Source organism: Salminus brasiliensis, chromosome 3, assembly GCF_030463535.1.
Source record: "Salminus brasiliensis chromosome 3, fSalBra1.hap2, whole genome shotgun sequence".
Lineage (NCBI taxonomy): Eukaryota > Metazoa > Chordata > Actinopteri > Characiformes > Bryconidae > Salminus > Salminus brasiliensis.
Window position 1 is genome coordinate 47,840,575 of NC_132880.1, and position 72,089 is coordinate 47,912,663.

General features: G+C 42.2%; 3 protein-coding genes and 1 pseudogene across 11 annotated transcripts in view; 1 reads left to right on the forward strand and 3 right to left on the reverse strand.

The window, feature by feature from the left end:
- The window catches only part of pdpk1a (3-phosphoinositide dependent protein kinase 1a), a 27,182-nt gene extending 24,468 nt beyond the window's left edge, over positions 1-2,714 (reverse strand). For all 5 annotated transcript variants that reach the window (XR_011979310.1, XR_011979311.1, XR_011979309.1 and 2 more), the window contains exon 1: positions 2,607-2,714. Coding sequence is in view for 1 of the 5 variants with exons in the window: in XM_072676422.1 (XP_072532523.1) it covers positions 2,607-2,630 (24 nt within the window). In the remaining 4 variants the exon portion in view is untranslated. The remainder of the gene's footprint in view (positions 1-2,606) is intronic.
- Positions 2,715-21,116: 18,402 nt separating this feature from the next.
- Positions 21,117-35,726, reverse strand: LOC140551495 (interleukin-21 receptor-like). Of its 3 annotated transcripts, none has more exons than XM_072674943.1 (9): positions 35,665-35,726; positions 33,499-33,615; positions 32,503-32,611; positions 31,751-31,938; positions 31,463-31,620; positions 31,036-31,219; positions 30,316-30,409; positions 28,749-28,842; positions 21,117-24,327 (listed from the first exon to the last, which is right to left on the reverse strand). In XM_072674943.1, the coding sequence occupies exons 2-9, from the start codon at positions 33,554-33,556 to the stop codon at positions 23,623-23,625; spliced, it is 1,590 nt and encodes a 529-aa protein (XP_072531044.1). In that variant the 5' UTR covers positions 33,557-33,615; positions 35,665-35,726; the 3' UTR covers positions 21,117-23,622. The 3 variants fall into 3 exon arrangements, with proteins under 3 accessions (XP_072531044.1, XP_072531041.1, XP_072531043.1); XM_072674940.1 differs by lacking the exon at positions 35,665-35,726 and adding an exon at positions 33,914-34,048; XM_072674942.1 differs by lacking the exon at positions 35,665-35,726 and having other exon boundaries at positions 33,499-33,703.
- Positions 35,727-36,522: 796 nt separating this feature from the next.
- ube2ia (ubiquitin-conjugating enzyme E2Ia) lies at positions 36,523-53,034 on the forward strand. 3 transcript variants are annotated; one of them, XM_072676424.1, is made up of 7 exons: positions 36,523-36,674; positions 38,103-38,201; positions 42,923-43,006; positions 43,136-43,208; positions 43,305-43,414; positions 51,778-51,857; positions 51,970-53,034. In XM_072676424.1, exons 2-7 carry the CDS (start codon positions 38,136-38,138, stop codon positions 52,028-52,030), a joined length of 474 nt encoding a protein of 157 aa, XP_072532525.1. In that variant the 5' UTR covers positions 36,523-36,674; positions 38,103-38,135; the 3' UTR covers positions 52,031-53,034. The 3 variants fall into 3 exon arrangements, with proteins under 3 accessions (XP_072532525.1, XP_072532526.1, XP_072532524.1); XM_072676425.1 differs by having other exon boundaries at positions 36,542-36,631; XM_072676423.1 differs by lacking the exon at positions 36,523-36,674 and adding an exon at positions 36,704-37,206.
- A 3,301-nt stretch (positions 53,035-56,335) lies between these two features.
- On the reverse strand, positions 56,336-57,245 carry LOC140551099 (uncharacterized; annotated as a pseudogene).
- Between the last annotated feature and the right edge of the window lie 14,844 nt (positions 57,246-72,089).

Below are 72,089 nucleotides of genomic sequence, written 5' to 3' on the forward strand. Positions count from 1 at the left end.
ATCACAGGGGATGAGCAGCGCAGATTTCAGAGCCACCGCACGAGAGGTAAACATTAGGTGAAACACAGCTGCTGAGCTCTCACTGAATGCAAAAAAGTAGCAGGCAGTGCGGGAAGAGCTTTGGGAGGAGCTTTAACCAGAAATCAGAATCATGTACAGCAGCATACAAATATCTGGCTGCCCTGGTCAATAACACTGAATTAATACACTTAAGGCCATTCAATCTATAACTAATTACATTTCTTAGATTTCAGACTAACAGCTTACAAACACAGAAATACAGAAAAATCAACATTTCTATAACTTAAAATATATTATATTATTAGTAGTTTTAAAAAGTATTACAATATTATATATTATTATTATATATTTACATTTCTATAACTGCTTAAAGCCTGCAAGAACTGGTCATTGTTTTGTTTTGCTCCCGAGCGCCCCCTACAGTTAGACAGTGTAATTCACTTTTACTCCACTGCAGTAAATACAACTCATGCTTTGAGCGCCCCCTCATGGACGGCTGTACACATGCATTTCTGGACAAGCTGAGGGATATTAAGCATTATCTGAATGATCTGAGCAGAAATCAGAAGTAATAATAAATGAATACATCAAGATATTAGCATAATGGGCTGACAACCAATCAGCAGCTTGTTACTAGGCAGTTTACCCGGGCTGTATTTGCTCTCTGTAATGGGTCGTTTTTACGAAACGTGCAGCTGATCTGAGGAGCTTTAACCAGAAATCAGAATCATGTACAGCAGCATACAAATATCTGGCCGCCCTGGTCCATAACACTGAACAGCCATAACATTAACACCACTGACAACTGAAGTGAAAACTAGGGGAGGATATATCAGGCAGCAAGTGAACCAAGACCTCTGAAGGCGTCCTGTAGGATCAGGCATTAGCAGAAGGCCCGTAAATTGTGAGGTGAGACCTGTATGGATCGCGTCAATGGGCTTTAGAGGCCCAGTCCCTAGGATGTCGAGGAGATGCTCTGACCCAGGGGTCACCTTCAGGAACTGGTTGTTCGCACCCTGACTAACACATCCACCTGTCAGTGGTGCTAATGTTATGGTGGGTCAGTGTAAAACAGCAATTGCACCACTTTACAGGTCAATTATTTTAAATATTTAATATATTCATATTGCAATTGAATATATATATATATATATATGAATAAAACAACACCTCCAAGACACGACAACCATATTCACCATTAGTGTTGGACACCTCCGCCTCCGCCTCCGCCTCCACCCTAACCCATCCGGTTAAGTGTATATATGTGTGAACACACACACATGCACACACACACACACACACACACACAGTGCCTGACGAAGTGGCTGTGTTGCCCAGGGAAGCAGAAAGGGTGAAAGGCCTTGCTCCAGGGCCCGGGTATCGAACCCACAACCCTGTCACCAGCACCCCGGTTGCTCTAACTGTTCATATGTACATTATAGGAAATTTGAGGTCAGCGACAGGCCCATGCATCACACCCTACACTGGTCAAGAGCTGGTAAACCAGCTTGCTCACCTGCATAGGGTCTACATCCGCTTCGGATGACCATCAAAGCCCAGCTTAGACCTGATCTGAAACCAGCTCCCAGCACAAGCTTGGGTACATATATTCTTAAATATCATTAAATATGTATTATTAATTAGAGCCCTGCTGCAAAGTCTCATAAAGTCACATTATTAGAAAGAGTGTCCCTCAAAGCTGAGCTGACCTTTCAGGAGGTCAGTGGGTAAAAGACTGCCCACAATGCCTCACTCTGTTTACAAACGTGAAACCCCCCCCCTCCCCTCCACCCCCCTCCCCCCCCCTCCTCCTCCAGAAGTGCTGCTAGCTACGTCTGCAAACTTCTCCACCTGAGCTTAACAGCAAGCGAACCGAGGGAAGAAAACTGGAGATTATGAAAATGAGATTATGGCCATTTTTTTTAGGGGTATATTAAATTACTGGGCTAGTTAGTTAGCTAGATAAGGAGCGTTTCACTCACTTTCACATATCTGCACGAGTTTAGGCTTAGGTGGATGCAAAGGTGGAGTTATAGGTGGAATTGGTTAACATGGTATTGGTTTAGGCAGGAAATGTTATTTTAAATAGCCAGGTTAGGTCTAAACACCTACATTTTACGTGTTGGTGAGAGTCCAGATCCGGAAAGCGGAGATCCGCTCCGGGATTTTGTTCCAGCCGCCTGGATGGCTCTGCTGCAGCTCCGCTGCAGCAGAGCCATCCAGGCGGCTGGAACAAAATCCCGGAGTGGATTTCCAGCGCCACTTTAAAGTTGATGTCAACAACAGCAGCAAACGCTGCCGATCGTCTCGCTTAACACTCAGACATGTCACCAAGATCCCAAACCATTCTCCCAGACATCTAACCAAGCAGATCCGGCGTGTTTACCTTTAATACTGCGTAAACTGGCCCACCACACAGTAGCGGACCGGACCACCACTCCCCATAAACACACTCGCCCAGCTGATGAGCAGATCAGGCTGGGCGAGCTAGCTAGCCGCCAGCACTACTACTTTGGCTCTAAAAGACCATAAAACTCACGATTTCTATCGGTTTAACGTGATCGGCGATTAAACGACATACTCACTATTTGACTACTGGTCTTTGCCATGGAAGTTTTCAGGCAGATTTGTTAGAAATGTGGTCATTAGAGAGCCCTGGCTGATGGCTGCCTCAACGCCCTCATCGTCCAGGTGTGACGTCACTGCACAACAACAACGGGGCATGTAAAACTAACAATAATAATAAAAATAATTATAATAATTATTATTATAGTTTTCATTATGATTATGTGTTATTTATCTTCTAAATGCATCTAAATACATAAATCTCATAAATATCAAATATTAAAATCTGCTTGCATTCATGACATTGCGCCATAAAAACACATGGAGTTGCAAATGATATATTATTATATTATAGTATAGCATTTGCGCCTTAAAGTGGCTTTAAATAGATTTTAAAATCACGCCGATGCTCCACTGAGTCTCATAGGGAGAATAGCGCCCCCTATCCTAGCCCCTCTGGGCTTGGGGCGCTGCTAACTGCACTGTGTAACTTACAGTATTTACATTGATGGCATTAAGCTGACGCTGACCTACAAGGTTACTTGTATTACAGAGTCGGGCCAATGCAGTGTTAGGAGTCTTGCCCAAGGACTCGGTGTTATTGGTGTAGCGCAGCACCCACAGTCATCCAGACCAGAAATCGAACCCTGGTCTCCCACATGGTGGGGTAGCTCACTGGCAGGTAGTGGTGTTATCTGTTGCGCCACACCAACACGTGTATTTGTGTAAAATCCGAGCCCTGGTCACTAAATAGTGCACTACCTAGGGGTTCTGCCGTTTTGTAGTGGGGTCTGGACGCGTAGTGCAATATATAATAATCCCACAGTGCACTTCAGTAGGTAGTTTACGTACGATGTAGCCTGGCAGGTGTGAGCCAGGTCCGAGACTGTGGCCTATTCGCTAACCCCTACATGCGGAGCAGCCTGAGGTCAGTTCTCCTGTGGACGTCATGTGAAACATCATCAGTTGCAGCCACAATACTGTGGGTATCGAACCCACAACCCTGTCCCAACAGGACAGAGATCCCGAGTAGACCGCAAAGTCCACCAAGGCTTGGTTTCAGAGTCCTGGAAGATTCTGGAGTGGTCGTCAACCTGATCTGAAACCAGCTCCCAGCACAAGCTTGGGTAATTACTTTTTTAATGAAATATGTATTATTAATTAGAGCCCTGCTGCAAACTCTCATAAAGTCACATTACATTCACAGCTAGTACCCCATATCCCAGAATGCATTATGCAGCACCACCTGCCGTGTGCAAAATTGTTCACTACCTTGTTGAATTCTGTTCCCAATAATAGTGCTCTGTGTAGTGTTCTGGATTTTGCATGTAGGGGATAGTGACACATCCTGCTTTCAGTTTAGACGCTGCTTGAGAATCTCTCAACTTGTAAAATGCACGTTGAAAGCGTGTCCATTGGTGGTGGCTCACATTCTGCTTCCTGACTGTAGGGGGAGCCCAAGAGCAAGAAATATTCAGCATTCTGGCGTAACGCTGCTTTAAAGGTCCGAGCCAAGTTCTTCTAGTTTCTGCTTCACTTTAGAATATCTATTCCTTTATAATGCACATCAAATATATTACATATTTAATTGCCACAGTGAAGCATGAAGCCAAATTAAAAATCACGCTTGACAGGCTTGGACGTCATTTGGACCTTCCAACAGGACAGAGATCCCAAGCAGACCTCGAAGTCCACCAAGGCTTGGTTTCAGAAGAAGTCCTGGAAGATTCTGAAATGGTCGTCACAGTGGCCTGAACCAGGGATGTGTTTATTACTATATACTATAATATACTATATAGCCTATCACATGAGCAACTTCCATTTTACCATCTACACTGACCACAATAATTTATGTAATTGCAATAAAACAGCCTAGTACTTTTACCAGTAGAGGGCAGCACCTCACCTGACAAATAGCTAATTACTGTAGAATTTACTCAACCACTGCAATTGAGGTCTTTTAGTTCAGCCGCCTTCTTCAAGTGGTGCGCTTTTCAGCACATGCTTCATTCTTCCTCCTCCAGACATGCCTCAGATCCATAGGCCCGAAAAAAGGTCCAGTTTAGCTTCATCACTCCACAGAACAGAAACCTCAAACGTCTGTGGAGCAATGAAACAAAGGTATGCAGTCTCAGCGGTATGTCTGGAGAGGGATTAAGGGAGTAAATTCAGCTTCCTCCCAGCTTACTCTGAAGCTTGGACGTCATTTGGACCTTCCAACAGGACAGAGATCCCGAGCAGACCTCAAAGTCCACCAAGGCTTGGTTCCAGAAGAAGTCCTGGAAGATTCTGAAATGGTCGTCACAGTCGCCTGACTGAACCCCAGAGAAAATCTTCCCTAGCCCGGTCAATATTAATAATAATGCTTTATTATTTTTACATGTCTAAATGAACCAGGGATGTGTTTATTACTATATACTATAATATACTATATAGCCTATCACATGAGCACTTACATTTGACCATTTTACCATCTACACTAACCACAGTAATTTATGTTATTGCAATAAAACTACAATTTTGGAGCAGTAATACACGACCAACACACCAGCAAAGCTGCAATAATATAAATCATTAAGTTATCATTTTAGGATATCTGTCATATTATGATACTTCTGGAAGCTTCTGAAGGCTACAGCTTAGCAGTGGTTCCCCAGCCTGGTCACGGAGAACCCCTGGCCCTTTACATCTAACCAAGGTGTTTAATCACAGTACACTTTTGGCCACTAGAGGGCAGCTGGAGAGTTGTAATAGACTGCATTTAATAATTATTATTATAATTATGAATAATAATAATAATAATAATAACAACAACAAAACTATTTTTTTTGTTGTATTACCTTTCGTACTTTTACACGAACCAGATATGTATCTAAATACATAATATATGCACGATTTTAGTGCATTCTCTTCCGAAATTAAAATACACCTACATTTACAACACAGCAATGATACATAGCCAACACATCAGTCAAGTATATTTATATTTAAATATTATTCTTTATAATACTTTATCATAAAAGCTGTACAGCATAGAGTCCCCCATACGCCTTCTACAAGCGATGTCGATAAGCAGTGGTTCCCCACCCTGGCCATGGAGAACCCCCTGCCCTCAACATGTTGGAGTTTCCCAGCTCTCCTCACACCTTTCCAAGGTGTTAAATACCATGGCACCTTTTAACCAGTAGAGGGCAGTACATCACTTGATAAAGGGGTTAGTGGATTCAAAAGGCTCGTTAAGATCAAACAGACATGTAATAATACTATTATTATTATTAATAATAATGCTTTATCACATCTACACAACTATTAGTCACTTATAAAGTCATTTATACATCATATTCTCCTTATAAAAATAATAATATGCACCTACATTAATACCCCTGACCACAAAAACAGATGTAACTGCAATAGAACAACAGTTTAGAGCAATATATGCAGCCACTATTTCAGATTTCAGCCGATGTCTATGCTCTACAGCACAGCCCCTAAAGCTGTGGTTTCCCCAAGCCGGGTCATGGAGAACCCCCAGCTCTCAACACTTTGGTGTTTTTCCTAAACCAGCAAATCAGCTCATTGACAAGACACCCCTGAGGTGATGTAGGTGCTTTCCAGCTGGAAGATACCGCAATGTGCCAGACAGGTGGTGGTGGTGGTGGGGGGGGGGGCTGTTGGGGTGCACGGGGACCTAGAGGAGGTGAAGAATTATGGTTTTAAATGTTTTATTGAAAAATTACAGCAGGATTTATTTACAGTAACAAATACACAGACCCATCATCAAGCAAAAATAAACCGAGGTGTTTAGGCCCAGTACAGCTTTTACCAGTGGAGGGCAGCACCTCACCTGACAAATAACTAATTACAGTAGAATCTACTCAACCTCCACTACAAATGAGGTCCATTAGCACAATGTACAGATGTTTGCAATTAACCAATCAAATAAGACATTTAAATTTGCCTTGTTTGATTGGTTAACTGCAAACTGCTGAATAACTATACAAAAAAACCTACATCATTATTAATAGGGGGTTGACTAATTTTGACTGCAACTCTAATAATAATAATAATAATAATAATAATGCTATTATTAACAATTTATATTCTTTTTCACAGCCCCTATCTTACATAACAAGTACAAATCATATAGTACAATGGGATTAAAACCATACAATTTCACAGATTTCACAAAAAATCAACAATAACTACAAAACAAAACAAAGATGAAAGGACAGAAGGCCCACAGGTGAGCAGGAATGTGGTTGTGATTGGCTAGACTCTTAGGCCTCTTTTCCACTGCGAGGCCAAATGGTTACTAAGGCTGCGCCACACTAGCTAACTTACTGAAGCTCCTCTGTTAGCATCGTATAATCCGCATGCATAAACCACACTCGTCTCAAACCACGCCAAAGAGGCCATTTATAGATGTGGTCACCAAATAATGCTGGAATCCACTTAAACAAGTCAAACGAGGTTTGATGGGAGTGTGTGACGACTTCGGCATGCAGTCATGGTCCTGACATAATCGCAAAATTGTGAACATTATTATATTGATTAATTTTTTTTACCCATTTTCCCCAATTATGTATTCTCCCCCTATTGCATACAATGCTCCCAACACTAGTGAGGGTAAAGACCAACACGCGCCCCTTCCTACACGTGTGCAGCCAACCGCCGCCGATGCAGCATCACTGGGCAACCAACACACCTGGAGGGAAGTGCCGTATACCAGATGGCTAGCAACATGAGCAGGATTCGAACCTACAATCCTGTGGTCACAGTGACAGCGCCTTATTCCGCTGGATCAATCGGGGAGCCCCACACATCAGCTTTTAATGCAGTGGTAACGCTGTACTAGCAATGTTGGATGAGGCATGTAGCTGGGCCATGCTAACACTGTGCTGGCAGTGTTCAGTCTGGGTTTGAGGACAGCGAGCGTTGGACTCTGCTGTTCGGACACCCAGGGGAAGTTCGTTCCACCACTTCGGTGCAGGACAGTAAAAAGTCTGGACGTTCGTCTTCCGTGGATCTTAAAGGATGGCGGGTCGAGCCGAGCCGTACTTGAAGCTGGAAGGGCTTTCGGTGCAGATCGGCTTTTGACCACCGCCATCAAGTACGGAGGGGCTGGCTGGTCCAGTCTTGGCTTTGTAGACCAGAGTCAGGGGTCTGAATCTGATGACCTGGGCAGCAGCTATTGGAAGCCAGTGGAGCCAAACATGGCAGAACTTCTAAACGTTGAAGACGACCCGTGCCGCTGACCCACATTACATATCCCATTTTTGTGTACGTAAATTATATAAACTATTATTATACCATGTTGTCCTGTGTTGTTAAATGTTATTAGATTTATTTTCGTGTCTCTCTGAAGACGCATTTATTATTTATATTATATTTACATCCCTCTGTAAATGGGGCGGAGTCAGCGGCGGCTTTGGGCATGTGCAGTTCATTTGCAGTGTGGACATGGAGCGGTGAGGGTCTGCTCTGTGACTGTGAGACCGAGCACTGTGAGTGATGTGGGACGGGGCTTACGGCAACCCCATCTCCAAAAGTCTCCAATAAAAAAAGTCGCTAGATTTGTCGGTAGTCGCTTTTTAAAGAATAGTCGCCAGAGGGGTCTAAAAAGTCGCTAAATATAGCGTTGGCAACAGTGCCCAGATCCTGCAATCACTGGACACCTACGTTCATTAAGCCCTCCCACTGATTTGTTAGCTAACCTTGCTGAGAGACTCGGGCCCAGCCCTGTTTGTAAGCGTCCAGTGCCGAACAGCGCCCATGTGGAAAAGCCACCGGGACGTTTACCCTCAAAGCTCTGAACCATTCGGCCCTGCAGTGGAAACAAGGCCTTCATTTCCTAGGTGTGAACTGAAAGGTATTTATTTGTTTATTGGAAAAATAGTCTGACCACATACTCATTCCTCCATACACAGCTGCAGACTGTCGAGAGTCAGAGCAACCAGCTCTGTTGTATTCTCCTCTGCCTCCATTTTCAGAGGTTCCTCTGAAGCATGACCATCTGCCGGCGGTTCAGGATTGCAGGGCCCAGTGGCAAATGTGGGAATAAGGCCAGTGGATGTGTTGGTCAAGGTGCAGTAATTCTGAGGAAAACCAGCAGGTTTTGGAGTGATGCTCCGCGGCTCAGGGGGCTCCAGGTCCTCCTGGCTGAACTCCAGGTCATCCATACTGAGAAAACCCTCAACAGTGATGGGTTGGAACATAGTCAAGCAGAGCACAGGCTCTTCCGCTGCAGGCTCCTCTGCAGCTAGGAAGTTGAGATCTTTACAGGAGACGCTACAAACACTCCGTGTTTTGGATAGTTGGAAGGGGATCCAGGCTTCTGCTGAGGGGCCGACGTAGGGGGTATGATACTGCGTACTGGGACATAAATACATACTGGAGATCTTTTGTTGACCCTGCTCTTCAGCTGTGATCTCCGTTATTGAGTCAATCTTTGAGATTTCCTCAGTGTAGGTTTTTCCAACTTCACCTTCAGACACCCATGCCTGCGAACCAGAAAGGGGATTAGTATTTGGGGCTGTGCAACAGTAAAACCCCCTGGATTATTTGATATTGTGTTCTGTTGATTTTATACAACAGATTAAATGGTCACCCACCCGCCCAGCTGCCACCTACCAGTCCGACCAACAGAAGAGAGACTTTATAAATGAGGAGAGCGGCGACTGGTTGAAATAGGAATGGGAGTTCTCGTAACGCTCAACATGGCGTCTGTTTATGGATAAAGTCCTTAAAGGATAAAGAACTTTTAGGGAGAACTAGTGCTTGTCGATGTCTCCTGGGTTTGTCAGACACTAGAGGGCGCTCCCGAGCAAGTCTAAAATGAAGGGCTGGTTTGTAGCATTTGAGCAAATTCATAGCTTATAAGTGTTCAATGATTTTCCCACTGGAAAACACCCTAATTTCTTCAACTGGGAACAGTACCAGAGGTTTCCGCGCCGCAGACGGATTTTTAAAAGCTTTACACCTCCAGTTTTAGACAACTCCAGCGTTAGCGCGCTAACCAGTCAGCACTCAGTAGAAGTAGTGCTAGCGTCGCTATTGCCTAAAACCATTTCGCTGTAGGAAAATGGAAATATGCAGGTTGGTCTTTGCCTTTTAGTGAAATACATCATTCTTGTTACTGGACGGTCAGGGAGTGGACCCAAGTGAAAGCCTGTAAGGACAAACAGTTGCTCCCAGCTGGGTTTGAAACAGCAACCTGGTATGGGGGGTGGCCCCAAATGAAAATCTGCTCAGGGCCCCGTAAAGGCCTGTGCTGACCAACATTGCTTAAAAGTGATGAGGGGAGATAGCGCCATCTACCAACTGGAGAAAGCACAACCAGTTGTTCCTTTTTGGATGGCAAAGCGACTCGGCAATGGTTCTTTATGGAATCAGAAGTGGTTCTTCTAGGTCTTATCTCGAGGAGGCCTCGGTAGCACCTTGATTGTAAGAGTGTAGCTGATAGGAGCCGATCATTTTGCTTCTCAGGTCCATTCAGAGAGAGCCGTTCTTACCTTGAAGTTGCCCTGATGATTTTGGTACAACGATTGGAAGAATAGAGATGGTGTTGCCACCCAAGTGACCTCCTTAATCTTCATTCTGTGTAAACAAGAAAGCATCTGTGTGCTAATTTCATATAGCAAAGGTTATTGATTATCATTTATTCTGTATAATAATGCATTCATAGCTACCTTGCAACAGGGTATAGCCTAAAGAATAGAGCCGCTGCCACCAAACATATCAGAAAAACGAACCCAGGCGTGAAGTGTACCAGAGCTGCAGTGGGATCTTCAACTGAGGAAACTAACACACACACACACACACACACACTCACACTCACATAGATGCATGAAAATATATATATATACTCCATTCCCTGAACATGTGTGTGTAGTTAAGTGTATGTGTATGTGGTCCACTGGTAGATATTATATATATACACATATGTCATTTGCAATTACCTGTAAGTAACCTGTAAATAATACTGTTATTTCTTTTTTTTTTACCTCTTTTATTTATTTTGGGTATATATTGATATTTTATCTACATTTTTGTAAATGAGAGTCTTGCTATCCCTTTTCTGCTGACATTGAGAATTTCCCTACTGTGGAACTAATAAAGGATTATCTTATCTTATCTTATCTCATCTTATATACCCTTATGTGTATATAATATACACCTTAGATAGGATATCATGGCTGGGGGTTTCAAGTAAGTTGCAGGACTGTAGCAGTACCTCTCAAAACTCTCTTTAGCTACAATAAAGGTTCTTTGAGCGATGCCATGGAAGAACCACCTGCATAAAGAATTAATAATTTTTTATTCGGCCGGGTCGCGTTTTTGAACAGTTCAGACATAGGGAGCTAGAGCCGTTTTTTGAGCCCCGAACAAACACAGATTTGCCTCCGAGCTAAAGTTTTTCTCTGCAACTTCCAAAATCTGTCGGCGAGCTGAAAATCAGGGCTAAAACTGCGTATATACTCGGTATTAGGACCAGCAAATCCAGCCAACCACGTCTTGCAACAACACTGGAGCTCAACACGCTCTCAGGAGAACACCAACCGCCAATTACGTCAATGAAGTACAAATACTTCGTTATCTTACTTCAGTAGAAATGTCGGTTCTCTAAACTTTACTGCAGTAGACCTATATTATACCTGCACTATAGACCCCTGTGGTGCGGCCTAAGCTTTCAGCCTTTGTTTTCCTTCCATTACTTTTACTTTTCTACTTGAAGTGGTTCTGAAACCAGTACTTTTACACTTTTACTGGAGTAAAAAGCTTCAGTTGATACTTTTTTAAACCCTCGTATCTCCACTCACTTCTACCTGTAGAATGAATGTCAATACTTTTGACACCTTTGGTAGAACAGCACATATTGGGGGTCACCCTACATACAAGGCAGGTTTCCACTCATATTTACCTGTGTGTGAGGTGTTCCACATGATGGCAGAGCTACAGCTGTTTCCGGCCCCATTATATTTAGAGTTGGTTAAGATTTCAGTGCAGACCCAAGCACTGTACTGAGAACCAGGATCCAGATTATTTTCTGAAATATTGTTCTTTGTTGTTTGAAACAGAGTTAAACTCTGAAACAGAAGAGCAGGTTAAAAGTTAGATGTCTTTTTTTTTTAAAGCAGGTTTATCAGCTCACCTCACACCGATATATCTGAGATATGGCATATAGATTTCAGAAATATAACATATATTAAAATACAACATATGTCCACTTTGTTTTGGACATTTTTTTAAATACTGGACATATTTTCCAACCATATGTCAACAACAATGCAAATATTTACATCGTTAACAATACACACTATAGGGACAGAAGTATTTGGACACCTGTTTATTCATTGTTTCCTCTAAAATCAAGGGTATTAAAAAGAGCTGATTCTGCTTTTGTTGGAGGAACTGTCCATATCTCTACTGTCCAGGGAAAAGGAAGACTTTCTACTAGATTTTGGAGGAGGAACATTGCTGTGAGAATTTGATTACATTCAGCAACAAGATTGTCAGTGAGGTCAGGATGTTGGATGATGATCACCACCCCACCTCATCATCCCCAACTCACCCCAACTCATCCCAAAAGTACTGGATGGAGCTCCACCATCTTCCACTGCTCCACAGCTCAATGCTGGGGGGCTTTATACCCCTCTATAGCCCACGCCTGGCGTTATGGTATTATGTTTATCCGCTCCAGTTCTATTGCAGTGGCAGTACTTCTTGCAATGTAAAATAACTGAATGCATTTATTCATTCATTTGAAGGGGTGTCCACAAACATGTTGTAATATATGTGTATTGATGGCCATATATCAGATTACTGTATGGGCATGAATATGAGTATAGGGTCATAAGAAGGTTATAAGTCATAAGAAGGTTCTTTCTGGGACTTACTTTGTTAGGATGTCCTTCTTTTCGGTAGATGAATGTGTACTGTAGCGACAAAACCTTATAATATTCATGCTTCTCATAGCCACTAGTCCACTTGAAGATATAGTATCCCTCTACAGTATCCAACGTTATATTGTGTGGTTTGATCGGTTTGACTGTGAAGGGAAAATAACATTAAAGCATCTGTTAATATCTAAAGGCCTCATATATATATATATATATATATATATATATATATATATATATATATATGTATATATATATATATATATATATATATATGTATATATATATATATATATAGATAGATATATATATGTATATATTTTTTTTTAATCTGTGCTGATCATTATCTCAGAAACATTGGATCCAAATGCTAGAGTGACCATATTGTTGTTTGTTGTTTTTTTAAAAAAAAGAGGACACCGAGGATCTACAGGTATCCACCATAGATAGGATATGACCATTGAATCACCAAAGAATCTTTACATCAAGACCAAGTGTTTTGGGTCTTTTACAGGTTCTTCACATCTTCATGACAAATATGGCTCTCAGTGGAAGCAAACGGAAGCAAATGGAGGCAAATAGAAGCAAAAAAATAATAGTGGTTCTATGAATGTTGTATGAATGACTACTGCAGCTCTCTTCTGGCTGGTCTCCCTCTGCACACCATCAGGCCCCTGCAGCTGATCCAGAACACAGCGGCACTGGTCGTCTTTAACATTCCTAAATTCAGCCATGTCACTCCACTGCTGCGTTCTCTCTTCACTGGCTTCCAGTAGCTGCTGCCCAGGTCATCAGATTCAGACCCCTGACTCTGGCCTACAAAGCCAAGACTGGACCAGCTAGCCCCTCCGTACTTGATGGCAATGGTCAAAAGCTGATTTGCACCAAGAGCCCTTCCAGCTTCAAGTACGGCTCGGCTCGACCCGCCATCCTTTAAGATCCACGGAAGACGAGCGTCCAGACTTTTTACTGTCCTGCACCGAAGTGGTGGAACGAGCTTCTCCTGGGTGTCCGAACAGCTCAGAGAGTCCAGCGCTCGCTGTCCTCAAACCCAGACTGAAGACCCTCCTGAAGTACTTGGGCGAATAGCAAGGTACTAAGGTCACCTTATTGACTTGTGTTAAGTAGAGTCTCAGATTAGATGCATCTCTAAATTTTAGTCTATTCTAACTAGCTGAGGTTTTTCTTGGGTAAACAGCAAAGCACTTTGTAAGTCGCTCTGGAGAAGAGCATCTGCTAAATGCCTTAAATGTAAATGTAAATGTAAATGTCACGGTTGCTGAGCTTGGAGGTGGAAGCGGACGTACTTACAGGTAATTTAATTTAATGATTAATACATGAAACAAGGCACGACAGGATAGAAAGAAACGGACAACAGGCAGAACAGGCGGGAACAGGCCAAACTAACCAACCGCAAACCGTCATGAAGACGTATAACCCAGAACATTTACACAAGCACAATGCGCAAAACCAGACAACAGCAGGCTGAGACAAAGGGATCTTAATACATGAACAGACAAGGAACACCTGGAGTTAACAAGGGGCGTGGCTAGAGGGGATACACAGGTGGTAACACTGAAGAACAGGAGGAGCTAGGACACATCAGAAAGCACATGGTCAGGCAAAACATTTACATTTACAGCATTTAGCTGACGCTCTTATCCAGAGCGACTTAGAGCGACACAGTTACTCATATTACAGAGGTGGGCCAATGCAGTGTTAGGAGTCTTGCCCAAGGACTCTTATTGGTGTAGCGCAGCACCTACAGTCACCCAGAATGGAAATCAAACCCCAGTCTCCCACGTGGCGTGGTAGCTTATTGGCAGGTAATGGTGTTATCCATAGTGCCAATAGGCTATATGACCAAATCACCTCCTTTCAGTTGACCCGCCCCACCCCCCAGCCACGACATCCTAACTACGAAGGATATCTGTGTCCCCCCAGTGTCCTCTTTATTTAATTTTTTTTTAAACTATGATAAAAATGTTCTTTTAAGATGATGATCCAAATGATGATCCATGATGGTGTGTCCAAACTTTTGACTGGTGCTGTATACATGACAGATTATGGATTATGGCATGTATTACATGCCACTTACTGTGTTTTGATGGGGAAAACTCATCATCCAGTTTGGTGGACTTTATAAGGCCGTTCTCCAGATAGCAAAGCTTTATAGCAAATGCATTAAAGTCAGTGAACGAGTCCTGAAAGGGAAGGCCCAGAGCTTGAAATCTGCAAGCGTAACCATCCTCTTTTGCTATGAGTGAACAGATAAAGACCCTGTATGTGAAAGAAAAGCATCGGTATCAGCAAAGGATCAGCAAAAGGTAAAGCCCAGCTTTGTAAAACACATTAAATCATGAATGTCGTGAATCTTTACTTCTCTATTTTTTCTTCTTTTATTTTTGTAGCTGTGCCCTTTAAGCCAAACTCCAGCCAGTATGAGGTGCGTTCTGTCCTGTTGGGAATGGCTTTGGAGCTTAAAAAGCAGTCGATGGTGAGCCAGTAATCAGTCTCACAGGTGAGTCCTGAAACATCAAACGGGGAAAGGTTGTGCTTTTAGGATTTCTGCCACTCAGGGACAGTAAGACAACCCATACACATCCAAACAGGGAGGTCTGTTGGACAGAGGTCAGTCATTAATTTAATGCTATAGTTAGGTCCATAAGTATTTGGACAGTAATACATTGGGGTTTTTTTTGCTTTTTTGTAGTTTTGCTTCGGTACACCACTTCAATGGTTCTGAAGTGAAGATCAAAACTATTCCATTAACTTTTCACAGGCCCTCCACTTTCACAGGCTCAAAGGTGTATTGGACAGTTCATTGACCACAGGTATGGCATTTGGGAGCTGTTTATGGGAACTCTCAGCAGGTGCTTTAAGGAGGTGTTGATGGAAGTGAAGGAGGCCATCATTAGACAATTGCAATGCAGTCTCAAAAAAAACCCACTAACCAAACCTATCCGAGGGAGCTGAAACTTAGAGGTGGTCAAATTTAACAATGTAGTTCAATCTTTAAAAAGAGGGGATGCACTGGTGAGCTCAGCAAGACCAACAAAAGCACTTTACAACATCTAGGCAAGTCAAGAGCACTCTCGTGGAGGTAAGCCTGTCATTATCAAAGCCTACAATCAAGAAACGCCTTGATGAGAGTAAATACAGAGGGTTTACTTTAAGAAGCAAACCTCTGGAAGAAGCACTGAAGAACGGAAAGCCCAGATCAGACTCAGCTCTTTGGAGAGAGTCCTGGATGAACTTGAGTATGGAGAAGGAAACGTAAGGAAAAGTATCAATGCACCATCTTCTGTCTAACATGGTGGAGGCACTGTCATGACATGGGTGTATATGGTTGCCAGTGGAACAGTGTTGGTGATGTTCTGCTGATAGACGAAGCTCAGATTCAGCCTTCAGATTCAGATGGCGCTTGATGTATTTACAATAATGTAAGAAATATTATAAAATAAGTGACCGCATAAATATTCACCCCCTTTAAAATGACCTAAGCGAGCTAATTCAACAGAGGTCCAGCAGTCAGTTGATGCTAGTAGTCTCACAGTTAGTGAAATGGTGAAATCACATGGGTGCAGTGAATGTGACAATAGTATACAGACACCTGTCTAGAAGCACCAGTCACTGGTTAATCAGTCTAACATACACCATGAAGACAAATGAACACCCCACACAGCTACACATGGCGGAGGCACTGTCAAGGCATGGGCGTATATGATTGCCAGTGGAACTGAGCTGGCTCGGGCGGTGTTTGTTGACGATGTTCTGCTGATAGACGAAGCAGGACGAACTCTACAGTGTATAGAGCCCCACCTTCTGCTCAGATTCAGCCAAATGCTGCATCTGCAATGACAGGATGGCGCTTCAAAGTACAGATTCTTTGGATTATGACCCGAATCATATCACAAAACCACATACCACAACTCTTCTTTAGAAGAGCTATGGCATTTGGGAGCTGTTTATGGGAACTCTCAGCAGGTGCTTTAAGGAGGTGTTGATGGAAGTGAAGGAGGCCATCATTAGACAATTGCAATGCAGTCTCAAAAAAAACCCACTAACCAAACCTATCCGAGGGAGCTGAAACTTAGAGGTGGTCAAATTTAACAATGTAGTTCAATCTTTAAAAAGAGGGGATGCACTGGTGAGCTCAGCAAGACCAACAAAAGCACTTTACAACATCTAGGCAAGTCAAGAGCACTCTCGTGGAGGTAAGCCTGTCATTATCAAAGCCTACAATCAAGAAACGCCTTGATGAGAGTAAATACAGAGGGTTTACTTTAAGAAGCAAACCTCTGGAAGAAGCACTGAAGAACGGAAAGCCCAGATCAGACTCAGCTCTTTGGAGAGAGTCCTGGATGAACTTGAGTATGGAGAAGGAAACGTAAGGAAAAGTATCAATGCACCATCTTCTGTCTAACATGGTGGAGGCACTGTCATGACATGGGTGTATATGGTTGCCAGTGGAACAGTGTTGGTGATGTTCTGCTGATAGACGAAGCTCAGATTCAGCCTTCAGATTCAGATGGCGCTTGATGTATTTACAATAATGTAAGAAATATTATAAAATAAGTGACCGCATAAATATTCACCCCCTTTAAAATGACCTAAGCGAGCTAATTCAACAGAGGTCCAGCAGTCAGTTGATGCTAGTAGTCTCACAGTTAGTGAAATGGTGAAATCACATGGGTGCAGTGAATGTGACAATAGTATACAGACACCTGTCTAGAAGCACCAGTCACTGGTTAATCAGTCTAACATACACCATGAAGACAAATGAACACCCCACACAGCTACACATGGCGGAGGCACTGTCAAGGCATGGGCGTATATGATTGCCAGTGGAACTGAGCTGGCGCGGGCGGTGTTTGTTGACGATGTTCTGCTGATAGACGAAGCAGGACGAACTCTACAGTGTATAGAGCCCCACCTTCTGCTCAGATTCAGCCAAATGCTGCATCTGCAATGACAGGATGGTGCTTCAAAGTACAGATTCTTTGGATTATGACCCGAATCATATCACAAAACCACATACCACAACTCTTCTTTAGAAGAGCTATGGCATTTGGGAGCTGTTTATGGGAACTCTCAGCAGGTGCTTTAAGGAGGTGTTGATGGAAGTGAAGGAGGCCATCATTAGACAATTGCAATGGAGTCTCAAAAAAAACCCACTAACCAAACCTATCCGAGGGAGCTGAAACTTAGAGGTGGTCAAATTTAACAATGTAGTTCAATCTTTAAAAAGAGGGGATGCACTGGTGAGCTCAGCAAGACCAACAAAAGCACTTTACAACATCTAGGCAAGTCAAGAGCACTCTCGTGGAGGTAAGCCTGTCATTATCAAAGCCTACAATCAAGAAACGCCTTGATGAGAGTAAATACAGAGGGTTTACTTTAAGAAGCAAACCTCTGGAAGAAGCACTGAAGAACGGAAAGCCCAGATCAGACTCAGCTCTTTGGAGAGAGTCCTGGATGAACTTGAGTATGGAGAAGGAAACGTAAGGAAAAGTATCAATGCACCATCTTCTGTCTAACATGGTGGAGGCACTGTCATGACATGGGTGTATATGGTTGCCAGTGGAACAGTGTTGGTGATGTTCTGCTGATAGACGAAGCTCAGATTCAGCCTTCAGATTCAGATGGCGCTTGATGTATTTACAATAATGTAAGAAATATTATAAAATAAGTGACCGCATAAATATTCACCCCCTTTAAAATGACCTAAGCGAGCTAATTCAACAGAGGTCCAGCAGTCAGTTGATGCTAGTAGTCTCACAGTTAGTGAAATGGTGAAATCACATGGGTGCAGTGAATGTGACAATAGTATACAGACACCTGTCTAGAAGCACCAGTCACTGGTTAATCAGTCTAACATACACCATGAAGACAAATGAACACCCCACACAGCTACACATGGCGGAGGCACTGTCAAGGCATGGGCGTATATGATTGCCAGTGGAACTGAGCTGGCGCGGGCGGTGTTTGTTGACGATGTTCTGCTGATAGACGAAGCAGGACGAACTCTACAGTGTATAGAGCCCCACCTTCTGCTCAGATTCAGCCAAATGCTGCATCTGCAATGACAGGATGGCGCTTCAAAGTACAGATTCTTTGGATTATGACCCGAATCATATCACAAAACCACATACCACAACTCTTCTTTAGAAGAGCTATGGCATTTGGGAGCTGTTTATGGGAACTCTCAGCAGGTGCTTTAAGGAGGTGTTGATGGAAGTGAAGGAGGCCATCATTAGACAATTGCAATGCAGTCTCAAAAAAAACCCACTAACCAAACCTATCCGAGGGAGCTGAAACTTAGAGGTGGTCAAATTTAACAATGTAGTTCAATCTTTAAAAAGAGGGGATGCACTGGTGAGCTCAGCAAGACCAACAAAAGCACTTTACAACATCTAGGCAAGTCAAGAGCACTCTCGTGGAGGTAAGCCTGTCATTATCAAAGCCTACAATCAAGAAACGCCTTGATGAGAGTAAATACAGAGGGTTTACTTTAAGAAGCAAACCTCTGGAAGAAGCACTGAAGAACGGAAAGCCCAGATCAGACTCAGCTCTTTGGAGAGAGTCCTGGATGAACTTGAGTATGGAGAAGGAAACGTAAGGAAAAGTATCAATGCACCATCTTCTGTCTAACATGGTGGAGGCACTGTCATGACATGGGTGTATATGGTTGCCAGTGGAACAGTGTTAGTGATGTTCTGCTGATAGACGAAGCTCAGATTCAGCCTTCAGATTCAGATGGCGCTTGATGTATTTACAATAATGTAAGAAATATTATAAAATAAGTGACCGCATAAATATTCACCCCCTTTAAAATGACCTAAGCGAGCTAATTCAACAGAGGTCCAGCAGTCAGTTGATGCTAGTAGTCTCACAGTTAGTGAAATGGTGAAATCACATGGGTGCAGTGAATGTGACAATAGTATACAGACACCTGTCTAGAAGCACCAGTCACTGGTTAATCAGTCTAACATACACCATGAAGACAAATGAACACCCCACACAGCTACACATGGCGGAGGCACTGTCAAGGCATGGGCGTATATGATTGCCAGTGGAACTGAGCTGGCTCGGGCGGTGTTTGTTGACGATGTTCTGCTGATAGACGAAGCAGGACGAACTCTACAGTGTATAGAGCCCCACCTTCTGCTCAGATTCAGCCAAATGCTGCATCTGCAATGACAGGATGGCGCTTCAAAGTACAGATTCTTTGGATTATGACCCGAATCATATCACAAAACCACATACCACAACTCTTCTTTAGAAGAGCTTCTTTAGGTAAGGAAATGGAATGACTGGGTCGTCTGATAGTGATCCAGATAAGCAGCTTTTTACTTACTGAAGACAAAACTGAATGAGTAATGCAACACTTTTAATAGACCCAGCTCACCTAATCACTGGGTAATCAGTAACCCTGGCTATGAATACACCATGAAGACCACAGAACACTCCACACTGCTCTGAGAAAAGCTTATTGAGGAGTATAAGTCAGGGGATGGATACAAAAAGCAGAAAGACCCTCAAACAAGCAGCAGCTGAAGGCGCTGCAGTAAAGGCCGATGGCAAAGCATTGCAATGGGGGAAACTCAGTGGGCTCAGAAGGCTGGGTGGACTTCAGGCAGTCTTTGGCTGCAACTGCATTTATGTATAACTCTTAGTTTGTCCAATTACTTTTGACTTTTGAGCCTGTGAAATGGGAAGGGCTGTAATTCCTGGCTATAATGGCTGTAATTCCTAAATTATTGATGCTATACTTTTGATAGACCCACATTAAAGACTTCGGTCACACCTTATTATTAAGTACCTCATTACTTGATTGCTTCGAATCCATTGAGGTGGTGTACAGAGGCAAAATAACAGACATGTCACTGTCCAAATACTTATGGACCTGATTGTATTTTTATGGTTTAATGGTTTAATACATATAGGTTTTATGCTTGTGAGACATATTCACCCCCTTGGATGTTTCTCCTTTTAATGCTTTTGATATGGAATCATGGTAAAACATAATTAGCAAATAAGTAATATTGATGTATTTACAATAATGCAAGAAATCATATAAAATAAGTGACCATATAAATATTCACCCCCTTTAAAATGACCTAAGCGAGCTAATTCAACAGAGGTCCAGCAGTCAGTTGATGCTAGTAGTCTCACAGTTAGTGAGTTATGGAGATCACCTGGGTGCAGTGAATGTGACTTACTGCCCAGATAAGCAGCAGCTTTTCATACTAAGGTTTTGCACAGTACTGTGTAGATACCCACCCACTCATATATCCACCCTCATATCCACCCACATTCATGTAATGTCAAGTTACCTTCTGATCTGTTGGCGTTAGATGTTTCTGTAATGCTCAGAAATAGACAGAGAACTCCAAACGGCAGCATCGCTTAACCTGGGTATGCAGTCCCCAGTCTTTAGAGACAGTACACCTGTGTATAAGACACGGCAAAGCGCTTGACAAGAGTACCACGTTCCCCTGAGCCACCATGCCTGCACTTCATTTCGTTGGCGAGGTCTTGATCACTTGATCACAGAACAGCGAGTCCCAGAACTGACCGGTCACTAGTTTTATTTATTCGTTTATTTTGGAAATGTAATACGAACAAGATCATTTAGATCATTCAGGCAAAGGCTGTGAAAAACAAGATGATCTGGCAGGATTAAGGGTTTACTGCCGGCCCAAGCATTTTAATCACACTGGTGGAGCTCAAAGAAAAACAACAAACATACAAACAAACAAGCAAAATAGTCGTAATTATAAAAGAAAAAAAAAAAGCAGCGGCTGTAAAATATCTGATCAATATCTGAGCAATTTTTCAGGCAATCTAGATCAGTGCATCACAAACACATGGCAATCAACTGTATGAACTCTATGAACAACTCAATCCAGTTTAACAGGCTGAATGGAAAACAAGACAGAGGAGAGAAACATGATCGTATTACCTTGTGTGGCAAAGCTTTGGCAGGTGAATGAGAGCTATGCGTGCGCTAATCGAGTCTGACTTTATACACACAGCAGTTCCTGTTTTTGTCAAGTCTACCTCTATCTGTAGCATCTGATCAGTTAATGAAGACCTGTTCAAGACTGGCATGTGTGCTGCAGTCTCTGCAGGGTGTTTACAGTCATTCTGCTCCCTTTCCATGAAGAATCAGAAACTGTGATTCACACTTTAAAGCTGACAGCACCCCTGACTGGGCTGGTTACAGTCACATGAATGCCACGGGCTGACATATGGTGGTCTCGAAGCATGCATAATGTCATACCTTTCACACATATCTTCTATCTTCTGAGGCTTTTAACACAGAAGCACAACAGGCTTTGAGAGACCTGCTTCCTGAACTGGTGGGATTTTAGACCTCAGGTTTAGACTTCAGAAATACCTTTTTAAAGACTAGTTTTAATGCACCTGTTACTTGGATTAAATTTGAAATGACAAAATCTGCCATATTTTAAAATCTGGTACTTATTTAGTATCTAGCTGAGTGATTTTCAGCGATTCTAACTATACACAATCCACAAATCAACACTTTTAGGTCATTTTCTGGAAGGTTTCCCTCCTTAACCCATGGAATAGAAGCACTTTATCGATTCTGAAGGAAATCACAGAACATTTAACACACTTTTGCGGTTGTACAGCATCCACCTCAGTTGGTTGGATTGTGCCATTTGGTGGAAGGTTCAAGAAACAGATCATGAATAAGAATCCAGTTGCTTTAAATGCAATCAATCAATCTCAGGACGAAAACTACCAATCGTTTGCCAATTGCACCATGTCAACTGATACTTACTATCATCATAAGTTTGAAACAAAAGGATGTTCCTGGACAGATATACCCAGATATAAAGTGAATTCCAAGCATCATTTGGTAATCTAACACCTAGTCCAGCAAAGTTTGGTAAAGGTGTTCAGATCTGAAGCTTTCAGGACAGCAGAAAGCATCTTCTAGACCAGATCTGGACCTACAATCAATCCAGTTTCCAGTCCTGGGCTTTGTAAGCCTTGGTAGGTGTGATACTACATTTACCATATGTTTACACTAACTGCTCGCTCAAATTCCAGGACTGGAAACTGGATCGAAGGTCCAGATTTGAAGACCTCTGGTCTATTTCCAAACATCATTTGGTAATCTAACACCTAGTCCAGCAAGGTTTGGTAAAGGTGTTCAAATCTGAAGTCTTCAGAACAGCAGAAAGCATCTTCTAGACCAGAGGGCTTCAAATCTGGACCTACAATCAATTCAGTTTCCAGTCCTGGGCTTTGTAAGCCTTGGTAGGTGTGATAGTACATTTACCATATGTTTACACTAACTGCTCGCTCAAATTCCAGGACTGGAAACTGGATCGAAGGTCCAGATCTGAAGACCTCTGGTCTAGACTGAGCTAGGCTGACTAAATCTGCCCATGGGTCAACCTTTGCTGACCAAAGTGCTACAGTTACGACATTAAAACAGTCATAGCATAATCTCCCCGAGTACATCGGCTACTTTAAACAAAGCAAAGAAATGTCAGTAGCTGAGCTCAGCAACTCTATTAGTGTGCGTAAATGATCTGATAGCATTGCTAGCATTGCTGTGGCATTATCAGATCGAAGGCACTTCGTAAGTACGTCTGAGCTGGCTTATCTCCCTGAGTGAACACATACTCATCAGATCCCTGTCAGTCCGCTCTCACCCAGAAGAACCAGATAGCAGGAGCAGAACCGCGAGAACGATGGTACAGCTCGTAAATCTTCGCCTCGCTCTGTACCCTTCTCGGGTCCTCTGGATTCTTGAGTCTGATTACTGAAAGTACGTAAACCTGCAAACGGTCAGAAAAACCTAATGGATCTTGTTGTGACTTGCCATGATAGCATCAGCTATTGCACTTCCTTTCAGATTCATGTCAAGGCCTATCAGTCAGCTATTGTTCCTGCATCGCAAGGCTCCCACAGCACCACTGTAGTTTCAGCTGCAGACCAGCCTTTCTGTTCGCAGTTATGAGAGACCAACCGTTAAACGAGTACGTCAGTTTAGATACCATGTTGACAGTTCCAAACCCCACTGCATTAAGGGGGCTATCAGTGTAGAGTCAAGGTCAAGAAGTTCATCAAGTTCAATAGAGGTTCACCAAATCTACTGCTCAGAGTTGCTTACGCCCTCTTCTGAGCCAGGTGTGAAGGCCACCCACTGCTTGACATAGTTTGAATGGGATCCAATCCCACCGCCTAGCAAAGCGGCCTCCATTCGCTCGCTCCCATCACATTCCGAGGTCATCGGGCTTGAGCAGTCCGATTCCAGGAAGCCGCTGTCGATGGTGTCCAAGTCCAGGCCCACTTGAGGGTAGCCATCGTCCGAATGCTCGTTAGAACCGTACGAGGCCAGGGAGATCCCTTCGATGTTGTCCACAGCGTTGGCCCGCAGCTGCCAATCGTCAAAACTTCGCTCCCCCAAGCCATCGCTTCCACCAAGCCCCAGGACGTCATCCTCATCGGACACCCCGGCTGCCCTCGTCGGACCAGGGTCTGGCCTATTCCGCTGGCTCCCACCGCTCCAGTCCGACATGGTGCCTTCCTGACCAGACACGGTCACGGTATCCATGGAGATGTGGCCGCTGGAGCGCGTGGTGCCCAGGCTGCTGTCTCCGAAGAAGTAGCGCTTTGAGGAGCTGGGGTTGACCCGGCTCCAGTCCCCTAGGCTGCTCCCGCCACTGCCCGACTCCTGGAGAAGCTCGCTCTGTAGCGACAGGGCTGCTAGCTGCTTCTCGCTCAACACCTGCAGAGGAACGCTCTTCTCCAGTGTGTCGAAGCTGTTGAAGGTCAGCACAGGCCCAACCCATTTCTGCAACAGAGGAGGAAACAACGCGTTTGTCAGAGGACTGGATGATATACTAGTGAACAAAACAGCCAAAGGCGACACAATACTAGTGCTACTATTCATACTAGGGCTGTGCACTGGCGAGAACCTGGCGATATGATGAACATTGCGATACAGGGGTCATGATTCAATATATTGCATCAAAATATATTAATAAATACAATATTTACTGTGATATTTTATCGATGTCAACACAATGCTTCAGAAGTGAAGAGAGGATTCTCTCCCATACAGTGTATAGTGTATTATTATTATATTTATATTATACATTCATTATAATATTATCTGTGCAGTTGGTCTGCAATATTTTAGCACTGGCGATAGCTACGATACACTCAGAGAAGCACATAACAAAATGTATCACGATTTTGATAAAATATCATCACATCGCCCACCTCTAATCTAGCGCTCAGGGTTTAAACACTTAAAAAATATAATCATTGAAAATGAATCAAAACTGACATCCAAAACAGAACTGCCAATCGAAGTGATCTTGCCCATGTCGGTTATAAATAAATAAATAATTAATTAAATATATATATATTTTTTTTTTGTGCAAGTTCACGTGCCATCCCTTTAAAACCATACTACTGCATGTGTCGTCACGTGACCCCGTCCAGTCGGAGACACGGAAGCAACATAGAGGAGAACTCAAACAGGAGCCATCTGAGCAACTCAAGCAGCTTCTATACTGAATTCTTAATCATAATCAAGGGAAAATTCTGAAGTCATTGTGATACTGATTTGAGGTCAGATTGGCAAGCGCTGGCCAGAACATTGATAAATAAGTGACTTTGCTGCAGTACGTGAATATGCCATTTAGGGAGATATGGTAAAAACACTAACACGATATTTAAAAACCTTTTTTGCGATATACAATATGTATCACGATACATCACCAGTAATCACAGACTAAAAGCATCAGTAGCCACAGATTTTTATAAACTACTATTCAGATTTTACAGTCTAACTCCATATGCTTAAAAAAGAATATTATCACAAAACCAAAACAAAATTTATCACGATACGATAAAATATCATCATATTGCCCAGCTCTAATTCTACACCAATTCTTCATACACACACAAAACACTCCTCTGGAACTCTAACTGGTACACAGACATATATGTATATTAAAAATACTAATATTTTGGACTGGCTGGAGGCCTGATTTTCACACTGCAGACCTATACTGCATTACTTTCCTCATGTCAGACTAGGGTTCAAATCCCTGGCTGGCCACTCATCTTAGTGACCAGCACTATACAGACAAGGCCTGCCTAATCCTGTTGTACTACTGTAAGACCCTATGGGCCTATGTTTCCCCCAGACATACAGAGATGAATCACCCTAAGTGTCACTGTTACAAGTCACTTGATACACTGCATGGACAAAAGTATTGGGACACCTGCTCATGCATTGTTTCTTCTGAAATCAAGCATATTTAAAATAGCTGATCCTGCTTTTGTTGGAGTAACTGTCTCTACTGTCCAGAGAAGAAGTAAAGCATTCTATTAGATTTTGGAGGAGGAGCATTGCTGTGAGGATTTGATTGCATGCAGCGCCAAGACAACTTCCCAACTTATCCCAACAGTATTGGATCATCATCATCCCAGAGAGCACAGTTCTTCCACTGCTCCACAGCTCAATGCTGGGGGGGATTTACACCCCTCTACTAGCCCACGCCTGGCATTCGGCAGCATGATGGTGCCCATAGGTATGTTTATTGATCTGCTCCAAAGAGTCCTGTTCTACTGGCAGTACTTCTCTACAGGGACTAGACTGTAGAGGTGTATGCATGTGTGCATTTGCACATTTGTGTCAGCAGCAATGGGTGCATTTATTACAAGGGGTGTCCACAAATATTTGGACATACTGTGTAGGATTTACAGTTGTGATTTACAGCTGATTTACAAGTGATCAGATGTTTAATTTAGACTATGCGGAGACATTAGGCAGTCTGGGCAAGTGGGTAAATTTGACTTTTCCATCATCTCAGTGTTGAAAACATGGTGGAGGTGGTTTCTGATGTTATGAGGAATATGACTTCATAGTTCATGGAGAAAAAAAAGGGGAGTACGGCCAACCACGTGTTCCATTATAACATGGAGTGAGGTCTATGGAAACGAGCAAGTTATTTTGGTGCAAATCTTGTGCACAGTGCACAAGCTATTTTAGGCACCCCAAATCGAAAATCATGAGGGCTCTACAAAACCACAAACTGCACAGTCGAACAAAACACAGTTTTTGTTTTTTTTTTAGATTACAGTAGTCTGGCAGACGATTAGGAAAATGTCAAAAACCTGTGCGACTACTTTATTGGCTGAACACTTGAAACAGCTTCATTCTAAAGCTGAAATCATGAGTCATATCAAGTCAAAGGTCTTAAATGTCACATTCTTGACTCATTAGTCCATCTCTGACTCATTCTGAAAGTGAGCAGTAGTCTACTAGAGTCAGAGAAGATCTCAAGTTTCAGAACAACTTATCATGTTTATAATTCAAGGAAGATTCGAGAGATTAAGGCATTACACTCATTATTTGACTGCCAGCAAAGTGCAAATGTCAGTTTCTTAGCAAGTAAAAAAACGTTGTGGGCTGCTGATCTGACACATTTGCCACAGTGTTTCATTGTTTGAGATTTAATCGCCTGGGAACGCTCATCATTCTGTTAGATAATTATCATTCTTTTAGATTATTAATCAGAAATTATTATAATAACTGGCTGAGACCGTATGAGATGCACTGTAGCTGCGCTCCAAAGCCTAGCCTGCAGCAGAGTTAGGGCTGGCCCATGACAACTCCTTCTTAAGGAAGCCTATTGGTCACACAAATGGCACAGCCTATGCAGTGATGTCACCAATAAGGTCCCGCCCTTTGCTAAATTATGTATTGCGACACGAAACTTGTGTTATTTCACGAAAATCAACTAGAAAACCCAACATTTTTAACAAACTCTGCTCTGTAGCCCTCCTCGTTTTCCACCGTTTGCTGATTTTGCCTTTTTTTGGTGAGTCGGGTCCTCAAACCGCTCCGAACCCAGGCCGGAGGGCTCCTCTTTACCGCAGCAGCCGAGAAACGCAGGGCTTGCATGTCCAAATATTTGTGGACACCCCTTCTAATGAATGCATTCAGCTGTTTAAGTTGCACCCATTGCTGCTGGCACAGATGTGCACATGCGCGCACACACACAGCTTGTCTAGAGCTGTAGAGAAGAAGTACTGCCAATAGAATAGGACTCTCTGGAGCAGATCAATAAGCATGAACCTATTGGCACCATGCTGCTGCCTAATAATGCCAGGCGTGAGCTAGAGAGAGGGGTGTAAAGCCCCCCAGTATTGAGGAGCTGTGGGGCAGTGGAAGAAGAACTGTGTTCTCTGGAATGATGGAAGGTGGAGCTCCATCCAGTACTTTTGGGATGAGTTGGGGAGTTGGGGAGGTGGGGTGGTGATCATCATCCAGCATCCTGACCTCAACTTGGCCATTTTCTATTCTCATTCAGAAGAAAGTAGGTGAGATCTTGAGATCTTTTTTTTTTTTTTTTTTACAGTGAATGAGCAGGTGTCCCAATACTTTTGTCCATGGTGTTTATTCTTGCAGTGCTCCCCCTGCCAACTTATTTGCATGGCTGTTCTCTACCGTCCTCTACTGTGCATGTCTTGGCACTGCAGAGAGCTCTTAGCATTGGCCTCGTGCCAGCTTAAGCCGTCACCACTTCCTCTGGAATTATTTCATGCTCAAAAAGATATAATGAGGGTGGTTACATGAAAGAAACTCCTCCATCACTGGTAAAATATTTTGGTTCTCAGCCAAGGACAGGTTTCCTCACAGCCACAAACCATGACTACATCCCACCAAGGTGAGAAGAAAAAACTAAAATGTCACAAAACTGCTTGATTTCTCTGAGATCTGTGGAGATAAACCCCAGGCTGAAGGTCTTCTTTGTTGTATCTGGTCTGACCCAGTGGAATCTTCATGAAATTTCCCCTGAAGATGAAAACATCTATATATATCTACCCACCTAATCTGGGTTTGGCTTTGAGCTCATAGTACTTTCCATCTAAGGGGGGGGAATTGCTACTTTCATTTTGCGCATGTAACGCAAGTCCACCCAGATGTGATCTCCACAGCCCTCCCTGTGCCTCTGAAGCCCCTTCAGTCTGACTCATCTGCCAAATGTCAGAGTCCCCTCTTGCATGTGGTTGGTGACTTCAGTTGTGTTATGTTCAACGCTTGAAAATCCCACTGCGGCACTGTGTCTCGGCTGTGTGTGACACCTGCTGAAGTGTGACACTACATGTGGAGATATATGTTGAGGCCCACAGATAAAAATAATGCTAAAAGGAGAGTATCACCCTAACCTGTGTGCAACCTCGGCTTCTTACCTTGAAATCCCCCTGATATGTGTGATACAGGGGTTTGAAGAAGTCCTGGGGGTTCGGGATGTACTGGAACAGACCCAGCTTCTTCAGCCATCCCCTAAAAAAAAAAAAAAATGAGAGAACATGATAAGGGAAGTCGATTATATCACACGGTTTTGTTTTCATTAAGTTTTGCTTCCCTAAAGAGCCGCTCAACCGAGGGTTCTTCAGAACTTGCTCTGTAAATAAGTGCAGGCTGTGCGTTATTTACAGCATGTGCAGGCTAATCCCTATATATGTGTATCCTGAGCTAATGAACAGCTCAGCCATGCCACTGGTGTCAACTGAGCTCAGGCTCAGGCTCATCTTGATTCGGAGGAGAATTGAGAGCGCTCAAAGGTTACAGCGTTTGATGCACCAGAAGCTCGCATGCACGTCTGACTTCCTCCACCTTCTTGCCTACATGAACCGAAGCTGACTGCAAGCGTTTCTTTGCTGCCGTTGTGGTTTTCAGAACGTGGGAGGCATGAAGGGACGATGCACGTACGGTAAAAGCTGTAACTGTGATACCGGTTACTGGAAAAGGTGGAGGCATTATCACGCTGTGAAATCAGCCAAATTACCTAATTCTCCTCCACTGTATAGAGCAAGTAATTAGAGGAGAACTAATTAGACAGATTTAAGAGAGGGAGGTATTGTGAAGGGGACATATCATATCAGTCATATAAGTCATTGTAATGATATGTTTTGTATAAGTAGGTTTATATATTAACATATATATATATAAAACTACTTTAAAATATATATGTTACATATATAATATAAATATATTAATAAATATATTTTATATATACATATATGTTTATTATTATATATTATAATTTCATATTTTAGATGGATAGATACTTTATTGATTCCATAGGAAATGTAGCAATATCTATGTGATATATGTAGAAAATATATATTACATATTCAATAATTTTTCTTAATTTATAAAATAAAAACATTATATATATATATATATATATATATATACATATATATATATATATATATATATATATATATATATATATATATATATATATATAGTGTGTGTATAGTATATATAATAATATAATACTACTAACTACTAACTACCACTAATTATAATAATAATATTATATATAAGGAATAAATAATATATTATTAGAAATAAGAAAATTAAAATATATATAATATTTATTGTTATGCTTAGAGGTATCTTTGAATTATTAGTCTATTCTAACTAACTGAGGTTTTTCTTGGGTAAATAGCAAAGCACTTTGTAAGTCGCTCTGGATAAGAGCGTCTGCTAAATGCCGTAAATGTAAATGTAAATGTATTGTAATATTCTATATTCTTTCATATATACTTATGTGTATAAAAATGTGCTTGTGTGTGCTTAAAAATATGTACAGTATATATGTTTACTTATATGCAAAAATTTAAGTAAACAAAATATAATAAATATATAAATATTAAGGACTTCCTAAATAAAGTCTAAAGTCAATAATAACGTCAATGATAATAACAACAATATCAACAACAGACAATTAAATAACAAACTCACTGCTTTCCAAAGAAGAACAACAGCGCAAGTGGTAACACTACCAACATTAAGAGCAACACCAGGTAGCGGTTTGTCCCTGTAAGATCAGGAGCATCTGTAATAATGAAAAACAGTTCATATCAGATGACAAGAAATGACTTTTAAAATGAATCATTCAGGACTAGAGCTTCACCCCCCCCTGAGCTGCTATTCTTTGTGGTGCAGATGAAAAAGCCTCCAAGTGCAATCTGCTTCTGTGGTCATAGAAGTCCTGGAATCGCTTATGAAGAGCATCACAAACTTCAGAAGATGAGGCAAGCTGAACCAACAACCGTCTGCATGAGCATGAATCTATTCCCGGCCGACTGCGCTGACCTTTAGCGAGTTCTAGTGTCTTTACTTTCACAACCTGAAACCTCCATGAACTGAAATTAAAAAGCAGCCGAGCTTCACTTTGCTCCACTCCTCTCCTCTGTTTCACACAATATTCCAGTAAGTGAATGTGTGTGAAGAATGCTGGTGGTGAATATGGTTTCATGGGAGAAGTGGTATTTTCTAAAACATCCTCAGGCTGGTTTCTCAGACCGGGAGAGCCTGGCGTATGTGCAGCATTTTAATAAAACCTCAAAAAATCAATAAATCAATAAAATAGCTCAATAAAGCGAGGCTTAATTCCTGATTGGGAAACCGTAGACAACCGTAGAGGATGTAAAGACACTAGAATTGATGGTGTTGCTTTACCAGGGCTGGGGCAGGTAAGCTCAATGCTGGTGCTCCACTCGCTCCATTGACTTGAAGGGAAATTGCGGGAGTTCACGGAGGCCTTGATGGAGGCCACGTAGGCCTGTCCCGGCACAAGCTGCTTGCACTCGATTTCCAGGTACTTGCGGTCCTCTCTGATATTCATGGGAATCTTGCAGGATTCCTGTGTGGAATATTATTATTATTATTATTATTATAGTGCCTATATAGCCGTTTATACTTGTACAGTACAATGCAATTCTTCTCTTGGCCTATCCCAGCTTGGGTCAGAGCTTGGGTCAGCCATGCTATGCCACCCCTGGAGCAGAGGCGGTTAAGGGCCTTGCTTAAGGGCCCAGCAGTGGCTGCTTAGGTATCAAACCCAGAACCCTATTATACCAAAGAACATGTGGTCCAGCAGTTTTACCTTATTCTGATCGCTTTTCGGCGTTAAACACACCAAGTACATCAGTTCATTTTCCAGGGCATATGCATGTGATGCATAAGGCACATCCCAGGAGAGGATGAGGTCTTCACTCCCGTTGCGATTTGTGAGGGTTAGATTGAAAGGCTGCAGTGGTTTGACTAGAAATGTGGAGAAAACAAAGCAAGAGGAGTTTAGCTGTGCTATGAGAAACTCATCTGAGGTAAACAAAGAAAGAGGAACTGTAGCCTACTACAGCCAGTGGAAGCAGGAGATACGGGAGATACGTACTGATAGAATCCAGCTTTACGGTTCTTGAAGTGTACAGTTCCACGCCGGGTTGGAGGTCTGATGGTTTCGCGGTTAGTGTGCATTTAGTATCGTGTTCGGATATGGAGTAGAAGTTCTCAGGTGTTATAATGCACCACTGATTCGGTGGTCTTATAACGCAGCCCCCTTGCACTGTCTCAATCTCATCACTGAAAAACACACAAAGTCGAGAACATGGTGAACCAAGCAAATCTGCTATCCGCCAATAATAACTCTTCATTAGCTCTTCTGAAGCTAAAGACGGTAGTGGTGCTCAGCGGATAGAGCGCCGGGCTATTAATAACAGGGTTGTGGGTTCGATTCCCGGGCTCAGCAAGCTTGAGCAAGGCCCGTCACTCTCTCTGCTTCCTGGGCGCTGGAGGTGGCTGCCCACCGCTCTGGGTGTGTGTGTGCTCACTGCCCCTAGTTCACTAGTGTGTGTGTGTTCACTACCACAGATGGGTTAAATGTGGAGGACACATTTCGCTGTGCAGTGACAAATACATGCACCTTTACCTTTTACGTTCAGTGCTAAATTAGGCCGAAAACAACCCAGAAAAAAGAAGAATGAGTCAAAAGATCTGGGAAAAGAGGTTTATCCGGGTCACAGCCTGGCTCACAACTCCTTTGGACTGATGGCGTATAGCGGAAGTCCTCTGATAACCAAGTTCCCCTCTGGCCGAGATGGAAAGAGAGTGTGAACATGCGAGGAAAACAGTGTGAACTGTTCTTACCTGCAGTTTGCCTCAACATCACAAGACACCGGTCCCTCCGAGGCTGAAATGGAACAGTTGAGACTGGAGAAGTAGTCTGTGGTGCAGCTCACATTGCACACGCTGTCTACTGCAGAGAGCAAGAATAGACATTGCAGGGGTCATCTGCCAGACGCTGAACTACACAGCTTCCACATTTGGTACATTCATATAAATAAACCAGAGCCCAACAAAACACAACACACCCTCCTGTGTTAGCTTATCAATCCTATCTGACTTCCAGAGCATGCATATGTACACACACACACACACACACACACACACACATATAAATATAATAAATATATATATATAGCACTGTGCAAAGGTTTTAGGCCCCTAACCCCAGCAGTGAGAGAGTTTCTACTGTAGAAGCTCCAGATCCATCAGATAAAGTAGGTGAGATCTTGTAAGCTAGTCTGAAGAACAGAGCTCGGTTCCTCCAGGTTTCTCCTGGACGCCCCCCTCCCAGTCCAGCCAGCACAGCGTGGAGGATGTGTTCAACTCCATCAGCAGCAGCGGCAGCAGCAGCAGCAGCTCACCTGATTCACCATCATTAAGCCCTGATTTACCACCAAACCAGGTGTTGATCTGAGGAGAACTCTAAATAACACTAGACTCCATGAGAGAGGAGAACTTTGGAGATGTTCTAATGATGAACACAGTGATAGAGAACCACCACCTCCACTTTCTGTAGGAGTGATATTATCAGTGTTTATTCTGATATCAGTGTTTTACTGAGCAGATAAACTCTTACAGACCAGATGAGGATTACAATATTAGGCCATTACAATTTTTAAATTATGAATAAAATTATACAGCACTGTGCACAAGTGTAAATACATGCATATATATATAGTTTTTTAATAGATATACATTCATATTGCACAATGCCATTCTTTGCACTTCTGGTAGATGCTATCTGCGTTTCGCTGCTGTGCTGAGTCTACCCAGGAAAGAAGAGAGCCTGACACTTACTGCACTGAACAAGTCCGCAGACCACAAGCAGGAACACAGCCTGGCGTATCGCACCCATTGTGAAGAAGCGCAGGCAGCCTCAGCGTCCAGCTCAGCTCAGTTGTTTATTCCACAGCTCTGTAAGACATATGACAGAGATATGACCTCGTACCGTTCCCGACCTGCTCCTCAACACAGAGGACAGCCGAATGACCTCTTACACAGTGCAGAAAACACAGCAGCATCAGCTGAAAAACAACAAAACCCTGCCGTGTAGAATTAAGAAGAAATGAGATCATGTTTCCACTTCTACTGATTTCACTTCTGATGAGGAAGAGTGAAAAGAGGAGGTGAAAGAAGAAGAAGAAGAATGAGCTGGAGCCCAGTGAGTTTATGTTTGTTAAGAAAACAGAAGTGTTAAAAATGATGGACTTACCTGAACAGGCCTTATTTATAACACACATTCCCCCGACCAGAAGCCCCGGGAGATGCCCTCGCTCACTTAATCCTGCCAATCATCTCTTTTTGAACAAAGAGCACTGAGACGCGGCTACTGTCCTATTGATCTACATGTTCATGAACAGTCATTCAGCAGATGACGTTTAGGACAGCGTTCACCGAGGATGTGGTTTTTGTGGGACATGCAGCGTGAGCTGAAAATTCAAGCTCCGCCCACTGTAGATGTATGTTTTCTCAGTCCCCAAAAAGTGCAGTTTCATCAGTTACAGGTAACAGGATGAACATTAACCCCTTAACTACTTCTTGCTGACTCATTAATAAACTGTGTGCACTGCTACACTATCTAGAACAGCTAGAACACTATCTAGAACTAGCTATCTTCAGTTGAAAATATGGCACTATGGATATCCAGGGCTATATTTGAAGTAGACACTTGGGCCAAGACATTCGTTCACCTCCAGGCCTTTCTTTGTTTCTTTTTTTTATTATTTAATTCAATTTGAGAACAGCTAATACAGATGAAGATGCCAATAAAATGTGGTTGGTGTGGCGCAACAAATAATATCTGCCAATGAGATATTGCCCCATGTGGGAGGTGGAGGGTTCGATTCCCAGTCTGGGTGACTATGCTGTGCTACACCAATAAGAGTCCTTGGGCAAAACTCCTAACACTACACTGACCCACCTCTGTAATACGAGTAACCTTGTAAGTTGCTCTGGATAAGAGCGTCTGCTAAATGCCATAAATGTAAATGTAAAATAAAAAATAAATAAATATGTGTAATATAATAATATATGTGTATATTATTACACACACACATACATATATATATATATATATATATATATATATATATATATATATATATATATATGTGTGTGTGTGTATATATATATATATATATATATATATATATACACACACAGTGTGTGTATGTATGTATGTATATATATATGTGTGTGTGTGTGTGTAATAATATACACATATATTATTATATTACACATATTTATTTATTTTTTATTTTACATTTACATTTATGGCATTTAGAGCGACTGTGTTGTTGATGTGTGTGTATATATATATATATATATATATATACTTTCCAGCAGGGTCTTGTGAAATATGCAAAAGCTACATAAATGTATTGAAAAGCTAAACAGCAGCTCCACTAGGTGTACAGAGGCACCTCTCCAATTAAAAAAAAAAAATAATAATAATAATAAATATGTAATAGAACATACCATTGTAGGACAAATATGAAAGTAATTATGCAATAATTAATGACATAAATAGGTAAATAAAATCAGATGCTGATGGATTAGCCGTGCACTGCAGGCGCCACAAAAATACATACAGAGTAATACATTTCTAATTTCTAAGCTGCTAAAATTGCTTAAGTAAAATGTTATGGCCAACTCAGAGTATGAGGAGTTAAAAAAAACTAGAACTACAATTCTAATATTTTTCTATATGTTTTAGTTTGTTAAAAATGTGCTGTGGGATACAAAATCTGGCTGCTTCAGATTACACAAAATAAAAGTCACATATGCAAAGTGCTCTGGAATTGATCAGAGGTTCTAATAATTAATCCAGTGTTAAATGTTTATTATAAATATAATAAATAAAGTTATTTGAAGGTTTAGGCTTTAAAAAATGCATTTTTTTCTGAAGCAGCTGTTTATTACACTAAACCAGTTAGTTAAAGTGAAGTAAACAAAGGGTCTGACCTGTTCAGTGCATGCAGCTGCAACAGAGCAGCACTCTGTCATTGTGCTGTACGCAGTTCAGTTTAAGTGAGTCCCGCGAGCTGCGCTGCGCTGCAGGGTGGGTGGTTTGTAGTTCTGGGATTTGTAGTTTTTAGCGCACTGTGGCTTTAACACGCGGCTGCCAGCACATCGCCTTATAGCTTAAAACAGCACAACATTTTAATAATAAAATAATAAACACAATAATACTAAGTGTAGGATCATTATATACTGTAAAAATAAATAATCCAATATTTTATTTAGATAATATTTAAGAAATATATAAATAAGACTTTTAAAATCACATTCAAGATTTTAGTAGTTTAGTAGCAGCAAATATTACAGTATTATAAAAATCTCTTGCGCTTTACTACATTTACTGCGACTGGGTAGTTTGTAGTTCTGCAGTTCGCGACTTCTGGGATTTGTAGTTCTTTAAGCGCACTGTAGCTTTAACACGCAGCTGCCCAGTAAAACGCCTGCCGTTAAACAAAACAGGCAGAGGAAAGCAGATGTTAGTTTCACATTATGAACGTAGTATATCTTCTACGATGTCGGTATATTCGTGCTGTGGCTTGATTTGGCGGTATTTGGCCAAAAACACATCGTTCTTCTCTTCGACGATGAGTCCAACAGCCGCCTTGGCTTATATTTATATGTTGTTATTAGCTAGCTAGCTATACGTTTATTAAGCGATTACCTTAATGCGTGCTTCATTATTTTTTGAGCCACACGTGGTATTAAAGCCGTATTAAGGATATTTGCATCAGCTGTTGTCAATGTAGGCATGCCCGACCGAATCCAATAGAAGCCAGGTTTTAATCAGGCACTCATTTCGCCCCTCGCTGGTCCTCTTTATTCAGTGTTTTTACAGGAGGGAAACTTCGCTCTCCGGCTAGTTAGCGAGAAATTGTTGAGTTTGATTCCCCGTAGCCCCGAAAACAGCCAGGTATTGGCGAGAAAAGACTCCAGACATTTTTATCTAATCAAGGGTGAGTGTGAAACGGGGCTAAAACGGGCGAAAAGCGTGAGGAAAGCGCCCTTCAGCGGAGGCGAGCGCCGCTGTTTTTGTTCGCGCTGCAGTGCCGCTAGCCTCGGCTAACCGTGGCCGCGCTGCTGTGTTAGCGCCTCTCCGCCTCTACAAACTGCACATTTCTGATGTCTGGCGGCTTCATCCAACAAACAAGGGTCTTATTGACTGATTATCGGCGTCGTATCGCGATACAAGGGCGTATTTCAGCCGTCCGATGCTGTTAAGTGGAAAAGTGCGCAGTGAGCCGCGGGTTTTGCGCCAGGTGACGGTGGTGGATGGAGCTGCTAGCTGGGGGTTTGCGCCAGTTGGGAGGAAAGTGGACGAAACGAGCAGGAGTTTATAGTTGCGCAGAGTTTTTCGTGTAGACTGAGCAATTCGGCGAGCTTGGCTATTTATTTATATATTTATTTATATATTATTATTAATATATAAAATCTAAGTGGAGGTCAATGGGAAGCGCAGCTCCTCCACTGGGCTGTTCAGGTGGAGAGGTGAGGGGCAGTCACAGACCCCAGGGAAAGGCAGTAGGGCAGCTTATTGTAATGTGATCAATACTGTTCACGTGATCTGCAGTAATGCCTTTCTCTGCATATTGACCATAATATTGTCAATATTAAAAGAATTCTGACCCACTGATTTCCTTACAGATTCATTAGTTATTTAGCTGTGGTTAATTGGGTGTAGTGCTGTAAAGTTGGGATAAGTCACTGTGTTAAGTGCAGGATACTAGTTTTATTGATTAAATGATTAATTATCTTTGAATTATTATTTTTTTTTGTTTACCTTCAATAATTATAAGTAGTCTATTAGGAAATTTATTTGAATATAGCTGTTTTTGCTGTGTTTCTGATCTTGTATGTGTGTGTGTATATATATAATATATGCATGCAATACATATCCACACTATTTATTTATTTATTTTATATATATATATATATATATATAATATATGCATGCAATACATATCCACACTATTTATTTATTTATTTTTTAATATATATATATATATATATATATAATAAATATATGCATGCAATACATATCCACACTCTTTATTTATTTTAGTTTTATATATATATATATATATATATATATATATATATATATATATATATATATATATATTATAATGTATATATGTATAAATAAATAAATGAATGTGTGGATATGTATGTGTATACATGTGTGTAGGCTAATCTGATTTAAAAGCTCAATTAAATTAAATAGTTTATTCAATATTTGTAGCTGTTTGTCTTCACATATAGCTTTTATTTGCTGGAATTGTAAGTGTTTATGTGTATGTATGTATTTATTTAATTTATTTATTTATTTTATTTTATTTTTAAATATTTGTTTGCGTCACCCTCTCGCCCATCCTTTTCCCCAGGTTTGCCTCCATCATTTTAAGGAACCTGAAGTCATGTCTGGTATAGCGTTAAGTCGTCTCGCACAAGAACGAAAGGCTTGGCGGAAAGACCATCCTTTTGTAAGTATAAGGAGCTTGTTTCCACAGCTATGTAAACGTAGAAGTTTGACATTTCTAAAAAAAAATAATAAATAAATAAATAAAATGATGATGATGATGATAATAATAATAATAATAATAATAATAATAATAATAATAACACATCAGTTCGATTAGAACAGGTTTCAGGCCCTTAAATATTCTTTAAATCAGGATTAGAAAGTTGTTTATGAATTTGATGCCACATACAAAACCTTTTACTTTAAAATTTATGCTACAATAGATAATAAATAAATGTTATCTGATGTAATCAGTGTAATTCTTTAATTTGTCAGCCAGAAGTTATTGGATTCACTTTAACATTTTAGATCAAACTACAGAAAATGAGACGGTCCCGTCTGTTTTTGTGTGTGTTTTTTCTCCCCCTGCGTCATGTCGTCTATTGATCATGCATTTAGATCTTTTAAAAATAACTCTTCATAGTCTAATAACTCCACCCAAAACTCTACAAAACAAAAGTGAACCGCATGGGATAACACAAACCACACAAATTAAATGTTAAAGTTCTGTCCCTGGACAAATGTTTGTGGACACCCCTTCTAAAGAATGCATTCATCTACTGTAAGTTGCACACATTGCTTACTCAGATGTGCATGCATGCATACTCAGCTTGTCTAGGCCCTGTAGAGAAGTACTGCCAATTGAATAGGTCTCTCTGGAGCAGATCAATAAACATGAGCCTATCTGCACCATGCTGCCTAATAATGCCAGGCGTGGGCTATAGAGGGGTATAAAGCCCCCCAGCATTAAGCTTAGGAGCAGTGGATAAACTGTGCTCTCTGAATGATGGATGGTGGTGCTCCATGCAGTACCTTTGGGATGAGTTGGGGATGATCCTCACAGCAATGCTCCTCCAAAGTCTAGTAGAAAGTCTTCTTCTCCAACAAAAGCAGGTTTCTCTTTTTAATACCCTTGATTTCCGATGAAGCCGTGAATCCGCAGGTGTCCCAACAGTGCGTCATTCAAATGCAATATAGTGAAACTGCTCAAACATCAGAAACCGTGGAAGGTTAATGTTTAGGGTTTTCAGTGCATGGTTTGTGAGGCTCAATTTGGGAACCGTGTCGCTTGTTCATGTAAACAAAACCTGGGTCAGGCTTTAGGCTCGTTCCAAAGCATCGGACTTGTGACCAAAACCTCTTTCTAGTTTCTAGATCCCCCTAAAGGCTGACTGGATGTCCATCACACACAGACTCCTACATATGACCTTTTAATCATTATTTTTTAAAAATCATGGTTACAGTTCGCCTTTCGGAGGGTGTTGTGGTTAGCATCAGAGCTTTGAGAACAAGCAGTAACCGGTTTAGGCTTCAGAGAAATTCTACAGTACAGCCAAACACTGCTGGGCTGCTTCTCTGGGTGCAGCAGTAGAAACTAATAGGAGGACAATTGTGCAAAGATGTAAACAAGGCCAGGTCAGAAGACGGAGGCTTACAGTGATTTACAGCTCATGTGTTTAGTGTGTATTAAAAGAAGCTGCATGTTGTAGTGTTCAATCAGCTCCACCTCCCATATAGGAGCACTGTGTAGTTCTGTAACTCCAGACTGTCTCCATCTGTTTCTCTGCAGGCTCTGTTATCAGCCTCAATGCTCAGGACCCCACAGGACAGACCACCACAGAGCAGACTGTAGTATTGGGGTTGGTGGGTCAGTCATTCTCAGCACTGCAGTGACCCTGACTGACATGGTGGTGGTGTGAGTGTGTTAGTAGTATGTGTTGCGCTGCTGCTGCTGGTACGAGTAGTGGATCAGACACAGCAGTGCTGCTGGAGTGCTTAAACACTGTATCTGTCCAATCACTGTCCACTCTCTATTAGACACTCCTGCCTAGCTGGTCCTCCTACAGGACGCTTTTCGGGTTGGCGGTCTATTCTCGGTCCACTACTCGTACCACTCGTACTCCCCATCAGCAATGTCACTGCAGTGCTGAGAATTACTGACCCACCACCCCAATACTACAGCCTGATCTGTGGTGGTCAGTCCTGTGGGGTCCTGAGCATTGAGGAACAGGGTGAAAGGAGGTTAACTAATGGTGTGTGTGTGTGTGTGTGTATAGCAGAAATGATTAGTATAGACTTCCAATGAAAATGCAGCATGTATACAGTCCAGTGGTTTGATGCGATTAAAGAAGCCTAAACCTAAATTGGATCCTGAAGCAAAAAGCTGGAAGAGCTGTGGGGCCTTTAGGTATGCGTTCTCATTTTGCTCAGTGGTTGTACGGCAAAGTGTAAACAGACTTCTAAAGCTTTTGTTTACATCAGCTCTTCTTTTGAAGGAGCCTTTGATTCTGTTTATAATCAAAGCTTCAAAAGCAGTGTTGCCGACTGCTAACCATGGGCGTCTAGTTGAAAAGGAGGCCAGCGTACGCTCATCTAAAATGTGCTAGGGTTTGTTTTTTTTTGTTTTGTGTAAATATATAAAAGCAACACCATAGAAGAACCTTTTTATATTTTAATTATTTTTTTGTTAATATTCTGAAAGTGCTTCTTATTTATTGTTTTTATACAGCCCAATTTGGACCAGATTTAGTTTTAAGAGGGGAATTTACTTTGATTTCTATAAATATTTGACGGATTCACACGGGTAGAAAGTCTCAGCATAAATGACTGGGATGGGAATGGCTACTTGACACCCTATCATCGCTTCCATAAAACATAACCCATCTTATAACCCACTTACAGTAAAATTGACATTTTGGCGTAACAATTTGCAGCTACATGTTCAGCACACGTATGTAGTCTGTAGGCTACACCAACAGTGACTTATCTAAAGCTGCCAGCAGCGTCAGGTCTCTGAGCAGTACTTTGGTGGCCTTCTGGATTGGACTGAGGTTTGCCACAGACTCAAACCACCGAAGTATCTGTGCCGTGCCTCCTCGAGCGCCTCTGTACTGGAGGAAAGCCGCACATAGGATATGTCAATATTTACCCACATGTTGATTTTGCATGGGATTCATATAACCTGAGGTTAAAATGGCTCATTTTCAGACAGTGAAGGGCCCCATCCATTAACATGGTGCAGTCAGACAACACTAAAATCAGACACAGTATATTATCCCACCTCCTATGAGACTCTGTGTGAAACTAGTCCAGTCCCAATTGGTTTTAAGTGTGAAGAATCTTTACATTATAATAAATCCATTGTTCCTATATTAATAATACTTATTTTAAAAAAGCTTCTTCAGTTTTGTAGTGTTTTACAAAGTGGGGGTGTTTTTGTGCCGAAGCTTTTAATAATTTTAAAGAAGTGAATGTAATGGTTTTGCTTGCGTAAAGGTTCTTCACTTGTCTTTGTATAAACATGCTTCTTTATTAAAAACATAGTTCTTCTATGGCTTTGCTCAAAGATGCATTTGTGGCACTTAATTTATTATATAAGACTTTCTACAATATTTTATTTTTTTTATTCAAGAGTGAATTTTTATGCCACTTTAAAAATTAAGGTGCTACAAAGGAATCTTCCATAAAGTTTTTTTTTTTTTTTTTTTTTTTTTTTTTAAGTAGTAAAACCTTTTATTAAAAAAGTGGATGTAAAGATTTTGAACTTTTGGTTTAAAACCAAGTGAATCTTTAGCCTCACTTTATTAAGAGTGAAAAGTTTATACTTAAAAATAAGGCTGAGGGAAGATGAAAGAACCACTTTTGGTTCCAAAGAACTGTATTTGTTAAAGAGGTGAGGGGTGAGAAGAAGTTTAAACAGAGTTATTTTTACTATTTTAAAGGTTATCCTCCCTCATCTTTTACCAACATGTTATGGAACAAAAAGTAATTCTTCTATGTCATCACTCGAAGAACCCTTTGGTACCCTTTAGCACCTTTTTATTATTTAGGGGTGTGCCTCAAATTATTTTCCACTTCTGATGTAAGTACAGTTGCAGAGCTGCAGTTCAGTTGTACGCCAATGCATTAAAGAGAAGGCGGTACGCCCCAATATATATACAGATCACTGCTTTATACCTCCACCCACTACATTTCCACTCGAGCACAAGTTTCTCTTGGCGAGGAAAGACAGGTTAAGGCGTTGGGGGCAAATGTGCCATATCCTTTTAATGAAGCTGATAAAATTTAGATTAAATTTAACTACCACAAACAAAAACTGATCTGGGGGAGGAGTATGTTTAAGAATAAACACTGATAATAACACTCCTACAGAAAGTAGAGGTGGTGGTTCTCAATCACTGTGTTCATCATTAGAACATCTCCAAAGTTCTCCTCTCTCATGGAGTCTAGCATTATTTAGAGTTCTCCTCAGATCAACACCTGGTTTGGTGGTAAATCAGGGCTTAATGATGGTAAATCAGGTGAGCTGCTGCTGCTGCTGCTGCTGCTGATGGAGTTGAACACATCCTCCACGCTGTGCTGGCTGGACTGGGGGAGTGGGTGGGTGGTGGATGGTGTCCAGGAGAAATCTGGAGGAACCGAGCTCTGTTCTTCAGACTAGCTCACCAACAAGATCTCACTACTTTCTTTCTTCAGAATGAGAAGCTCTTGTTTCTCCTTTTTACTGGATTTATGCTCACCTGCTTTATCTGTTCTAATGAGATCTGGAGCTTCTACAGGACCAAACAGTCCTTCCTACGCAGTAAAAGCATGGCCTGTTGTTTATTTGGACTCCCACCAGCAGTAGGGTGTAACCTTGATCCACTCAATGCTTGTTGTATTAAGGCCTGGTCTCTCTTGCAGGGTTTTGTAGCTGTGCCGACCAAAAACCCTGATGGAACCATGAACCTGATGAATTGGGAGTGTGCCATCCCTGGAAAAAAAGGGGTGAGTATCTACGATCAGGGTGTATTTATGGGTTTGTTTGTTTTTTTTCTTTGACCATATGAACGGAGCTGTTTTTGACATTTCTATGGAAATTTCTATTTTTAACTCTGTTGCACCCCTCACGTTCAGACGCCCTGGGAGGGAGGCTTGTTTAAACTGCGAATGCTCTTCAAGGACGACTATCCTTCTTCCCCACCAAAGTGTAAGTCAAGACTTCTACGATGTTGCTGCCTTCTATTCTGTCTTACAGTAAAAGCAACTGACTCTTGTTTTATCCCTAATCTATTGCTTTCATCAGGTAAATTTGAGCCTCCCCTGTTCCATCCCAATGTATATCCGTCTGGCACCGTGTGCCTATCGATTTTAGAGGAAGACAAAGACTGGAGGCCGGCTATTACAATCAAGCAAGTAAGCAGAAAAGACTGGATTCCTGCTTATTTCACCCCAATGCATTATTAGTTGTTGCTGATGGCGTTTGCTGTCTGTTGACGGAAGGGAAGTGCAGGGACGAAAATAGACAGTTTACCAACTTTCCAGTTTCACAGGAACACAAATCTTATGATGAACTTCAGTGTTCTCGCGCTACTGGGTCATTGGAGTTTGTTTAGTGGGGCTAAATATAGGTTCAAGTATGTATGCATACTTGATGCCTGTTAAAGGTAAGTGATTTTCATGAAAGGAATTTGAGAATTCGAGACTAGTTTTGCCAGCTTTTCTCTTTGTGAGTTCTTGCTTGCATGTTAACTTGGTGCAAGTAAGGCAGCGTGAATTTGGTGTATAAATGGAGGGAATTACGTAACAAGCCTTGAAGATGAACTTCACTTTAATGCAGTATCCTATATGAATGTCTATTAAAACATTTACAGTAGAGCTGCCAAAAATATGAATACGTCAGGGAACCTTCTGTTAAAATGCTCTAAATAGTTTCCGTTCCTGTTTTTAAATTAAGCATTATTCTAGATGTGGTAACTGGGAAATACTGTGCTTATGATTTAATAACTGTATCTGGCTCTGTGTGAATTAGCCTGAAGTCAATGATTGGAATAACAGCTATGCTATATGGAGCATGTTGGGACACGCCTCTTAATCACTGAATTTGGGTGTTTGATTCAGTCCTTTTGCCACAGGTGTATAAAATCAAGCCCCTAGTCCTGCAGTCTGCCTTTCTTACACACATCAGTGAAAGAATGGGAGGTTCTGAAGAGCTCACTGAACTCCAGCGTGGTTCTGTATGTAATAGGAGACACCGCTGCACCAACAAGAAGTCAGCTGGTGAAATTTTCCAATTTTCCTTCCTCAGTCAGCTGTGAGTGGTATTATTGAACAGTGGCAGCGTTTAGGAGCCATAGCAGAGTGTGGTCGTCGGGTGCTGAGGAGCCTGTTGCGTAAATGGCCAACGCTCTTCTGATTCAATAACTGCAGGGTTCCAAACCTCCTTTTATGTTAACATAGCACAAAAAATGGTCACTGGGAGTTTTATGGCCTGGGTGTAAATGCAGACAAGTATGGGTTTGGCAAAAGGCTGAAGAAGGTTACCTGCCTGACTGTGTGCTGGCTGTAAAGTTTGGTTGAGGAGGGATAATGCTGTGGGCTTGATCTACAAAAGTTTGCCTTTAGGCAGTTTGTCTGCTAAAGCATCAATATTCCCCTTCACTGGAACTAAAGACCTTTTAGAACAACTGTACACTTCCAACTTTGTGGAAGCAGTTTGGAGAACACCCTTTTCTGTTCCAGCACAAAGCAAACTCCTTAAAGGCATGCTTGATGGAGATTGGTGGAGTTTGGTGTAGGAAGAACTTGACTGGCCTGCACAGACCCCTGACCTCAACCCCACTGGACACCTTTGGGATGAATTAGAACTGGGATCGTGAGCCATGCCCTCTTGTCCGTTATGGTTTGACCTCACAAATGCTCTTCTGGATGAATGGGCCAAAACGTCCCACAGACGCGCTCCAAAATCTCTCCAAAAGAACTGCAAAGCTTAGAGTTTACAATGGAAGGTCATCAAAGCTCCTGTAGCTGTCCCAATACCTTTGTCCATATAGTGTAGGAAAAAAAATCAACCAAGAGCAGATGACTCCTTTTCAGCATTCTGTTTGACTTGATCTGAAACCCAAACTCTGGTACGTTTTCTAATGTATTTCCCCCTCATGCAAATAAGGTGAAGGTGAAAATTACGTATTGCAAACTGAAACCTAAAAAATGTGCTCGAAACTAGAGTTGGAAAATTGATCACAAATAACTATTACAGCCAGATACATTCATGTGCTGAATCGCTTGAAATAGCAGAATCAAATTTATTTCTTTATTTTGATCATTTATTTATTTTCCAATTGGCATTCTCGCAGCATTTTTACAGTAACCCAATGAGTACTAGAACAAGAGATCATCAAAAACCTGATGACCCCCAGTGAGCAATCCAGAAGTGTAACTGCGGCAAGGGGGAAAAACTCCCTCAGGGCTGGAGGAAGAACCCTTGGGAGGAACCAACCCTCAAGGGGGACCGACCCGTCCTCCTCTGATCTGAACTACATAGGAATTGACTAAAAAGGTCCCTGTAGCTCCACAAGACTGTTGCGGTTTGGACTGTAGTTGCAAAACCCGGATTGTGAGGACTGGCCTTTACGGGGAGCCGTGGAAATGGATGCATTTGCCTTTGTGAAGCGTTCAGTGTAGTATGTTGACTTTGTCCCAAGTGGAACCCGACTTGAGAGCCGGTTTTAGAGGAGACATTGCTGTTTGGGCCCACGAATCCCCCAAGTACAGAACTGCAGCATATGAGCTTGTACACGCAGCCGGACGGTGGTCCATGTGCAGATATACAGCAGAACAGTGGCTTATGTGCCAATGCACACAGCAGGACTGCGGCTCAATTATCTGGCTAACAAATCCTGTTTTGTGAAATCCTCCCTCCCCAGGATTGGAGCTGAGTAAACAGTAACATAAATACCTTTAAAATATATTATAAATATAGATTATTATATGACTATTTGTCTTGCATCAAGCAATCACATCACTCCATTGCAATGCTTGCGACGCACCCTCCCAGTGAGGCCTGATTGGGGAGATAATGCGTGGGTTGGGTGTTTTGGCTTATGAGAGTTGAGAAGGGAAAGGGGTAAAATCTGAAAGCCTGAAGTACAGTCGTTAGAAGTAAGTCCACAAACATTTGGACATGTAGTGTGTTTGCGTACTGGTATAGTCTGCCAGCACTCCAGATTCTGCTGGAGTTTCCTGAAGGTCTTTTGCAGCCAATTGAGGGGGGGGGGGTAATTAGCCTTTGCCTAGGTTTGATCTAACAAGCAGATCATCTCAAAGCTTCCTTGGTCTTCCAGATCTCAGCTTGACCTCTACGTCTGATTAACCGCTCTGCTGTGTAAGCTTCAGTTATTTTGAGTGCTATTGCTTGGAGAAACCTATGGCTGTTGATTTTGGTAGGGCTAGGTTTGAGGCGTCAGGATCCTAAAAAGCTCATTAAGGCGCAAGACCCTTGGAAGACGTTAGGAGCTTAAGTTTCGGGGTGCTTAAACCTTTCCAAAGGCCTCCTTTCCTACTTTTTCCTTTTTAAATTGTATAAAACAAACACCTTGCTTAAAGTATTTTTATTTAGTTCTTTTTTTGGAGTTCAGTTCATCTGCTTGTGCAACTACTCACAGCAGGGGGGGGGGGGATAACTCTATTTATTCAACTTTTGGTAAATGGGTTAAATATGTAACGGAAATATAATTAGAATAGCTTTGGCTGATGCAGCTTCTGAGCTGCTGTTTCAGCATGAATCTGTTTGGGCAGAACAGGAGCTGCACACAAGCAGCTGTGCTGGTTACGGTCAGAGTCTTGACTTGCAAAAAATCTCAGCCATTGAAACCAAATTCCCCTAAAAACTGTCCCTAATTTGTTTCTTTGCAGGCACTCTGTGTGAGGTCTACCTCTGTGCCAGATTCCCTCTGTTTCTTAATGATGGATTTTACTTACTTTTCAGTATCCGTCCTCTAACCTGTGCTCTTCAATAGGCTTTTCTGTTGTCAGGAATGCTGATTAACCAGTGGCTGGAACTTCCTGACAGGTGTCAGTCAGGTGTTCGCCATCTTCATTTCGCTAACTGTGCAGCGATGGTTTAAATTAATAACTGTCCTGCATGTGGATATTATTAGTAGTAGTAGTATTTATATATATATATATAATAAAAATAATGCATCATGGCAAATTGCCAAATTTCAGCACTTGCCTAATTGCATAGAGCCACTTGCTGTTAGTCTTGTGTTGCCTCTGCATGCACATGTAAATAGGAACTTCAAACTAAAGCCTCGTATCTCCATGTTGGCAGGTTTTTACTTGACGTTGGTAATCTGGTAGTTTCACAATGAATTGACCAATGAAACGCTCCAAAATGACTTGGAATTTTTTTTTATATATATATATATATATATATATATATATATATATATATATATATATATATATTGTGTGTGTGTGTGTGTGTGTGTGTGTGTATAAATATATTTATTTCCTTTTCCTTCCATTAAAGCTTAAGGGGTTTTCCTTCTGTGAACTTGCTATTTTGGACATACAAGGATTGAGTCAATATAATTGGCCGATATACAGAAAATACATCATTTACAGACTAGTTTATATCCATTTTGTTGACTGTGAGACTACTTGCACCTTACTGCCTGCTGGACCTCTGTTGAATTAGGACAGTCATTTTAAGGGGGGTGAACATTAATGCAGTCATGTTTTACATGTTATCTGTATAGAACTCACTCACTGAAATTAACAAGATTAAATGAGCTAAAACAATTCATTGGGGGGGTGACTGTTTTTATAGGCAATGTTTATGTACCCCTGAAAAGTAAAGACCTTAAACTAGCCTGAAAATGGCTGTAGGATTTTGAACAGATCACAAATTAGACCAAATATAGTCAGACTGAAGACTAGAAACAATTTAAAATATATAAATATATACACTGATTAACAGCAAGATCCTCACAGCGCTTGTGCTGCTGTTTTCCATTATGTACCAGCACTCGGGCCACTGTCCTGCTGCGTGATGGCACATAAGCCATCGTCCCACTGTGTGTACCAGCACTCGGGTGCCCGTCCTGCTGGGTTCAGAAGTTCATGTGTCTGTACTCCTGGTATCAGTGGGCTGAAACAGCGCCGTCTCTGCTACAGCACCTCCTGGGGGAGTTTTCACCTTTTTAATGAAGGTTAAAGTTCTGCGAGCGCTCCCTGTGATGCATTGCTGGGTGCGATGTGAATGTTAACCAGCCTCTGGGACTGTAACACATGATGGGGCTGTGACTGTGTAGTAAGAGTTTGTGAAACCAGAACTGCTCTACATGCAATACTGACCGAATTGCAGCAATGGTTTAACTTGATAACTGTCCTGCATGTGGATTTATTTATTTATTATTTTTTTAATAGTGCGTCATGGCAAATTGCCGAATATCAGCACTTGCCTAATTGTATAGAGCCACTTCCTGTTAGTCCTGTGATGCCTCTGCATGCACACGTGAATAGGAACTTCAAACTAAAGCCTCGTATCTCCATGTTTCCCCATGTGTTTTAGCTTGTTGACGTTGAGAATCGGGCAGTTTTTACATTGTTTCATGATGAATCAACCAATAGAAATGCTCCAAAATGATTTGGAATTACTACTATAATTACTTGGAAATCTTTTTTTCGAAAGTAAAAAGGCTTTAAACTAGCCTGAATGGCTGTAGAAATTTTATAATGGATCAAATATTAGACCAAATATAGTCAGACTGAAGACTAGGCACAATTTAAATCATATAAATATATATACTGATTAACCGCAAGATCCATTATGTACCAGCGCTCAGGCCACTGTCCTGCTGTGTGATGGCACATATATTTATTTTTATTATTAATAATAATTAATAACCATATAATACTAATAACAATTATATATATTTTATTTAATTATTTTAACTTTGACTTTCATGTAAGCTTAAGGGACTTTCCTTCTCCTGTGAAATATAAGGATTGAGTGATGCTGCCAATATACAGACAATGCGTATAATTTACAGACTAGAGTATATCACTGCTTCATATTTGTCTTGTTAGTTTTCTCTATAGTTTCAACCCTGTAGCTTCTTCTGTACACTGTGTAAATGAACCTGGATGAATGGACCAATAGAAATGCAATAGAATTACTTGGAATATCAGAACATTTTTGCCTTCTCCTGTGAAGTCATTATTTTGGAGCTGCATGGATTTTCCTTGAAGATATAAGCAGGTTATATATAAGGTCAATAATATCTACTATGTACATATTGATGACACAAATGTCATACACACGATATAGAGGCAAGTAATATATGCAAGTGTACAGCTGCTGCCGTTTCAGTGATTTTTGGATGTAGCTGTCCCTCCAGCCTTTGGAATAGCTGGGAGATACGGTGGCCGGGTCAGTTTGGACAAGTTTCAAAGACTGTAATAGATTACTGTAAACAGCTTTTATGGGCAGAAGAAATGTCGACCCTGATTAAGGTCAGAGTGTAGGAACCAAACGTCAAGCAGTTTCAGTTGCGTTGCATCCTGTTTATTGTAATGTGTGGAGCCTGTATGCTAGTCTGCTGTCTGTAGAACAGGCACAGAGGGCATTACTGCCGTCTAAGAAACTGAAAGATTGAGGCTAACCAATAAGAAGTAAGCCAGCTGTGGCCACGAACTGTAAATGTTCCTTACTGTAGGAGAACTGGATATGCGTCATGTGAATTGCTAAATCGGTCATCACCTATTACCATGAATGATTGTGCCAGTTTGTGACTATACGATTATTGATTAGGATTAATTGGAAGTTAACGTGTGTCTCACATTATATTACATTACATACACACACACACACACACACACACACACACGTATGTCATTTTTGTAATAAACACCCTGACACATCTTCGTCTGCAGGGCCAGAGCAAGCCAGGGTTCTAGACTAGCAGTCTTATGGCAGCAGTTCATGTCGGCATGTTGTAGTTGAGACGCTAATGTTGGCAACAATAATACTAATAACATTAGTATATGTAATATTACATATAACATTAGTGTCTAGAATATATAATATGGGCTCTTACTACATCTTGCTAAAGCCTGCTGCTAAACCAGTATACCAAGCAGGGTTGTTTTTATTAAATGTCCCTTAGTTTATTTTAAATTTATTGACTGTGTGCTTCCAAGTTGTTTCTTTCTACCTTTTAAATGCTGCAGCAGTTGCGATCAGACGATCCAAATATTTTTGTTTGTCTTGGAAATGTGTTTACAGTCTAAAAACATGCCTTTATTAAATATATATTTTTAAAATATTCAATAGAGAATGTTCCCGTGTTAATCCAGTGAAGGTAGTTTTGCTCATAGTAGTTATGCTTGTAAATATACAAAATATTTTATTTTTAGGAGACTATTAAAATGACTGACCAGTGACTTAAAAGGGTCCAAAAATATTAAGCTTAAATGATTTAGATTAATTTGCACATACTGACTACATCAAACCTTATCAAAACAAAGTAACTAGGTTTATAGGTTTGACTTGGAGAAAGCTTCAGAAGCAGAACTCTGCACCTTCTCAATGAATGACCTTTAAATTAACACAAATAGATTAAAGTGCACGGCCTCCCTCGAACCACAGCATGTAATTATCACTGCACACTGCTAGGTGGCGCACGTCTTGGCACTGCTGGTCTGGAACTGTGACTGATTTTTAGCAGACAAACGATGGCTGCCTTATTGATATTATTTATCTTAAAGGTTTTATTGATGTCTGGTGGAGGACTAAACTCTGGATTCAGATTTTCATGTTTGAATTGGAGAGGATCTGGTATCTTAACTGATTTCTGTGCAGTAGGAGTTGACACACAGCAGTAGGGCTGGGCGATATGGGAAAAATATTATATTACAATATTTAAGTTTTATTTCTTTATTTTTGCGGGGGCAGTACATGATCTACACATGTAATCACAGACTAAACCCATCAGTAGCTACAGATTCTTATAAACTACTATTCAGATCCTCTCCTGTACTGAATACAGTGATTTCTACTCCACATCTGCTGCTCTTCATCTAATGAACCCTTCAGTCTAATTACACTGTTAGTAATGTTAGAAACCTGCAGCTGATCAGAGTTTATTACACTAACTGTCTCCTCCATATGATTAGTAAAGCATATTACCAGAACAATGTATCATGATGCATTAAAATATCGTCACATTGCCCAGCTCTACACAGCAGACCATTAAGCAGAGCCATGCATGTAAATACTTGGTGTTGCTTGGTGTAGAAGCACCTTTCAGAAGATTTTAGTTTCTGGCCTTTTTTGGCTCCCTGCAGCTTTTCAGTTTGAATGTTCGAGCTTTGGGTTGGACTCTCCAATGCAGTTTCTCATGCTCTCTCTAAAGAAGCTTTTAGAAACCCTCCTGTGAAAAAGTAGATCTGGGTCATTGGCTTGGCATAGGATGTCTGATTTCAAGATTGAATCTTTTACACTACTTCTCACTTCCTGTACTTGGGCTTCCTAGATTTCTGACTTTGACTTTTGCCTAATCGGTAAGCCGCACGGTTGGGCTTCTCATCCAGTACGGAACTGTATGCAATATTGACCTTTTTTGTTGTAACTGCATTCAGCTGGCAGTCGTTCTCTTCAGTGTTTAACTTGAATCCTCATTGCTTTGTATGCTGCATCCCTGAAGGGGGCAGCGTGATCTCATGAACGACAGCTCGTCCGATTTGCTCTGAGATCCTTTCTTGTTTTGCAGATCTTGCTAGGAATCCAAGAACTCCTAAACGAGCCAAATATTCAGGACCCCGCACAAGCCGAGGCATATACAATTTACTGGTAAGCAAAGCCAAGTCCAGTTTCTTTGCTCTACAGCGTGATGTACAGTGTAATTATGATTGTTCACTCATTGCCACTTTTTCTGTTTGTTGTTTTTTTTTTCCAACTGCAGCCAAAACAGAGTGGAATATGAGAAAAGGGTCCGAGCACAAGCCAAAAAGTTTTCTCCGTAAGCCTCCAGATTTTGTCGCGATGGAAAGAATGAGTTTTGAAAAGGTCCCTGCAGCCCTCCTCGGCTCTCCCCTCTTAACCCGTGTTCATTTCACACTAATTTCCACCTGAGTTTAAAGAAACCTGAATGTGTTGTGCCATTGTCTGTCCAGTGACACTCATCTAACAAAGCACTCTGTTGGCTCTTAATTTGGCTTTATTTTTATTTTTGAAAGAGGCAGGAGTGTCGCCGTTTGCCCCCCATTGCCCCCCCCCCCCCCCCCCCCCCCACCTTCTCAACAATTGAAGCTAATTCACGGCTCAAGCCCTCGTACCGGGAGTGCCCGACTCCAATCCTGGATGGGTCACAAGTGTGCACGGTTCCACGTCTTCCCTCCTCTAGCCTGCCGGATTCATGAGGGGCTTGATAATTAGCTGATGAAATGACTCTGGCATGTTTGAGCTGGGAAAACGATACTGTGGCTCCTCCATTTGGTCTCCGGGGTTGAGGTTTGAGGACGCGTCGGTACAGACAGACTCAAAAATGATCCATATGCAGCCCTTAGTGCGGTTCTGTTCCGAACAAGAAGGTATGAACATGATTTTCTTCATGTATGAACTTTCTTTTCCTTTCCTTTTCTTTCCTTTGCTTTTATTTTCATTGGTTCAGACTGGCCTCCTTTAGACTCTTCCATGGTTTTAATGACGTATGACTCGCTATTACTTAAATGTCAGTATTTCAACTGCTGTAAAATGATACTTTTATACTTTCTTGATTTTGAATTAGTGTCTCTCTCTAGAACTTTCCATTCCTGGTGCAGGCAGTGTAGACAGCATGTTGTAATATAAAGTATGATAGCATTGTGCTGCCTTGGCCAACTAAATATGTTCTGCGGAAAAAAAAAGGAGAAAAAAAAGGCCTCTGAATCAAAACCGGAAGGCGGGTTAGTGTCGCTGCATCAATCTGTGTTTATATGGTGTTTTTGTTCATGTAAGTGTTTAGAGTAAATAAAAATGTTTATACAAAGCCAGTTCTGGTGGTGTGGATCTCTTCTGCTGAAACCTGAACAAGAGACGTTCAGAATTTACTGACTGTAGAATTATTAAATTCTTATAAATGAGGGGGACGGTGTCTCTTGGGTTTACCTTTCCAGCCCTTCTCTTCCTCCTTGGATGATTTTTACTTGGGGTTGGGGTGTGTACAGGACGTACACAGTATTGCTATTATTTTACACTCATGCTGCAACAATCAAATAAGCAAAGAAATTATGCTAATATGGTATTTTACCAATTTGTCAGAATGCAAGTTTAAAGTGTTGTGTAAAAAAATAGATATTGATATTGACCTCAGAAGTGAGGCGGCATTATTTAGCAATGTACTTCTAAAGTGTATGAATAAGGTATACATAAAAAGCTTCCTGACCTAAATTCAGCCATGTATCTCCACTGCTGCGTTCTCTCTTCACTGGCTTCCTGTAGCTGCTGCCCAGGTCATCAGATTCAGACCCCTGACTCTGGCCTATAAAGCCAAGACTGGACCAGACAGCCCCTCCGTACTTGATGGCGATGGTCAAAAGCCGATCTGCACCAACAGCCCTTCCAGCTTCAAGTACGGCTCGGCTCGACCCGTCATCCTTTAAGATCCACGGAAGACGAGCGTCCAGACTTTTTACTGTTCTGCACCGAAGTGGTGGAGCGAACTTCCCCCTGGGGGTCCGAACAGCAGAGTCCAACGCTCGCTGTCTTCAAACGTAGGCTGAAGACCCTCCTCTTCTGAGAGTACTTGGGTGAATAGCAAAGTGGTCACCTTAGTGACTTTTGTTTAGTAGAGTCTAAACTTGGAGGATCTCTGAATTTTTTGCCTATTTTTGGAGGTTTTTCTTGGCTAAGTAGTGAAGCACTTTTGTGGGTCGCTCTGGATAAGAGCGTCTGCTAAATGCCTTAAATGTTAATGAAGAGCCATAAAGTGACACATGCAGAAGATTAAAAGTCTAGGTTTGGTCAGTGCAGATATGAACAGCAGTGTAAAACTGAAGGTGGAGTTTATAGACTCTTAAAGTGACGTCTGTTGAGAGAGCAAGGCCAATTGTGCTCTTTTGGGGCCTCTGCTTGGGGCCTCTCCAGTATCCGCACCCACAATGGAACATTTGCATAGTCACAGAAAGCCCATTTGAAGAGCCTGGCAATAAATAATATACTACTGGAAAGCTCCTGCGTTCGAGAGACCGGTCCTGGCGTCGTTGCTCACGGTACTGTCTAGTGGTATTTGTTGACGGCTGCAATGTAATAATGGGTAATATCTCGAGCTGGATATGTTGTAGTGGACTGTTGACAATTGAAATGTTTGTGCATGCGTGGGAACTTCTCATTACCTTCCTACTCATCTGTACCTGGAGAAGCTGCTCTTGTGTTCAGGTGTCCTTCAGCAAAATAAACCTGGAACAAGCTCGTCTTATTGACCGCCATCAATCGGAGAGAGCAGGTCCGCCGTTTGCCATTAGGAGATGTTCTAGTACATCATGACCATCCTGCTTTTAACGTAATGCTACTTTCCACATATTGGCAGAGCTGGCGTCCCTCAGCAGCTGTTCATTTGCAGAGCGAGCATGAGCTCTTAAATAAGAGTGCTTCCAGTGGTTCTTTGAGGAACGCCATAGAAGAACCATGTCTGTAGTAGAACTGAGAGTGTAGAACCTTTTACATCGTCAGGTTTCCTTGGAGCTTTAACAAGTTCACACTCGCATATCTAATAAATCTGGTTCTTTAAGGAAGCAAAAGTGGGTTCTTCTATTTCAGTGGTAGAACCTGAACAAGTGAGGGGTTTCCCGTTCTGACGAAAGTGGGTTCTTCTATGGTACAGGGATCCAGGGGCCGAGCTTCCTTTGAGTGAGCCAATAGTGAGTGGCCAGAAAAAGGCCTTGAGAGATGCCAACACTCGAAAGGGGGAGGCCGTCGTCCTCTGGTCAACAGCTCGCGCATATATATATAGAGATATAAGAAATAAGTATTTGATCCCCCACTGCTTTTGAAAGTTTGTACTCTGACAAATAATTAAACAATCTATGATTTTTATGGTAGCTTCATGTTAACAGTGAGAGATGGAATATCAAAAAGAAAATCTAGAAAATGAAATATTTAAATAAAGAAGCTAAGTATTTGATTCCCTAAAAGACATGACTAATGTTGGCTCCCACAGACCACTGACGCACCCTAATCTCACCTTGTCAGCTGTGTAAAAGGCCACCTGCCAAGAGACTCAGTGACACTCCAACATCTCCACCATGGGCAAGACTAAAGAGCTGTCTAAAGATGTCAGGGACAAAATTATTGACCTACACAAGGCTGAAATGGGATACAAAGCCATAAGTATGAAGCTGGATGAGAAGGGGACAACTGTTGGGGGTCAAATACTTATTTCCTTTTATTTCTCTTTTAATGTAATTTTCTCAGTTTTTTTCTTCTGATATTCTGTGTGTCACTGTTAAAATAAAGCTGGCATAAAATTCTGAGACGTTTCATTTATAGATTGTTTTGTAAATACTTGTTTCCTCCACTGTATGTGTATATATGTGTATGTGTATGTGTGTGTATATATATATATATATATATATATATACACTACTGCTCAAAAGTTTGGGATCAGTGAAATCTTCCTGTTTTCAATGAAAACACACTTAAGATTATGAAATAAAGCAAATAAACAGGACATGCTGACATTGTCAGAGTAAGAAATATTGATTTTAATGAAAATGATGACTGTGTACTTCAAATTTTGCCTTCATCAAAGAAGCCACCTTATGCAGCAATTACAAAATTATGGCAGACTCTAGGCATTCTAGCTGTCAACTTTTTGAGGTAATCTGATGTGATTTCACCCCCTGCTTCCTGTAGCATCTCCCACAACATGGATTGGTTTAATGCAGTCTTCCTCCGTACCACACGGTCAAGCTGCTCCCACAACAGCTCAATAGGGTTCAGATCTGGAGACTGTGCTGGCCACTCTATTACAGTCAGAATTCCAGCTGACTCCTTATTTCTTAAATATTGCCAAAACAATTTGGAGATGTGTTTGGGGTCATTGTCCTGTTGTAGGATGAAATTGGCTCCAATTGGGTATGGCATGACGTTGCAAAATCTTGTGGTAGCCTTCTTTACATTTACATTTACATTTACGGCATTTAGCAGACGCTCTTCTCCAGAGCGACTTACAAGGTGCTTTGCTATTTACCCAAGAAAAACCTCAGCTAGTTTAAATAGACTAATAATACAAAAGATACCTCTAATCTTAGACTCTACTAAACACAAGACAATAAGGTGACCATAGTACTCTATTCGCCCAAGTACTCTGGGACGAGGAGGGTCTTCAGTCTGGGTTTGAGGACAGCAAGCGACTCGGCCATTCGGACACCCAGGGGAAGCTCGTTCCACCACTTTGGTGCCAGGACAGTAAAAAGCCTGGACGCTTGTCTTCCGCGGATTTTGAGGGATGGTGGGTCGAGCCAAGCCGTACTTGAAGCTCGAAGGGCTCTTGGTGCAGATCGGCTTTTGACCATTGCCATCAGATACAGAGGGGCTGGTCCAGTCTTGGCTTTGTAGGCCAGAGTCAGGGGTCTGAATCTGATGCGGGCAGCAGCTACAGGAAGCCAGTGAAGAGAGAACGCAGCAGTGGAGAGACATGGCTGAATTTAGGGACATTGAAGACGACCCGTGCCGCTGCATTCTGGATGAGCTGCAGGGGTCTGATGGTGCGCAGAGGGAGACCAGCCAGAAGAGAGTTGCAGAGGTCAAGTCTGGAAGTGACGAGAGACTGAACGAGCACCTGGGCGACTCTCTAGAGAGGAAGGGTCGAATTCTCCGGATGTTGTACAGAAGAAATCTGCAGGACCGAGTTACGTTTGCAACATGACTTGAGAACGATAACTGATCATCCATCACTACACCAAGACTTCGTGCTTCTGTAGAAGGAGTGACCAGTGAGTTCTCAAAGGTGATGGCAAGATCGTTTCTTGGTCCAGCAGTTCCCGGGATGTACAGCAGCTCCGTCTTGCTGGGGTTGAGTTTGAGGCTACAAGGAGCGGACGTGTCGCCCTGCCACGTTACCTGGTATGAGCGTCCCTGCAGGTATGATGCAAACCATCGCCATGCAGAGCCGGTGATTCCTTTCTTTAAGATCCCTTCCACTCTGTATGAATCTCCTATTTTACCACCTCCACCTCCACCATGCTTGACAGATGGCATTAAGCATTGGTCATGCATCTTTTCATTGGTCCTGCGCCTCACAAATGTTCTTCTGTTCGATCCAAAGACCTCAAACACGGACTCATCTGTCCAATGTCTTTTCTTATTGGCCCATTGCAGTCTTTTCTTTTTATTGGCCAGTGTGAGGTATGGCTTTTTCATAGCAATTCTGCCATGAAGTCCAGCATCCTGAAGTCGCCTCTTGACCGTCGATGCTGACACTGGTGTTTGACGGGTTCCATTTATTGCAGCTGTCAGGTCACAGGCTGTGAGGCGTCTTTCTCTTAAACTGCACACTCTAAGATATTTATCTTCTTTCAAAGTTGTGCATCGGGACCTCCCCCTCCTTTTTCTGTTCTTGTTAGAGCCAGTTTGTGAGAATTGCTGATAATAGGACTATATGCAAAATAAGCCTCTATACAAAAATAGGCTTTAATACAAACTTTTTATTCTTTAAAAATCATCTGATACATTGTGAAATGGACTATATTTGTTTGTGAATTGCATGAACTGTAGCTCTTCATTCATACATATATATATATATATATATATATATATATATATATATATATATATATATATATATATATATATACACAGTGTGTGCAGAATTATTAGGCAAGTTGTATTTGAGAGGATTCTTTTTATTATTGATTATTATTTATGTTCTCAATCAACCCAAAAGACTCATAAATATCAAAGCTTAATATTTTTGGAAGTTGGAGTGGGTTTCTTTTAGATTTGGCTATCTTAGGAGGATATCTGTTTGTGCAGGTAACCATTACTGTGCAGAATTATTAGGCAACTTAATAAAAAACAAATATATCCCCATCTCACTTGTTTATTTTCACCAGGTAAACCAATATAACACAACATTTAGAAATAAACATTTTTACATTCAAAAACAAAACCACAAACAAATCAGTGACCAATACAGCCACCTTTCTTTACCATGACACTCAAAAGCCTTCCATCCAGAGATTCTGTCAGTCTGATCTGTTTACGATCAACACTGCGTGCAGCAGACACCACAGCCTCCCAGACCCTGTTCAGAGAGGTGGACTGTTTTCCCTCCCTGTAGATCTCACATTTTATGAGGGACCACAGGTTCTCTATGGGGTTCAGATCAGGTAAACAAGGGGGCCATGTCATCATTTTTTCTTCTTCTAGACCCTTACTGGCCAGCCACACTGTGGAGTATTTGGATGCATGTGATGGAGCATTGTCCTGCATGAAAATCATGTTTTTCTTGAACGATACCGACTTCTTTCTGTAGCACTGCTTGAAGAAGGTGTCCTCCAGAAACTGGCAGTAGGTCTGGGAGTTGAGCTTCACTCCATCCTCAACCCGAAAAGGTCCCACAAGTTCATCTTTGATGATACCAGCCCATACCAGTACCCCACCTCCACCTTGCTGGCGTCTGGTGGCAAATGGCATCTTGGCAGCTTCACGCTTGATTTTCCTCGATTCATGGGCAGTTATTTTGCACCTTTTTCGCTCAACACGTTTCTTGCGACCCTGTTGGCTATCTGCCATGAAACGCTTGATTGTTCGGACTGCTGCATCCCTCTGCAAGACATCTCACAATTTTTGACTTTTCAGAGTCTCTCTTCTGACCCATTTTGCCAAAGGAAAGGAAGTTGCCTAATAATTAAGCACACCTTATATAGGGTGTTGATGTCATTAGACCACACCCCTTCTCATTACAGAGATACACATCACTTGATTGGTAGTTGGCTTTCAAGCCTATAGAGCTTGGAGTAGGACAACATGTATAAAAAGGATGATGTGATCAAAATACTCATTTGCCTAATAATTCTGCACACAGTGTATGACCAGAGGACAGCCTTCTCCTTTCGACTATATGTATATGTATGTGTGTATGTATGTATATATATATATATATATATATATATATATATATATATATATATATATATATATATATATTTATATACACAAGCTTTTGACCAGAGGACAACCTCCCCCTTTTGACTATATGTATATGTCACATTGTCTGATTTTTAAAGAATTTATTTGCAAATATTGGTGGAAAATAAGTATTTGGTCAATAACAAAAGTTCATCTCAATACTTTGTTATATATCCTTTGTTGGCAATGACAGTGGTCAAACGTTTTCTGTAAGTCTTCACAAGGTTGGCACACACCGTTGCTGGTATGTTGGCCCATTCCTCCATGCAGATCTCCTCTAGAGCAGTGATGTTTAGGGGCTGTCGGCGGGCAACACGGACTTTCAACTCCCTCCAAAGGTTTTCTATGGGGTTGAGATCTGGAGACCGGCTAGGCCACTCCAGGACCTTGAAATGCTTCTTACGAAGCCACTCCTTTGTTGCCCTGGCAGTGTGCTTGGGATCATTGTCATGCTGAAAGACCCAGCCACGTTTCATGTTCAATGCCCTTGCTGATGGAAGGAGGTTTGCACTCAAAATCTCACAATACATGGCCCCATTCATTCTTTCATGTACACGGACCAGTCGTCCTAGTCCCTTTGCAGAGAAACAGCCCCAAAGCATGATGTTGCCACCCCCATGCTTCACAGTTGGTATGGTGTTCTTTGGATGCAACTCAGCATTCACTCTCCTCCAAACACAGCGAGTTGTGTTTGTACCAAACAGTTCTACTTTGGTTTCATCTGACCATAAGACATTCTCCCAATACTCTTCCGGATCATCCTTGCTCTCTAGCAAACTTCAGACGTACCCGGATATGTACTGGCTTAAGCAGGGGAACACGTCTGGCACTGCAAGATCTGAGTCCCTGGCGGCGTAGTGTGTTACTGACGGTAGCCTTTGTAATGTTGGTCCAGCTTTCTGCAGGTCATTCACTAGGTCCCCCCGTGTGGTTCTGGGATTTTTGCTGACCGTTCTTGTGATCATTTTGACCCCACGGGCTGAGATCTTGCGTGGAGCCCCTGATCGAGGGAGATTAGCAGTGGTCTTGTAGGTCTCCCATTTCCTGATTATTGCTCCACAGTAGATTTCTTCACACCAAGCTGCTGCCTATTGCAGATTCAGTCTTCCCAGCCTGGTGCAGGTCTACTGTTTTGTTTCTGGTGTCCTTCGACAGCTCTTTGGTCTTCACCATAGTGGAGTTTGGAGTGGGACTGTTTGAGGTTGTGGGCAAGTGTCTTTTATACTGTTAACCAGTTCAAAAGAGGTGCCATTAATACAGGTAATGAGTGGAGGACAGAGAAGCCTCTTAAAGAAGAAGTTACAGGTCTGTGAGAGCCAGAAATCCTGCTTGTTTGTAGGTGACCAAATACTTATTTTCCAACATTATTTACAAATAAATTCTTTAAAAATCAGACAATGTGATTTTCAGAATTTTTGTTTTCTCATTTTGTCTCTCATAGTTGAGTCTACCTATGATGTCAATTACAGCCTCTCTCATCTTTTTAAGTGGGAGAACTTGCACAATTGGTGACTGACTAAATACTTTTTTCCCCACTGTATATAATATACACACTATATATACACATATATGTATGAATGAAGAGCTACAGTTAAGGTGAAAGCGAAGTTTCGTGCAGCGTGCTGAGGGAATCCTCACTGTATGCTCAAGAGCCCGGCTGATTGCCGTCTTTGAGCAGCAGGTTAAACAGAATTAACACACAATGCAAATTACGGCTCTGCCATGCAAATTAAATCATTAGCGCTGTGCACGCTGGAGTGATACAGCGTGTTTAATCTCTCTGGTATTAAAACCGCAAGAAAGGAGAGGAGAGGAAAGTGTGGGTAAACTGCGTCGGTGAGGGCAAATCCTGCGTTTTCCTCAGGCGTTCCCGTTCCATTTGCATCCTTAATGCATAATTACATCTATTACGCAGGTCCCGACAAAGCCGTTTAGCAAAAAGTCTTCAAAGACCAATCAGACAGCCATTGACAGTCGGATATTGGCTAATGATGGGTTTACTGACAGCTTTTCATAGATCCCACCCTCCCCCAGCATTATGCGGTGGGAGCAGGCTTCCTGTTGTCTGTCAGCCCAAGATTTAGTGCTATTCATGAAGGTTGTAGCAGCTGTAGCTTTAACTCCAGCAGACAAGCAAACAAGGTTTTAATGAATATAAGCAGCGAAGGCCTGTGATCAAGACAAATTTCCCGCTCCGAGTCCCTCTCTTTACGATCAGGCCGGTAACTAGAGGAATAGTTATTTTAAAGATGCTGCGAGGCGGCCACTTCAAAAAGTCCGCACCAGCTGGGGTGGTGCACTAATGATGTGCCCATGGAAACAGAGTGGAGGGCCATTGTGAGCCTTTCCGCACATCAAAAAAAACAACAACCGCCGTCCCTCTGTGGCCGTCCACCAAACGGCTACCAGCACAGACAGTGCTGACTTCGAATGTGCATCTGTCCAAGATAATCTTTTTTTTTTCTACCTCATTTCAGCCACATCTTCTCCAGATGGAGGAGGTCATTCTTGGCCGCGACGAAGGCTCACCGGTTATACAACCTCTTTGTTGTTTTCGGAGTCCACCCGACACTTGATGTTCTCTCTGAGTACCTAATTAACTGAAAAGCACAGACTATTACCCGCCGTTACCCCCACCCCTTCCCCTTCCCATCCAAATAGAAGTCATTTGCCAGGGTCTGTGCTGTGTGGAAACACACAGTCCATTTTCAGGAAAACGCTGCAGCTCATCCGTACCTAATAAAAACACAATCAAAGAGAAAGGAAGATCTGGCCATTTCCGCAATATCTGGCCTCCAAACCAGCTCTGCATATCTGAATATGAACCGACATAAAGGCTCCCTCGCTCGCCTGGTCGCTAACGCGCTACCTCGTTGGTGGGCCCCTGAAGCTCTGAGAGCCCATCAGGAACCACCAGGCGGACAAACGACTCACGCCTCAAATATTCATAACGGAACCTGCAGCCAAAATACTTGCATTAACATAGCAAAACAATTACCCAGATACCCCAGCCCCATCTCCCGTATGCTGATTGGCCCCCCGGTAGCTTTCATCTTTTATTAGGGCCCTCAGATGCTGCTCCATTAAAGCCTGAGCTCTGTATTTCATCATTCATTGGGGGAAAGGGTTGTAGGCGCTCTGGACGTTCACACAGCCAGAGGGGGTTTCGGTCAAGTCCGGGTCACTCCAGTCCAGGAGGCTGTGTCTAGTGGAGCTCTCAGTCTCAGTATAAGTGGGACATCTGCCAATGAATTCGCTTGTAATGGGTTCTCCATGTCAGCCTGATGTACACCATATGGACAAAAGTATTTGGACACCTGCTCATTTATTGTTTGTTTCTGAAATCAAAGGTATTCAAAAGAGCCGATCCTGTTTTGTTGAAGTAAGGCTTTCTTCTAGATTTTGGAGAAACATTGCTGTGAGGATCTGATTGAATTCACCTCTGCAGTTTTAACAACTCCTCTGAAGCTCTTACAACTTGCTCAGTGAAAGCTAGACGACTGGGTCAGGCAGGTCTTGTGGGGTGTTCCCGGTATGCAGCGGTCAGTATACCTACAAAATGTGCTCCAAGAAAGGTCAACCAGTAAACCTGTGACCGGGTCATGGATACCTAACGCTGACTGATGCTCATGGAGGCCCCGCCCCCTTCACAACTTACAGGACTTATTAAAGGATCTGCTGCTAACGTTAGTCTTGGTGCCAGATACCACAGCAGGACACCTTCAGAGATAATGGCTCGACAGGCCAGAGCTGATTGGCAGCATAAGGGTGGTTTTAATGTTATGGCTCATTAGTGTCTGTCATAATGAGGCTGGGCGCACTGATTCCATCCATTAAGTACTTTCTCCGCTTACGTTCCTAAATCTCCTGTTCATCAAGAATCTCAGGAGCTGAATCAGACACTGGAAGCGGCTGGAAAACAGTCACCTGTGGAACTCCGAGGTTCTCCAGGATCACGACTGAGCACCGCCGCACTACAGGGGTTGTCAGGCATGTCTTGTTGATTAGTTATGCAGTGGAAAAGGGCATGAGGCTCCACCTCAGTGAGGATAAACCCTTATTTAAATGCTGCTCTCTTTGTGTATGACTGCCCTGCATGTTGCGTCTTCTATTTTTAACCTAAGTGGTGGAAGAATGGGCGGAGATATGTAAATGAGTTCAACAGGGACTATAAAACAGAAGCTACGTACAAACTGCATACTCACCTTAACCCTCCTGTGATGTTGTGGGATCTTATTCATACTTATCTCAGTTTGTTATCTTTTTTATTTTATTTTATTTTTCTAAATCATATTGCATCCCTTTATTATTATTATTATTATTATTATTATTATTATCTTGCTGTTTTGTTTATTATTGTGTTTATTACCTTATGTTGTAAAGCAATTTGCTTCATGTGCTTCTATGTATTTAAACTGCTATATAAATAAAGATGCTTGAATGAACAATACATATTTACAACAATTATTATTATTATTATTATTATTGATATTATTATTATTATTAGTATTAGTAGTAGTATTGATTATATTAATAACATTCTTCTTCTTTTTCAAATGCTGTGAATATAAATGTAAGAATTTGTAGGTTCCCGTCCTTGAAATCGCTCAGAACATGGGCTGGATCCCCAGCTCTGACTGCTCAGCCAACAGATGCCTGTGCCAGTCAGAATCACAATAGGAGTGATGAGGGCAGAGAGCGTCATATACCCCTCCAGAGAGAGAGATGGACAATTGTGCTCTGGCTGCTGATGGCGAAGCAGGTTGACCCATAGTGTCACCATCTTTGTCTGCTGAACTACTCAGAGCACATTGGCTCTATTACAAACTATTATCCCACAATGCAATGCAAAATTGCAAAATCTGGTGAAATGGAAAGGGAGAAGCTACAGGAAAGAGCTGCGACAGCGGAGAGAGGAGAACTTGCAGTGATTTAGTACACTAAACGTCCAAATATTTGTGGACACATCTTCTAATGAATGCATTCAGCTACTTTAAGCTGCACCCATTGCTGCTGACACAGATACACACAAATGCTTGCACAAACAGCTTGTCTAGTTGGCAAGTACTGCCAATAGAATAGGACTCTCTGGAGCAGATTAACATCATGACCCTTTTGGCATCAAGCTGCCTAATGCCAGACGTGGGCTAGAGGGCTATAAAGCCCCCCAGCATTGAGGAGCTGTGGAGCAGTGGAAGAGCTGTGTTCTCTGAGAGATGGATGGTGGAGCTCCTAGTACTTTTGGGATGACTTGGGGATGATGAGGTGGGCTGGTGATCATCATCCAACATGCTGACCTCATTAAAGCTCTTGCCATTGAATGCAATCAAATCTTCACAGCAATTCTTTTCCAAGATCTAGTAGAAAGCCTTCTTCTCTGGACAGTAGAGGCAGTTACTCCAACAAAAGCAGGACAAACTCTTCCTGTTAGTAGACAGTGGGTCAGTTTGGTAGTATTTTGTGTACTAACCTGTAACCTTTTAAGGGTACAAAACCTGTACCCTATAGTGTTAGTGTGTAGTGCGCAATTGGGACGCAGCCGCACTCAAAAACTGACTGGTTCTAAACATGCATTGTGGATTTTACTCAAAAGTCAGTTAGTATTACTAAATACTATGCAATTGGGACACAGCCAGGCTGCTTTCTCTGCTTAGTGTCCACATATGGACTATACAACTCGTGTCTACCTATTACTGGTAAGAGGAAAAGGCCCCAGCTGCACCTTATTGGAGACAAACCTTCATTTACACGGTCGTCTCTTTGAGTAAGACTTTACCACATGCTGCCTTTTCTATTTTTAACCTCTGAAAGAAACGAAACACTCACCCACACGATTAACTTGCAAACCAGTGAGAGTCATACCCCTGTAAAACTGCCAATGCCATTAGCACTATTGAATCAGCACTCAAAGCACACACTGATTCAAGCACATCAATTGAATCAGGAGAGCGAGCAGCTGGAACTTGGGTCCCCGGAGCACACGGATTCCCCGACATCCTCTCATGCTCGGTTGAAGTTGAGTTGAAGCGCTGGCCGTTTGGCGAACCCCTCTGCCTTTGTTTTTTATGGTCTGTGTGTCGAATCATTTCAGAGCTGTGAGAGGCACCTCACCCCAGCAGCCACGTAATTAATGTGTCTGAGTCTATTTATAGCAGCAGGACAGCGAGAGAGAGAGAGAGAATGAGAGCTGGTGAAGATAAGGGGGTGGGTGGGTGGGTGGTTACTGGTGATGGTAATAGGCTCTGAGGATTGATCTAGTAAGCGGCTGTGCTGCTGGTTCGGGACTGTAGATGTCACATGCAGGTGGAAGATAAATCGAAATAGGTCATGTACACATCTTGAAGTATTGAATTAAACATTAAGGTGTCTCCAAGTTCACAGTTCCTCAATATATATATATATATATATATATATTGAGGAACTGTGAACTTGGAGACACCTTAATGTTTAATTCATATATATATATATATATATATATATATATATATATATATATATATATATATATATATATATATATATATAAATATTACAAACACCATTCAAAAGGCTAAGCCTAACCCACATGTATTTAAAGGGCACATATTTACATTTACATTTACGGCATTTAGCAGATGCTCTTCTCCAGAGCTACTTACAAAAGTGCTTTGCTATTTACCCAAGAAAAACCTCAGCTAGTTTAAATAGACTAATAATTTAAAGATACCTTTAAGTTTAGACATTACTAAACACAAGACAATAAGGTGACCACAGTACTCTAATCGTCCAAGTACTCTCTGAAGAGGAGGGTCTTCAGTCTGGGTTTGAGGACAGTGAGCGTTGGACTCTGCTGTTCGGACACCCAGGGGAAGCTCGTTCCACCACTTTGGTGCAGGCTCAAATTTTTGAACCTTTGTCCCGCTGAAGTCATCAGTCATCAATCAATGTTATGTTTTCATTGATGATATTTATCTTTCGCTCTCATCCAGACGGCTTACAAGGTTACTCGTATTACAGAGGTGGGCCAGTGTAGAGTTGGGAGTCTTGCCCAAGGACTCGTATTGGAGTAGCGCAGCACCCACAGTCACCCAGACCGGGAATCAAACCCCAGTCTGGTTGTGTTGTGTTGAGTTGGGCCACACCAACCACCTATTAAACAACAGTCTTCCAACTTCTCATTAACCCTTCTTATCATGTTTAATAGCATATTACTTCAAATTCATTTTTCCAAAATCAATTTTTAATAATACAACCCCAATAACATTGATTCAGAGCAATTCAGTACAATCCAGCTAGCATGCCCATGTGGGGCTTGTATGGGTAGCCCAACTTGGAACCTTCTGGAGGCCCCACATATGGATACCCACCAGTGATAAGACTAGGAGGGGTTAAGCATTGGGCCTCATTTGGGTTGTACACTGCACAAGGAGCTTAGATGGGACTCATGTGAGATTAGGGTGGGCTGTAATGATGGGGTCGATTTGGGCCCCAGTAACTAAGTGTGTACAAATGAACCTGAAACCCACCTAGCCCACGTTCAACCTGTGTGAGCCCCACATGAGCATATACATATAGTTACAATTAAATGAAGAAGAATATGTGGAAAAACAGGAGTTTTCAAAGCTTTAGTTTCAAAATTCCAAACAATAATTAGAAAAAAATGAGAAAATAGAACTCTGACCAAGCTTCCAAGACCTGGTTGTCCTCCAAAACTGCCCAACATCATCAAACATTTACATTTAAGGCATTTAGCAGAAGCTCTTATCCAGAGCGACTTACAAAAGTGCTTTGCTATTTACCCAAGAAAAACCTAAAAATTAAAATTCCTCTAAGTTTAGACTCTACTAAACACAAGTCAGTAAGGAGACCACTTTGCTATTCACCCAAGTACCCTCAGAAGAGGAGGGTCTTCAGTCTGGGTTTGAAGACAGTGACCGTTGGACTCTGCTGTTCGGACACCCAGGGGAAGTTCGTTCCACCACTTCGGTGCAGGACAGTAAAAAGTCTGGACGCTCGTCTTCCGTGGATCTTAAAGGATGGCGGGTCGAGCCGAGCCGTACTTGAAGCTGGAAGGGCTCTTGGTGCAGATCGGCTTTTGACCATCGCCATCAAGTACGGAGGGGCTGGCTGGTCCAGTCTTGGCTTTGTAGACCAGAGTCAGGGGTCTGAATCTGATGACCTGGGCAGCAGCTACAGGAAGCCAGTGAGGAGAGAACGCAGCAGATGAGGAGCTGAACATGGCTGAATTTAGAAACGTTGAAGACCCGCTGCATTTTGGATAAGTTGCAGGGGCTTGATGGTAGATATAGGCCCCTAAAGCCTTCATATGTGAGAGCTTTGCATTTACATTTGAATTGATGGCATTTAGCTGACGCTCTTATCCAGAGCGACTTACAAGGTTACTCATATTACAGAGGTGGGCCAGTGTAGAGTTAGAGGTCTTGCCCAAGGACTCTTATTGGTGTAGCACAGCACAGTCACCCAGGCCAGGAATCAAACCCCAGTCTCCCACAGGGTGTAATAGCTCGCTGGCAGGTAGTGGTGTTATCTGTGGCAGCACACCAACCACGAGATGCAAGAAGATTAGGTCAAATCAAACTGCTGAAGCTGCTGGTGTTCTCAGAACAATGGCCTGACCCCCCCTGAATCCAGACCTCATTAAATGTGTTTGGGAGAAAGGTGAGAAGCAGGAACCCTGAACTTTGGAGATGTGGGTAAATCTCCTTGTAGATTTCTGCTGAAGCGCTAAAGTGTGGACACACTAACACTCGACCCGTTTATATTCATTTGCTTTAATTTGATTTAATTTGACATATTTTTAGAGAAACGTTTCAGTGTGTGATGTTTTCGGCTTTGTTTTCTGACGCTGAGAAATTAATTAAAAATTAATAAGAAGAAATTAATTTTACACCATTTGAAAATCAGTCAGCAGCTCTTTAAATTGATTGTACAAACAAATAGGAGCTCATTACATTCAATTCCCTTAAAGTTTTGCCCTTCAAACATTTGGGCCTTCAATTTCAAAGGGAGGTTTTATTAGACGAGCATTAATACGTATTGATTAATGTGAACTTGTCATATATGTGCAGGTTAAAGATTACAGATCTAATCAAAGACAGCATGATGTCTGCATGATGACTTTCAACCTTCAAGAGATAAGCAGTGTGACGCTTTTTCGTGGTTCGTTTATTTCTTTAGCCAAATAGCAGATCCCTGCTTTATTAAGCCCATCTGCAGAGAGAGAAACCGACAGGCGTAGCTGCTCGGCTGACACTCGGTTATGTAATCCTTCTGCACGGACTGACAGATAATCAATAACCACAGATCAATGCAAAGAGCTGCTTATGAAGTGCAACTGGCTTTTTCCGAATACATAACCCACCTTACTCATGAACCAGGCCTAATGCCAGGCGTAGGATAGAGAGGGGTATAAAGTTCCCCCGCATTGAGCAGTGGAAGAATTGTGTTCTTTGGAATGATGGATGGTGGAGCTTCATCCAGTACTTTTGGGATAAGTTTGGGAGTTGGGGGTGATCATCCAAAATCCAATGTCCTGACCTGACGTTAATGAAGTCAGTTGAACCTTGTTGAATGCAATCAAATCCTCACAGCAATGCTCCTCCGAAATCTAGTAGAAAACCTTCTTCCCTCGGCAGTAGAGACAGCTACTCCAGTGGTTTTAGTAAACCATTGATTTCAGAAGAAACAGTGAATAAGCAGGTGTCCCAATACTTTTGTCCAATACCACTACCATGTCCAGAAGTCTATAGACTTCATCCAATGTTTCTCATGAAATCATGAGCATTATTTGTTTTTCCTCCTTTTGCTGCAGTAGCTGCCTCTATTTTCCAGAAGAGTAGAGGATCTGATTGCATTCAGCCACTAAATCAGAAAGGTCGATGTTGGATTATTAGATCTGGAACCGCAAATGTCACTCCTACTCATCCCAAAGGTATCTGATGATTCTCCATCACTCTAGGTCAGTGGCCTCCAACCCCTCTCCTGGAGAGCCGCCTTCCCGCAGCCCCCCTCCTCAACCCAATCCAACTAATTACTGACCTCGATTTCCTGAATGAGGCGTTTGTTAGATTTGGTTTGGACTTGAAACCTGAAGGAAGGTGGCTTTCCAGGGGGAGGTTGGAGACCACTGCTCTCAGTCCTGGTCCTCTCGGCTCTAATACACCCAGCTGGTGTTCGTTTGGGAGCCTTAGACCCCTCCTTTATACCCCTCTTTATGCCCCAACGCTTGGAAGTGTTTGGCAGTGTTTTCCTGTGTAGATCAGTCAAGTGACACATCTTGGACAAAAGTATTGGGACATCAACTCTTTTAGTGTCAAGGGTCTCCACTGGCCAAAGATTTCTAGAGCATTGCTGTGAGGATTTGACTGCTTCTGCAGCAAGAGCATTAGTGAGGTCTGGATGGAGCTCCACCATCCATCTTTCCAGAGAACACAGTTCTTCCACTGCTCCACAGCTCCTCAATGTTGGGGGGGCTTAATACCCCTTTCTAGCCCATGCCTGGCATTATTAGGCATCATGGTGCCAATAGACAACTCACATTGTCACAATGCAGCTTTAGAGTAATTCTGTAACATAAACATAAAACCTACCAGTGGCAAGAAAACACCCCTCAGAGCTGGAGGAAGAAACCTTGGGAGGAACCAAGACTCACAAGGAGGACCTGACCCGTCCTCCTCTGATCAGAACTATTTATTAATTATTGATAAAAGTCACTGAACCACTGCATAAGACTGTTCTACTGCTCATGTGTGCTGATATCACCATAATATAATATGCCTAAAATAATCATAGTAGAGAATAATGAAAGTAATGATGGGCAATGATGGGCAATTTGCATATCATCCCAACCGCTCCACGGACAATGCCATCACCACCACCCTTCATCTCTCCCTTACCCACCTGGAGAAGAAGGACACCTACGTCAGAATGCTGTTCATAGACTTCAGTTCAGCATTCAACACCATCATCCCACAGAATCTCACCAGGAAGTTAAGCTTGCTGGGCCTCAACACCCCCCTCTGCAACTGAATCCTGGACTTCCTGACAGGGAGGCCCCAGTTAGTCCGGTTCAGGGACAGCAGCTCCAGCACCATCACAATGAACACTGGGGCACCCCAGGGCAGTGCACTGAGTCCTCTGTTGTTCACCCTGCTGACTCATGACTGTGTTGCGAAACACAGTTCTAACAGCATCATAAAGTTCGCCGATGATACAACTGTGCTGGGTCTCATCAGCAAAGGCGACGAGTCAGCATACAGAGAGGAGGTGCAGCAGCTGACAGACTGGTGTACAGTTAAAAACCTTCACTGGAATGTAGAGAAGACCAAGGAAATGGTTGTTGACCTCAGGAAAACAAGACACGACCACTCTCCGCTCAGCATCAACGGCTCCTCTGTGGAGATCGTTAAGAGCACCAAGTTCCTTGGTGTCCACCTAGCGGAGAACCTCACCTGGTCCCTGAACACCAGCTCTGTAGTCAAGAAAGCCCAGCAGTGTCTCTACCTTCTCTGGAAGCTGAGAAAGGCCCGTCTCCCTCCACCCATCCTCACCCTCTTCTATAGAGGGACCATAGAGAGCATCCTGAGCAGCTGCATCACTGCCTGGTTTGGGACCTGCACAGCCTCTGACCGCAAGACCCTCCAACGCATTGTGAGGACAGCTGAGAGGATCATCGGAGTCTCTCTCCCCTCCGTCATGGACATTTACACCACCCGCTGCATCCGCAAAGCAACCAGCATTGTGGATGACTCCACCCACCCTTCACACAGTCTGTTCTCCCTCCTGCCATCAGGAAGAAGGTACCGCAGCATCCGGTCCAACACGACCAGACTCTGCAACAGCTTCTTCCCCCAAGCCATCAGACTCCTCAACACAACTCAACTTCTGACCTGATGTCTTTTCTGTTACATGCACACTAGACCAGCTCATTTGTGTCATCAAACGAGTGCAACGTGAAGTCACTGAATGCATTCATTAGAAGGTGTCCTCAAACTTTAGGACACGTATGTCTTCTTAAAAATATTGGATTTTTCAGCTTGTCATCAGACACCAGTTTTTCATACCTGCATATCTGCCTGTCTTGTGCATCTGCCCCATTGAGCCTGGCAAGGTGTGAAAGCAGTGCCATTTCTGGACCTTCACATGCTTTCTCGAGGACCATATGACTCACCGGACTGTTCAGGGATCGTGAAGCTTTACTCCTGCTAATAAACATCTCCACTTCGTCTGTCTGCGGGATGTCACCTCCTCCCACTGCTTCGTCTAATTGCAACAAACCAGAAAGAGTCGTATACAGTTAATGCCAAGGCTTGCCTGTCTTTTGCCGTCAATTTTGTTGGGCCAGCACGGCGTGCAGAGGAGGGTTTGGCTGCAGTGGGCAATAAAAGCCTCCAAACTAACTCGTCTGCCTTATTGAGAATTATCTGTGTATTGATGCATGAGATCAAAATAGTGTTGATACTCACACTTGTTGCACCATGTTGCCTCATGGTAACGATCGGTGCCCAGAAAGGTATGATTAGCATTTTCATGGTAACCACTGAAAGGAGGTTGCTGGCTATTTTGGGCATTTTACTGCTAAGACTTAGTAGCTAAGACTACAATAGCTTAAGAATCTGAGACCAGTGCTCAATGGGGACAACAGCCTAAGACTATTCCTCTAAAACCACAATATCTTAGGTCTCTGATAAAATACCTGTAAGATTAAAACAGTGTAGGCTCTAAGACTCTCAGACTCTAAGACCATTCCTCTAAAACCACGATAGCTTAGGTCTCTGATAAAATACCTGTACAATTAAAACAGTGTAGGCTCTAAGACTCTCAGACTCTAAGACCATTCCTCTAAAACCACGATAGCTTAGGTCTCTGATAAAATACCTGTACAATTAAAACAGTGTAGGCTCTAAGACTCTC

Excerpts from the sequence above, each read along its gene's own strand:
- ube2ia (XM_072676423.1), top strand. The coding sequence starts at position 37,165 with ATGGGAAGCGCAGCTCCTCCACTGGGCTGTTCAGGTGGAGAG. Across the intron at positions 37,207-38,102 it reads TGGGCTGTTCAGGTGGAGAG|GTTTGCCTCCATCATTTTAA; the intron begins GTGAGGGGCAGT and ends CCTTTTCCCCAG. Across the intron at positions 43,209-43,304 it reads TCCTTCTTCCCCACCAAAGT|GTAAATTTGAGCCTCCCCTG; the intron begins GTAAGTCAAGAC and ends TGCTTTCATCAG.
- LOC140551495 (XM_072674943.1), bottom strand. The coding sequence starts at position 33,556 with ATGGGTGCGATACGCCAGGCTGTGTTCCTGCTTGTGGTCTGCGGACTT. Across the intron at positions 31,220-31,462 it reads CGAAAAGCGATCAGAATAAG|GAATCCTGCAAGATTCCCAT; the intron begins GTAAAACTGCTG and ends TATTCCACACAG. Across the intron at positions 30,410-31,035 it reads GCTTACCTGCCCCAGCCCTG|ATGCTCCTGATCTTACAGGG; the intron begins GTAAAGCAACAC and ends TCATTATTACAG.